At 47.9% G+C, this 66,632-nt stretch overlaps 1 protein-coding gene across 1 annotated transcript; it reads left to right on the top strand.

The window, feature by feature from the left end:
* Positions 1-18,235: 18,235 nt before the first annotated feature.
* PARP1 (poly(ADP-ribose) polymerase 1) lies at positions 18,236-60,425 on the top strand. Its single transcript, XM_033851412.2, has 23 exons — positions 18,236-18,530; positions 22,931-23,096; positions 30,840-30,955; positions 32,254-32,468; positions 34,060-34,159; positions 36,041-36,157; positions 36,783-36,959; positions 39,488-39,632; positions 41,271-41,411; positions 42,330-42,572; positions 42,876-42,944; positions 43,056-43,188; positions 45,030-45,225; positions 49,178-49,306; positions 52,336-52,419; positions 53,897-54,019; positions 54,570-54,698; positions 56,172-56,270; positions 56,772-56,924; positions 57,893-58,020; positions 58,804-58,865; positions 59,446-59,560; positions 59,855-60,425. The coding sequence occupies exons 1-23, from the start codon at positions 18,411-18,413 to the stop codon at positions 59,934-59,936; spliced, it is 3,042 nt and encodes a 1,013-aa protein (XP_033707303.1). The 5' UTR covers positions 18,236-18,410; the 3' UTR covers positions 59,937-60,425.
* Positions 60,426-66,632: the final 6,207 nt, after the last annotated feature.

Below are 66,632 nucleotides of genomic sequence, written 5' to 3'. Positions count from 1 at the left end.
GAAGTCATTAGATTCTCAGAATTTAAGGGATTGTGCGTTTCCTCACACTTTCCCAATTTCCAGTGGATATTGTTAGTCTCGAGCACTGCTAGAGGAAGTATAAAGCAGTACAGCCTCCTCGAACAGCAATTTGCCAGAGTCTCTAAGAACGTTTATCTCATCATCCCACTTCTAGGATTTCATCTCAGAAATCATAGCAGAGGGTGTACAAAGACACGTGTAAAGGTGAAAATGGCAGCATTATTTTAAAAAAAAAAAAAAAAACACAGTAGGCAACAACCTAGGTTTTTATAAAAGCCAACTGAATTAAGGGGAGGCAGACTGAGTGCATGTCATCTAATATCCGTCCCACCCCAAATCCATGAAGTTGGAGAAGAAATTTTATATATATATATATATATATATATATATATATTTTTTTTTTTTTTTTTGCAGTACACGGGCCTCTCACTATCGCGGCCTCTCTTGTTGCGGAGCACAGGCTCCGGACGCGCAGGCTCAGCGGCCATGGCTCACGGGCCCAGCTGCTCCGCGGCATGTGGGATCTTCCCAGACCGGGGCACAAACCCATGTCCCCTGCATCGGCAGGTGGACTCTCAACCACTGCATCACCAGGGAAGCCTGTGGCGAAGAAATATTTTAAAGTAATGAATAAGCCCATAATAGCACAGGAAAACAAGAAAGCTTGCCATCGGTGTGTTCTGATCACCTCCCCATCACCCGATTGGTGAAGGAGGCATCCCCTGCCCTAAACAGTATGAGATGGCTAAACACGTGACAGCTGACACTGGGCAGGTGAGGACGACAGCAGTTTATTAATCACCTACATCACAGCCCGGGGCGGAGGATACCCCACACCAGGAAGGGCCACGCCAGGGCTGCACTTGGGAGCAGAGTGAACAAGCAGTGACTGTCAGAGGCAGGCTTTGTAGTGACGAGAAGGTGGGGTGACCTTTGGTTCCCATGGGAGAATGTGATTGGCTTATTTGAGCAAATTTTCAGACTGGCAGGAAGGTGAAACACCTTAGAGTGAGGCTGTGGACAAAGAATATCGCCTGCCTTTTCGGTAAACAAGGATGTTGTAGCCTTCAAGCCCTCAGCCACTGCAGCCACCCATGATGGTGCACCCTGAGGGGATTCAAGACGGAGAAAAACAGGATACTTGCCCTAGAGAGTTAAGGCGCATATCAAAGACATAAGCCCAGACTCTTGCATCTTCCCAAACATAGAAAAGTACTAAATTCATTAATTTGAGATGTCTGATTTTTCTTTAATTAACAATAATCTTTTTATTTATTTGTTTGTTTGTTTTTGGCTGCGTTGGGTCTTCATTGCTGTGCGCAGGCTTTCTCTAATTGCGGTGAGCGGGGGCTACTCTTCCCTGCGGTGCACGGGCTTCTCATTGCGGTGGCTTCTCTTGTTGCGGAGCATGGGCTCTAGGCATGAGAGCTTCAGTAGTTGTGGCTCGCGGGCTCAGTAGTTGTGGCACACAGGCTTAGTTGCTCGGCGGCATGTGGGATCTTCCCAGACCAGGGTTCGAACCCGTGTCCCCTGCATTGGCAGGTAGATTCTAATCACTGCGCCACCAGGGAAGTCCCAGCAGTAATCTTTTGATGTTCAACTGCCTGTATTTTGGGGTTTTGTTTTGTTTTGTTTTTTCAAAAACCCCTGTATATCCTGGCTCCTCCCTTGTCTCTTTCGGACAGGCCCTCAGAGCTACCTGAGGGAGGCTGGCTGCCTCCTGGGCTTAAGTCCTCAGTAATGCAGCACATAAAACATAAGTCTCAACTTGTAGATTGTGCATTTTTTCCAGTCAACGAGGTTCAGGTGGGTGGGGTACTGCTGGTCCAACTGTTAGAGGAACTAGCTAGTGGGGAGCCTTTCCTATCTAGGGGGGGACACACTGGTGAGAGCCGGGGAACTCAGGGTTGGGCCCTGTGAGGCCCAAAGATGGCCAAGCAGCATGTGGCATCCCAGACCTTACAATACACAGTGGACCAATACCTCAGGAAATCCCGAATGGTAGAGAGCAGGTAGGGTCGGATGTGTGGGGAGACCCGCAGATGACACCACAGGAGAAGTTGCCGCAGGGGCAGGACTGGGTGTTGGAGGATGGAGAGAATGACAAATGCCCACCAAGCTGAGAAGGCATCTTGAGACTAAAAACATGAGGCAGGGAGCTCCGTATTATACGGTCACTTACTCACAGGGTGGGATCAGGACCGGGTAGACAGCAATCAGGAAGCATTTGTAGCAGCACTCTGCACCTGGGGCAATTTTAAAGTGAACCTAGAGAACGGAGGTAGGTGCTTGGAAACAGGACATGCATACCTAAGTCAAGATTTATGAATGGGTAACTAGTCTCGTGGGCGCCAGGAATACATCAGCAAAGGTTTTCATCGTTGTCTGGGGAATAACAGAGCATAGAGGCTACCTGGTCCTAATGATTATAAAACAATATCTATTAACTGCGAAGCCCTTGGCAACAGAGAAGTGATTCACTGCACAGTACAGTCCCGAGCAGGATCAGCAGAAGGACAGGAGAAACTGTAAGTGCTCAAGATGGCATCAGTTATGCTAACAGCCATACAGTGGGTAAGGAAGGCTGCACACCCAGACAACAGCTGAGTGGAGGAAGAGGGGTTCAGGGGCATCAGTCAAGGCTACGAGGGCACATCTAGGGTAGATGTGGGGACTGGAGAGGCTCTCATGGCTCCAGGCTTCTGCTGACCCCAGGAGGGGTGTGGGAACTCCTGCAGGCAGAAGACAACCCACGAGCACCCCCATCGCAGGGACATGTACCCACCCTCACCTCCCCCCACCCTGCTTCCCACACACAAAATCACCAATCATGGGCCATGGAAGACAAAACCGGAGATGAACATATATATAACCTCAATACACAAATCAGCAGATGACCAAGAACCACTAAACGTTTGACGACGGCCAACACGACGAAAGCCGCTCACAGGAAAACCCAGTGACAGCTCTGGCTCAGAGTTTGGGTGATTGGTCACGGCGCCCTTCTTCCCCATGCCTTGATTCTCTAATAGGGGCAAGATAAATCTTATCTTTGGAGGAGATGGAGGTCGGGGGCATGGAGGAAAGAACAGCCAGGTAAGGAAACGGCAAGTGACCCTCTTCAGATGTGGAAGGCAGAGGTTGGATCCTTCTGCCCCAAGTATTCTTCAAATCCAGATTTCTGGATCAGACTGACAAAAGAGGAGATTCCTGGAAATGCTGTCCGGAAGTCCCAGGCAGTTGCAGGACCCGAAACTGCCTTATCAATATGTAAGCCAGAGAGGACCATTGACGCCAGCTGGCTATAGTTGAAAGGCTCAGAGCAGTCCTTTTATTAACCTCGCGATTATACAACCTCAACATTTTACCATTTGTGTTTTTTTGGGGGGACCCTTCCTGTACTACTGTAGGGTCTATAAGTACCAAACTCATCAGAAGAACTAACACCTAAAGAAACACTATTTAAAAAGCAATAAATGCAAGAGTATATCCATAAAAACACCAAGTAGAGATACTAGAAAGTAAGACATGTAATGGCTAAAATAAAAAAGCCAATAAAAGGTGGAGTGGAGAGCACAGAGGACACAGCTGAAGCACTCATTAGCGAGCTGGGAAACTGAGCTGAGAAAATCTCTCACCAGCCTGCAACAGGTTAAGGAAATAAACAGAAAGTTTTGAAATTGAGAGGATATTTCCAAAATGGAAAAAGGTAAATAGTCAAAGCGACGGTAGGGAAAATATTTTCCCAGAACTGAAGACCCAGCTTTTTAGATGCAGTGGCCACTTCGTACTAAGAAGAATGATTCAGAACGAAACTGTAGCAGACACTGCTGGTTGTCCACAGAAGGCAGACACTGTTCCGGCCTTCTTTTGGGACCCAGGCTAGACTGCATCACCACCTCCCTTGTACCTAACATGGCATGTGACTAGTGGAATGGGAACCAAGTGCATATGTGCAACCTCTGCCTCGCTTGCTTGATAGGAAATCCCTGGGTGGGCTTTGGGCCCCCTTTGTGGTCAAACTTCCACACCACTATATACAAAATATCTAAACAACAAGGACCTATTATAGCACAGGGAACTATATTCAGTATCTTATAATAACCTACAATGGAAAAGAATCTGAAAAAGAATAGATATATATATGTATGTATATAATTGAATCACTTTTCTGTACACCTGAAACATTATAAATCAACCATACTTCAACAGAAAAATAAAAAATTTAAATTAAAAAAATTTTTAATTGCGTTTTTTGTGTCTTCCTTCATCTCTTGATCAATTCTGACAGAGTGTTTGATTTTTTAAAAAACAACTTTTGAAAAAGAAGACTAAAGTTGAAGGTCTCACACTTCTTGATTTCAATACATATTACAAAGCTACAGTAATCAAAACTGTGTGGTACCGGCTTGAAAGCAGACATACAGAGCAAAGAATAGAATATAGAGCCCATAAATAAATCCTCACATGTATGGCCCAAATGATTTTCAACAAGGATGCCAAGACCATTCAGTGGGAAAAGAACAGTCTCTTCAACACATGATGCTGGGTATCCACATGCAAAAGAATGAAGTTGAACCCTTACCTTATACCACATACAAAAATTAACTCAAAATGGATCACAGGCCTAACCATAAGAGCAAAAACTATAAAGCTCTTCAGAGAAAACATAGGGGAAAAGCTTCATGAAACTGGATTTAAGAATGATTTTTTGGCTATGACCAAAAGCACAGGTAACAAAAGTAAAAAGGGATAAATTAGACTACATCAAAATTTAAAACTTCTGTGCATTGAGGACACATCCAACAGAGTTGGAAACCTATAGAAAGGGAGAAAATATTTGCAAATCATATATCTAATAAGGGAGATAATATTCAAAATATAGAAGTCTTACAACTCAACAGTAAGAAAACTACTCAATTACAAAATGGGCAAAGGACTTGAATAGACATTTCTCCAGACATACAAATGCTGACAAGCATATTAAAGGATGCAACATTACTGATCATTTAGGGAAATACAAATCAAAACCACATTGAGCTACCATCTCACACCCTTTAGGATGACTACTATAAAAAAAAACCCACAGAAAATAACAAGTGTTGATGAGGATGTGGAGAAATTGAAATCCTTAAGCATTGTTGATGAGAATGTAAAATGGTACAGCTGCTGTGAAAAACAGTATGGTGGTTCCTCAAATTGTTTTAAATAGAATTACCATACATACCCAAAATATCAATATATATTCTGGGTATATACCCAAAATAATTGAACATAGGACCTCGAACAGATATTTGTACACCCATGTTCATAGCAGCATTATTCACAATAGCCAAAAGGAAGAAGCAACCCAAGTGTCCATGGACAGATAAACAAAATGTGGTATATACATACAACGGTATATTATTCAGTCCTAAAAATGAAGGAAATTCTGACACATACTACATTACAACAAGGTTGAACCTTGAGGACGCTATGCTGAGTGAAATAAGCCAGACACAAAAGGACAAATACTATATGATTCCACACTTATATGAGGTACCTAGAACATTCCTCCAATTCACAGAGATAGAAAGTAGCATGGTAGTCGCCAGGGGCTAGAGGGAGGAACGAACGCGAAGTTGTTGTTTAATGGGTATAGACTTTCAGTTTTACAAGATGGCAAGAGATCTGGAGATTGATTGCAGAACAACATGAATTTAACACTACAGCTGAATACTTTCTCTTTTTTATTAATTTTTATTGGAGTATGGTTGCTTTACAATGTTGTGTTAGCCTCCACTGCACAACAAAATGAATCAGCCATACACATACAGATATCCCCTCCCTTTTGGACCTCCTTCCCATTTAGTTTACCACAGTGCATTAGGTAGAGTTCCCTGTGCCGTACAGTATGTTCCCATCAGTTGTCTATTTTATACATAGTATCAATAATATATATGTGTCAATACCAGTCTCCCAATTCCTCTCCCACCACCTCTTTCCCTTTAGTATCCATACATTTATTCTCTACATCTGTGTCTCTATTTGTGCTTTGCAAATAAGATCATCTATACCATTTTTCTAGATTCCACGTATATGCATTATTATATGATATTTGCTTTTCTCTTTCTTTCTTCACGCTGTATGATACTCTCTAGGTCCATCCACATCTAAAACATTCTCTTAAAAATGGTTCATACCCTTAAAAATGATTAAGATGGTAAATGTTATGTGTATTTCATCAAGTTAAAATAAATTAAAAACACAGCTTTTGGCTAGCTGATATTTTCTATTTTACCTTCATTTTTTATTTCACTGATCACTGATTTCTGCTCTTATTTATTTTACTCTGTCTTTATACTTACCTTGAGTTTATTCTATTGTTTTTTATCACTTCCCTCTTTTTAACCTATTTTTTAATTGAAGTACAGTTGATTTACAATATTATGTTAGTTTCAGGTATACAGCAAAGCAATTCAGATATACATATATTTTTTTCCATTCTTTTCCATTACAGGATATTATAAGATATTGAATCTAGCACCCTGTACTATACAGTAAATGCTTGCTGTTTATTATCACTTTTTAAAAATTTTTATTGGAGTATAGTTGATTTACAATGCTGTGTTAGTTTCTGCTGTACAGCAAGGTGAATCAGTTATACACATACATATATCCACTCTTTTAGATTCTTTTCCCATATAGGTCATTGGAGTATTGAGTAGAGTTCCCTGTGCTATACAGTAGGTCCTTATTAGTTCCCTATTTTATATATAGTAGAGTGTATATGTCAATCTCAATCTCCCAATTTATCCCTTCCTCCCTTTCCTCCCTGGTAACATAAGTTTGTTTTCTACTTCTGTGACTCTATTTCTGTTTTGTAAATAAATTCATTTGTATCATTTTTAGATTCCACATATAAGCAATATCATATATTTGTCTTTCTCTGTCTGACTTACTTTACTTGGTGTGGTAATCTCTAGGTCCATCCATGTTGCTGCAAATGGCATTTTTCATTCTTTTTGATGGCTGAGTAATATTCCACTGTTATATATACCCCATCTTCTTTATCCATTCATCTGTTGATGGATATTTATTATCACTTCTTAAATATGGACATTAGCTCACTCGTTTTGAGGCTTTCTTCTTTTCTAATATAGTATTTAAGACTATAAATTGCCCTTAGAAGGTCAATCTTGCTGGATTCCACAACTTTAAAACAAAATGTTTTCACTATCATTCAGTTCTGAGCATTTTAATTTTTTATTTAGTCTTTTTTTTTTAAAGAATAACCATTTTTTAAAAAATCAAGGTAGGGACTTCCCTGGTGGTGCAGTGGTTAAGACTCTGGGCTCCCAATGCAGAGGGCCCAGGTTCAATCCCTGGTCCGGGAACTAGATCCCACATGCATGCCACAGCTAAGAGTTCCCATGCCACAACTAAGAAGCCATCTGCCACAACTAAGGCCCAATGAGACCAAATTAATTAATTAATTAATTTTGAAAATCAAGGTATAATTTACACACAGTAAACTACACAGATCTTAAGTGTTCAGTTTGGTGAGTTTCAGCAGCTGTAAACCCCCAAGTTATTAAAACCCCAAACAAGATGCAAAACATTTCCATCACCCCAGAAAGATGTCACATGCCCCTTCCAGTCAATACCTGCCCACCCACTCCTGCTGCAATTACTGTTCTGATTTCTATCACCAGAATCATATAGTATTAATACTTTGTAGCTGGCTTCTTTTGCTCAATATGATGTTTTTAATATTTGTCTTTACTGTTATCAGTAGTTTATTCCTTTTTACTGCTGAGGCATAGTCCTTTGTAAGAATATAGTATAATTTGTTACCTATTAACCTATTAAAGGGTGTTGGGTGGTTTCTAGTGTTTGGCTACTGTAAATAAAGTTGATATGATTCTTTCAGTCTTTTTAAGGAGCATGTTTTCATTATTCTTGAGAATATAGGAATGGAATTCCTGGATCATGGCATAGATGTACATATATAATTTATAAGAAACTATCAAAGAGTTCTCCAAAGTAGTTGTTCCCTTTATAATCCCACCAGCAATGTAGAGGAGCTCCACTTCCTCTACATCCTCACCAACACTTGGAATTGTCAGCCTTTTTTTTTTTTTTTTTTTTTTTTGGTGTACGCGGGCCTCTCACTGTTGTGGCCTCTGCTGTTGTGGAGCACAGGCTCCGGACGCACAGGCTCGTTGGCCATGGCTCACGGGCCCAGCCGCCCCGCGGCATGTGGGATCTTCCCGGACCGGGGCACGAACCCGTGTCCCCTGCATCGGCAGGCGGACTCTCAACCACTGCGCCACCAGGGAAGCCCTGTCAGCCTTTTTAATAGTAGCTGTTCCGTTGGTATGAAATAGTATCTCATTATGATTTTAATTTGCACTTCCTGCTGACTCATGCTCCTGAGCTCCTCACATGTGCTTATAAGACATCCACACATTTTTTCTTTTTTTTAATTAATTAATTAAGTTTATTTATTTATTTATTTAGGCTGCATTGGGTCTTCGTTGCTGCATGCAGGCTTCCTCTAGTTACAGCGAGCGGGGGCTACTCTTTGTTACGGTGCGTGAGCTTCTCATTTCAGTGGCTTCTCTTGTTGCGCAGCACGGGCTCTAGGCGCGTGGCCTTCTATAGTTGTGGCTCACCGGCTCTAGAGCGCAGGCTCAGTAGTTGTGGCGCACGGGCTTATTTGCTCCGCAGCATGTGGAGTTTTCCCGGACAAGGTCTCGAACCTGCGTCCCCTGCATTGGCAGTCAGATTCTTAACCACTGCGCCACCAGGGAAGTCCCATCCATACATTTGCTTTCCTGAGATGTCTATTCAAGTCTTTTGCTCATCTGTATTAGGTTGCTTGCTTGTTTAATATTAACATATAGAAGCTTTTTATTGATACATAGTCTGGATTCAAATTCTTTGTCAGATACACCTGTTGCAAATATATTCTATAACTTGTTTCTTTGGCATCTTAATAGTATCATTTGAAAAGCACAAGTTTTAAATTTTGATGAAGTACAACTTATCAGTGTTTTCTTTTACGGAAGCTCTCTTGATCATATAGACTGATACTTTTAAAACATAACTCAAGTTCTTTCTCTGTGTCCTCATATCTTTGTGTTCAGACCCTCCCCAAGCTCTACCTCAGATGTTTCTCCAAGTTGAAGCACTCTAAATCATGGGTGGCTCCTTCAAATTTGTGTTTTTTTCACTAGCATGTGGGTTTTTGAGTATAATAGTATTATCACAAGAGGGTTCCTCTGCCAGGCCCATCAGGATGTGCAGTTTCCACTTCCACTGACACCTCAACTCTCTCTGTGTTCTTGCCTTCTTTTTCTGTGTGATCAAAATGTGGAAAGCCCTCTGAGGCCTTGCTTGTTTTCTCCCTATTTTGTCTCTTTTTCCTCATAAGGTCTGACTAACGTCTACAGTTTATGGTGAATGTGTTAATTTGCTAGTTAATCTTGATGTCAGTATCTTCTCCTATGAAAGATATCCTTCCCTCTGAAGTCTCTCTCTGATCAATACTACACCATTTTGCTGTTGGAAAATCTGATGGCAAATTGATTCTTGTTTCTTTGTGTGATCTTCTCTTTCTTTACAAAGGTTTTTACAATTTTCTCTTTATTTTTGGTATTCTTACACTTCTGTATGAGTCTATGGGTGGGTTTTTCCTTTTCTTTTCTCTCTGGAATTCTGTGCATCTTAATGTCTTTCATGTTTGTTTCCTTTTTTTTTTTAATTTTGAGGAATTACCTTCATTATGTCTTTTTTCCTTTTTATAATTTTATTTTTTTATTGAAGTAGAATTGATTTACAATGCTGTGCCAATCTCTGTTGTACAGCAGAGTGACTCGATTATGCACATATAGACATTCTTTTTTTAAAAATATTCTTTTCTATTATGGTTTATCACAGGATATTGAATATAGTTCCCTGTGCTATACAGTAGGATCTTGTTGCATTATTTCTTGAAATATTTCCTTCTCTCCATTTCCATTCTTCTCTTTCTGGGATTCTTATTATTCAGATATTAGCATTTCTATTTCTGTCTTTAATTTGGTAGGTGGCAATGCCAATACCCAAAACAATGCATTCTGGAGAAGGATCAGGGTTGTGGAAAAACAGGAAGAGTTTACTGTCTTTATTTTAAAAGTCATGTATTACTTGTTTAATTTAAAGCAACTCTATTTGCAATTAAAGTATTTATGGAAAATAAGAGCATAAACTTTTTCAAAAACAAACAAAAGCACAATATACATACAAAATCTGAAAAATACAGCAAAAACATAACTCAGGATAAAGTATATAGCCTTAAATACACATTGGAAAAAAGATAAAAATAAGTGACAACTCAGGGAGGGAAGGAGGTTTGATGATGAAGCAGAACTTTCATCTTTTGTTCTGTACATGTTTGTATTCTCTAAATCAACCCTGCCCAAAAGAAATATAATGCAAGACACGTAAGTAATTTTTAATTTTCTACTAGCCATGTTTTATTGTTTTATTGAAATATAGTTGATTTAAAATGTTGTGTTAATTTCTGCTGTACAGCAAAGTGATTCAGCTATACGTATACTGTGTACATTTTTTTAAATTTCTTTTCCATTATGGTTTATCACAGAACACTGACTATAGTTCCCTGTGACTACTAGCCACACTTTAGAAAAAGAAACATGAAATTAATAATATATTTTATTTAACCCAATATTCCAAAATAGTATCATTTCAACACGTAATCAATATAAACAATTACTAATGAGATATTTTACTTTATTTTTTTCATACTAAGTCTCCAAAATCCAATGTGCATTTACACGTACAACACATCTCAAGTCCAACGCACTGCATTTCAGGTGCTCGGTAGTCACGTGCGGCTAGTGGCTGCTGTACTGAACACAGGTCTAAATATTTTACAAAAGGGATGTGTTTGTATACCATGTGTGAAATATGAAAACTCCGTATAGATAAAATAAATATAAATAACATTGTCATCTCTCCAAACAGACCAACAAAAGTATGGTTCATCTATATTATAAATTTGCCTGCAGCCATTGAAAGAAATGATATCTCTGGGATATTAAAAAAATGTAGATTATAATATGTACATAATACGATCTCATGTGTGTGCGTGTGCGTGTGCGTGTGTGTGCGTGTCTATGTATACAGAAAGAATATGGCAGGATATAGGAGGAACTGTAAACAGTGATGACCTCCAAAGTGTGGGAACAGGAACAGGGAGGGATTGATTAAAAGCTTTTACTCTTTATTCTATTTATGCCTGTATTAGTTAATTTGCTGTTTGTTTTTGTTTAGTTTTATCAAAGGAAAGCCACAGTAAATCCCTTAAGCTCAGTCTCTCACACACACACCCTTCCCCCACAAGACAACAATATGCGACCTCAGGGGCTCCTCAGGCATCTCTGGAGGTCCTGAGAGGTGGTGAGCAGGTGGGGACACATCTCCTTACTCCGACTCTGTTGCCCATCCCCCCACATACCAGGAACTGGGGTTCCTTTGGAGCTGGCTAGACAACTAAGAGAAAATTGAGGGTGCTTGAAAAACAGGGATCTGATTAAATAAACATCTTCTGAGGGCTGCTAAATGTCAGGCATCAAGTTGGCATAGAGAAAAAAAGTTGGGCAAAACAGAGTCTCTGCTAAGGAAGAGCTGAAACCTAGCGAGGGGCCAGCTCTGGCCACAGCTGGCTGCAGTAGGAGGAAGGGCCTAAGACAACAGAGCTTTCAGCACAGAGACGAGGATGGAGGAGACAGCAGCTTACCCTGTAAGCTGAGAGGGAAAAGGCAGAGGTTCAGTTATCTTCCTGGCTTGAATACGAGGTGACCTTAAGCACATCCATTCATCTCTCTGTGTCCTCGTTTTCTTACCTGAAAATGAAAGCATGTAACTTAAAAAGCGAACCCAGAGCACTGAGCACAGGATTGAGTCTGCCCTGAGAGGAGAGGGCAGCTGCTATGCTGCGAGGGAGCCCAGGCCACGTGGAGGTGTTTGAGCTGAGAGCCCCAGCTGACAGCTCAGCCAGGAGCCAGCTGCAGCCACCGAAGGAAGCCTCTGAGCAGACTTCCGCCTCATCCCCCTCTGACTGCGACCACCTGAGACCCTGGGTGAGCCCCACCTGGCTGAACCCCAGAAACATGACAGGTAATGATCATAAATGACTTTTATTGTTTTTCACCTCTTAGTTTTGAGTGGTTGATTATGCAGCAATAGATAACTACAACAGGGAAGCAGAAAGAGGTCACAGGACAGCAACAATTGAATACCCCATTTAAATTTATTTATTTATTTTTTGCCCTACGCAGGCCTCTCACTGCTGGGGCCCCTCCCGTTCCGGAGCACAGGCTCCGGATGCGCAGGCTCAGCGGCCATGGCTCACGGGCCCAGCCGCTCCGCGGCATGTGGGATCTTCCCAGACCGGGGCACGAACCTGTGTCCCCTGCATCGGCAGGCGGACTCTCAACCACTGCGCCACCAGGGAAGCCCTGAATACCCCCATTTACATGAGCAACCTCCATTCAGCTCCAGCCAATTGTAGCCACGTGAGAATGTAAGGGCCCAGTGATCTCACATTTCAACATTTTCAAGGAATATGTTGAAATCCAGGCTTTTATGAGAAATATCCAGGTTTTGAAATGTTGACAGATAGTTCAAAACAATGTTAAGCCTATTCAAGACAATGTCGTACGCCAAATGTGGCCTTCGGGCCACCAGCTGTCTGGATCTGGTTCGGCAAAGTGGAGTGACTATTGTCTGCCTAGCCCCTTCTTTCTCTGGGGACATCCCTCACCCCATCCAGATGGCTGTAGGGAAGCCCCCATCTTCTTACATGACTGTACCTCTGGGTCCCTGTTGACTGGTCCAGGGGTGGGCATCTGACCCACAATGGTTTCATCAGAATTCTCAACCGGAATATCTTATGCAAAACAGAGGAAAAAAGACCCTCCTCCTGGTGGTAGGAGCCATAAAAAAGAGAGGTCAAGAGACATCGGTGGCCTTGATCTCTGCCGTATGTGGCAGAAGCCGGTCTCCTATAAGAAAGATGCTCTGGAGAAGCAGAGACAAGAAGCAGACAGAGTCCCAGAGGCATCTCAGTCCCTAGATCCCACCATCTCTGCTGTCCATCTGCATTTAGTCCTTCCCATGGTCTGGTTAATTCTTCCTTCTGTTCTGTAGATACCCCAGTGCCCCCTCCCCCAATTCCCCTTTTGGCCTATCTTTTTTCAAGCCGGATTTCTGTCACGTATAATCAGAAAGTTTTAATACAGGGATTCAACAGAGAGGTTTGAGCAGGATAGACGTCATGACCAAACTTGTTTTTAAAAAAGCAATGGACATGTTGAAAGAGGGTGAGAAGAATAATGCTGCGGGGCGAGGTGGTGAAGACAATAGCAGAGGGAGGGAGAGAAAAGAACAGGAGAGGCAGCAGACAAGGCTTAAATGACCAAGGGATGAGCAAGCCTCCAGACCTGTTGGGTTCATGTTCTTACATGAAAACTGGTATTAAAAATACCTACAGACACTGCCGAGGCAAGTGAGAGCAAGGGGGCACTGAGCAACTCTGTGCCTCCCTGAGGAAAAATAACTAACCACGGGCAGAGGAGGTCCTACAAAGCCTGAGGCCAAATGGCATCATAGGCACTCTGGGTAAACTTGCTGGAAGGAGCTCAGGAAAAACCATCCAGATGCTTCGGTCAACTTCTCAAGATGTTCTTTCAAATGCTCGGAAAGGTGGAAAGCCTTGTCTGCCAAAGAGAAAGGAAATTGGAGAAATGTCAAGAGTGGACAAGGACCCTTATAAAACAGAAATGAAAACTTTTATTCCTCCCAAAATGGAAACAAAAAGAAGTTCAGGGATTTCAACCACCCAAAAAGCCTCCTATGGCCTCTTTCTCGTCTTCTGAGTACCACCCCCAAACCACAGGAGATCCTGGTCTGTCTATTGGCAATGAAGCAAAGAAACTGGGAGAGATGTGAGTGACAGTGCTGTGGATGGCAGGCAGCCTGAAAAGAAGTCTGTTCAGAGGAAGGAAAAGTACCGAAAGGATCTTGCTGCATCCTGAGGCAAAGGAAAGCTGATGTGGCAAAAAAAAAAGAGGCTGTCAAGGCTGATCCAGACAAGAAGAAAAAGGTAGAGGAGGGGCTTCCCTGGTGGCGCAGTGGTTGAGAGTCCGCCTGCCGATTCAGGGGACGCGGGTTCGTGCCCCGGTCCGGGAAGATCCCACATGCCACGGAGAGGCTGGGCCCGTGAGCCATGGCCGCTGAGCCTGCGCGTCCAGAGCCTGTGCTCTGCAGCGGGAGAGGCCACAACAGTGAGAGGCCCATGTACCGCAAAAAAAAAAAAAAAAAGGTAGAGGAGAAATAGAAAGAAGGAGAGAAAGATGAGGAAGAGGAAGATAAAGACAACAAAGTTGAAGATAATGATGACGAATGAAGTGGTTCTAGGGCAGCATTTTTTTTCTTGTCTATTAAGTATTTAACCTCCCTGGACACAATTCATTTTTTTTTCATTCCTTTTAAATTAAAAAAAAATTGAAATGTAAAGCTGGGTAAGATTTTCTTTTAAACTGCCCCTTTTTGGAATGGGGGGTTATTGTTAACAAGAATTCCCAAATAATTTTTTATACAACCCTGTCCTGGTGATATTTTCCAAGGCCACTAACCTTACCTGGTGTATATGGGTTGTGACCCAGCATGGGAATTCAAAGCAGGTTCTTGTAGATGCAAAAGACAAATTAATTATATAGGGGCACTGTCGTTTTTTCAGTTGTCTCTCATGCAGCTTATACGAAATAATTGTTCTGTTACTGAACTCTACTCTGTAATTAGGGGTCGGGGGAGTTGTAACAGTTTTGTGACAGCTTGAATGCTTCTAAGTAAATATAATAGTTTATTAGTTTTTTGAAAAAAGAAAATTATTTTATGGCATTATAATGAGAAGTAAACAAAATAATGTTTGGGAAGGCCCATTGTAAAACACAAAAATCTATATAAGTGTGAAGGAACCTTATTATTAAACAGGTGGGCTGTGCAGAGGAAGTGCCAAATGTGGATTCATTCATTCATTCAACAAAATATTCTGAGTGCTTGGCACTGTTCCAGGCACTGAGAATATTACTACAGGCAAAATTGATAAAAACCCCTGCCCTGGTGGAGCTTACATTTTGGTGAAAGAGACAGACAATAAACATATACATGTGTATGAAATATGCTTAGGAGTAATAAGTGCAAAGAAGAACACAGCAGGGCAAGAAGTTGAAGATGGCGTGCAGAGGAAGCATCTTAGCTGGGGTCATCACAGTGATGTGTGAGCAGAAGCTGAACGAAGAGAGGGAGTGAGCCCTGCACCCACCGGTAGAGACTGTTCCGGGAAACGTAAATGCAAATCTCCAAATCTCCAAGGTGGGAGTGAATTTGTGGCGTTTGAGGAACAGGCAGGAAGCCGGTGTGGCTGGGGCAGCTGGAGCCCCCAGGAGACGGAGGCCATGAAGTCAGGGTAGCAGACAGGGCTCAGATTCAGCCACAGGAAGAATTCTGGCTTTTATTCCAAGTGTGATGAGAAGGCTTTGGAAGGTTTTGAATGTCGAAGTAACACAGGTTGAGATCTAAAGTGACCTCACATGCTTTCATGGGGAGAAAAGACTGCGGGAAGGCCAGCAGGGAAGGGGACTGTCTCGGAACCACAAAAGATGATGGCGGTCCAGACAGTGGTGCTGTGTTGATGGGAAGGTGGTGAGAAACTATTGAGGTCATGGAAGTCAGGGTTCAGTGACGGATTGGATGTGGAACAAAAGAGAAAAGGAGTCAAGTTGACTCCAAGGCGTTTGGCTTAAGCAACGTGGAGAACCATGGACCATTTCCTGAGGTGGAAAGTACTAGGGGAGGTTTTGGACATCACCGGATATATATATGACATCCAAACAGAAATATCGAGTAGGCAGTAGAATATACCTGGCTCTCCTCAGTGTTCTATGGCAGGAATTCTTTTCTTTCTTAATTGAAGTATAGTTGATTTACAATGTTGCGTTATTTCTGCTGTACAGCAAAGTGATTCAGTTATACATATTATATATATATATATTCTTCTTCATATTCTTTTCCATTACGGTCTATTACAGGAAATTGAATATAGTTCCCTGTGGCATATAATAGGACCTTGTTGTTTATCCATTCTATTTATAATAGTTTGCATCTGCTCGTCCCAAACTCCCAATCCAACCCTCCTCTTTGGCAACCACAAGTCTGTTCTCTATGTCTGTGAGTCTGTTTCTGTTTCGTAGACAAGGTCATCTGTGTCATAATTTAGATTCCACATACAAGTGATATCATATGGTATTTCTCTTTCTGACTTACTTCACTTAGTATGATAATCTCTGGGTCCATCTACGTGGCTGCAAATGGCATTGTTTCATTCATTTTTATGGCTGAGTAATATTCCATTGTGTGTGTGTGTGTGTGTGTGTGTGTGTGTATATATATATATAAAACACATTTTCTTTATCCATTCATCTGTTGATGGACATTTAGGTTGTTTCCATATCTTGACTATTGTAAATAGTGCTGCTACGAACATAGGGATGTATGTATCTTTTTGAATTATAGTTTTGTCTGGATATACGTAGGGCAGGAATTCTTAACCTTTGTGTGTGCACCCAGGACCCATTTGTCGATCCAATGAAGTCTGTGGACCTCAAATGCAATGGTAGCTTCTAGATACACTATCAGGCAAGTTATCTAAGTCACAAAACAGAAAGCCCCACAGACCAAATTAAGATGCTTGAATTGTGAGGCTTATTAAATCCATCTGAAACACCTGATTGAAACTTCCTGCAGCAGGGAACAACATGGGATGCATGCCATACCCAGGACAGGCTAGAGGTGAGGTGGACCACACCATCTAAACCTGGGGTCATGCAATGTTCATTTTCTGTCTCTCTTTCTCTCTGCTTCATCATCCAACCCCACTGATAGTGGGGTTATGAAGACCAGAGCTGAGGATGCTCGAGGCTACTCAACAGAGAGTATCTGGAGCCAACTCACAGTCACGTATCAGAAAGACACAGGGGCAACTATGCCTGGCCACAACCGTAGCTTGCCAATCAGCCGCTGAACAGACGTGGGTTTTATCTGCAATTCTTGGGCAGAGCGTAGGGGAGCCAGAATGGGACCATAGCGTTATCACCAGTGAGTGGCCATTAGGGAGGACATAGTTGTCAACCCAGACGTCGAATGATGATGCCTTTCGGTTTCTCTCCAAGCAAAATTCTTTTATTTGTTCCATCATATATTCCAGTTAACTCTATTTATCTTCAACATATCTAACAGGTCACTACTTAAGCTTCTTGCCTATGTCCCACAACCTTCTTGCTTACTCAGCATCCATGTCTCAAAAGCTACTAGCTTTCTTCTCCTCTCTAACAAGTTTTGTTTCATTCATCCCATTTATTTTTCTTGTCCTCTATAGAACTGAAGAGTCTCAAAGACAGCACACTCTGTTACAGGGTTTTAAACGAATAAAATTAAATGCATAGAATTTTAAAAGAAACCAGTTATATAAAAACACAGTTCTACATTAAAAAACAAGATCTAGTAGCAGGTCTCTTAACTACCGCAATTTAAGTAGTGATGAGCTTAATACTGAGTTCTCTCCAGCAATCGCAAAGTGATAGGAAAGCACCTGTGCTAACTATTGCTGACAAAGTCACAGGTATTGCTAAGACTCCCAGAATCTGTATCCATGCATTACAATTCATAATGAAGGCGATGCTAGATTTCAGTTAGTATTGGGTCCCAACGGTCTGCGGACTGCAGTTAGAACGTCCGCCGAGGGCCAGCCCAGGTTGACCTCTCTTTGGCAGATCAACCACATTCCCGAGCCAGCCCAGCGCCTTCCAGACCTGTCCGCCCTCAGGGGAGAGAGTATACACGTATTAAAAAGAGAAGAGGCTGGAATTAGTTGTGAGAGCACGTAAGCCTTCCTGGGGACAAATGGTTAAAGGTGTGGCGGCGCTTCGTCCTTCAAAGAGCTACAGGCGCCGGGTAAGCCCGGCCTAGGCCCGCAGCCAGGGTCGAGCTCCCGCAGCCTCAGGCGCCGGGGAAACACCACCCCACTGCCGGCAGGAGGCGCGCGTGCCGGCGGCCCGGCCACGTGAGCGCGGACGCCGGAGCGTGCCCGCCGCCAGGCATCAGTAATCTATCCAGAGCGGCGGGTGGCCTACGCGGCTTGCTCGGAGGCGGCGGCGGCTGCGTCTCTAGACGCTCGTGCGCCAGCGGGGAGCGGACCGGCGGGCGAGGCGTTGGTAGCAGCAGCGGGTCTCCAGGTAGCGGCGTCGGGCTCCCGGAGCTGCAGCAGCTCGAAGAGGAGGATGGCGGAGTCATCGGACAAGCTCTACCGGGTCGAGTACGCCAAGAGCGGGCGCGCCTCTTGCAAGAAATGCAGTGAGAGCATCCCCAAGGACTCGCTCCGGATGGCCATCATGGTGCAGGTACGGGCGGAGAGGCCGCTTTGTGCGAGGCTGGAGCTTCCGCGCGTCCGGGGAGGGTGGGGGGAGGGCTGGTCGGGAGCTGCAGGCCGGGCCGGCCCTTTCGAGCCCGCGCGGGGCCTGCGGGCGCAGCTGCTTTCTCTCGTTCCCTGTATGGCCCGCCGGGTGGACCCTTCTGGAAGGTTTTGCTGATCTTGCAGCAAAAGCCCGGGAAATACGGTCAGGAGCTGGTGGTGCCTTTTACTTTGTAAAAATAAGCAGCCGCTTCTGTCCTTATTTCTGGGTTTGTTTTATAGCCATTCGCCTTGGGAAGAAAACGTACGCGTGGCCTTTTGAAGCTAGTCTGGTTTTGACCTAACCTTATTCTGGAAGATTTTTGTCCTACATTGATGGTGGCGACTGGCAAGTGAGGGTTGTTTTTTTTTTAATCTATTTTTGGCTATCATTTCAACACCCACTCTCATTTTTTTTAATTATGCAAAACTATGCAAGTTGGTGTCATTTCAGTGCAGTGCATTCACTTTTGGCTTAATTTATGGTTTAACATTTTCCTCAAACTTTACAAGTTCACAGACACGTCCTCCTGATGCCTTTGCAGCTCTCTGGTTTGAGTAAGAGTGGCTCCTGGGGTTTCTCACCTGGGCTTCTTGACAGATTTGGGATTTCCCTCCGGTGGTCCCTGAGGCTTGCCCGATGGCGGGAGGGGTGTTGGAGTGAGGTAGTGTGTCTGGAGGTTCCTGCCTCCTTCAGCTCCTGTCTGCCTGCCTAATCAGGGTTCCCACCTGCCCTGTCTTCCCCCACTCCCAACAGAAAGCCTTTATCCAAGCTTAGTGCTCATGGTCAAGGTACCTTGATTTTCCTTCCAGGCGGTGAGGCAGTATGTGTTTTATGAATGACGGGATGGTACTGCTGGATTTGCAGTAGTTACTGGCTGGAGGAGAGTGGGTACCATAGTGTACTTAGACTGTCTCATTTCATACTATGGCAGGGACTGAGGTGGTCATCTTGGAATCAGCCTCAGGGCCACCTAGCTCAGTACCTGGCACACAGTACTTACTCGTTCAGTCAACACTCGCTGAGCAGCTGCTAGGTTCCGGGCACTGTGTTAGGTACTAGGGGCACAAGGAGAGACTCCACGCCTGGGAGCTTCCAGTTTGGTTAAAGGGGTGATGACTGGTAAACATTGCTCTACAGGGGTGGGTGCCACCTGATGGAGCTGTTCCCTAGGCATGATGTGTCCAAGATGGGAGCTCACCACAGAAGTGGCAGGAAGTTGAGGATGCAGAAGTGGGCAAGGCCTACCATTTGAGGCGCTGTATCTCCTGCAGAGCATCTTTTCACCCTAATGTTTGGGCCGCCGATCCTATGAAGTTGCTGTTAGTGCAGGGGCTCTTAACCTGGAGTCTGTGGGATGGCAGATAGAACTCAAGAGGTCCGTGAGTTTCCGTGAGAAAAAACATGCATCTCTATTTTCACTAGACTTAAGTTACAATTCATTACTTCCTACAATTATGAATGTAACCTGCAAAGCAAAGGCGCATTAGCAGTACCTGTGATTTTTGTCATCAGTAGTAGTTACTGTTATTTTCACATCGCTTTACAGTTGTTGGGGATTTCTTAAAATAACCATTTACACTCATCGCTACAAGATCACAGTAGTTATTAAAGTGGGTACTATGTTTCGTTATTTAATACTTTAAAGCTTGTAGATTACTGTATCCCAGTAAACATTTTAAATGTTTTGATAATTATTTCAATATAATTGATTTCGTTTGTGAGCGTATGTATTTTATCGTGCATTTTAAAATGTTAGTCTGAGAAAGGGACATCCGTAGCCTTCACCGGACAGCCAAAGATGACCCTGTTCTATTGGGAAAGACAGAAAACCTCAGTCCAGCCAGTGTGTGGAGACAAGGACACTGGTGAGGAATGAAGAGGTGGGTTGGCTCTCTCTATCGGAGTCCAGGCGGTAAGAAAGTCTAACATTCTGGATCCTTCTTGATAGTGAAGGAAATTATTATTAAAATTAAGTGTGGTTTTCTCTAACTGTAACTGGGGGTGGGGTTTTAACTCAGAATGTAACATTGGTCTTGTAGGCTGAGCTGGTGAAGGCCAGAAAGAAAGAAGCCATTCTTGCCCGCCCGCCCCCGCCCCACTTCCCTGGGATTTAAATACCTTCTTTTACATTTTGTATGGGAGGATTGTTCTCTGAGTATCAAATACCTGATACTTTAGCTGGCATGCTCTGGGGCAGCCTCGAGGGGATGAACTGGGCCTTCCAGCCTTTTGACTTGTTGGTGTTCTTGGAAGGACCTGCAGCAAACTGCGTGGTGACTTTCTTCGTGCTAGTGGTCATTCCGCTCTCTGCAGGGTAGTGGGCCGTGGTATGGCCTCCTTTCATGGCCCGTTTCTCTGGAAACAGACTTGAGTGGCTGGGTAAGGACCCTGGTATGTGGTAGGCGCTCATGTTTGCTGAGTATAGAGCGAAGGATCCGGCTGCTTCCGGAGCCAGTAGTCTTGTGCCCTTGGTCCAGTTCCCTTCCGGCTGTATCATTCTCAGTCCTAAGTTCTAAAGTAAAGCCTTGCCTTGGTTAAGGGGTCTTTCGTCTTTTGGGGGAGGATGGGAGCCCTAACAGTCCCCCAAGCCTGTGCCGTGAGTACACCCTTGTGCAGGCCTCCTCTCTGGTGTCTGGCAGTGCGCCAGTGGTTGGGGGCATGGCACCCAGACCGAAGTTTAAGGGGTAAGTGTCAGGCCCCAGCAGAGCCAGGAAGAAATGCCACGGCCATGAGTTCCAGCCGGGGGCAAAGCCCCTGAGCCACATGCCCCCCTTTGCTCTTAGAGCAGGCTTAGACGGGGGTCCCAGGGCAGGAAGACCCAGGTCGAGGCCACCACAGACGTTGTAACAAGACGTCCAGATGCTTAACGAGGTGTCGGCTGCCTTGGTGAAAGTTTGAGAGCCAGGGCACAAGTCTACTCTCTGAAATGCCGTTTGTCGTCTGGTTGGGGGTGGGGAGGGCTGTCTCAGGTTTGGAGGGAGCGTCTTTTCCACGGCAGGAGTTCCCTCATCCCACCTTTCTTCCCCCTTCCTTCCAGACTTGGGGCATTCCGCAGACACTGTGTGCCCGCCGTGAGCTGGCGTTGCCAGTTGCTAGCAAGGCAGGCATCGTGCCTCTCTGGGAGCTTCTAACCCGACGCAGGACACAGATGTTGATCAAATAATAACCCAAATGGCTCTTGACTCTCGGGGGGGCATGGGAAGGGGTGTCGTGGGACCTGAGGAAGTGCTGTTCGCCGCAGGTAGGGCTGGGGCACGTTCTGGGCCCAGGGAACAGCCGATGCTGCTGTAAGCCCAAGCTGCTTGGTGCTGAAGAGTCCTTGTGCCCCAGCCTTATTAACCCTACACTTTATTTAATACCGTATATTAAATCCAGAGAGAGGCCGCTCACCTAGTAGGAGAGGGCCAGTTGGAGATCTTGTCACTGCTTTTTCAGAGTCCTTCCTCTGTCCGCACAACTCCATCCTGAAAGTTCTGCATGGTATTTATTTTTAATGCTGTTTTATGCCATCTGCTTGACATTTAGACTTATGTTCTATCAAAGCAGATGTTTGGGGCCCCTCTTGCTCCAGTCAGACCGTTTGCATATTTTTAAGTACCTCTTCCTGCCGAGCAGCGTAGTGGAAAGAACCGTGGTCACTGTTTCAAGTTGAGGCCGAGTCACTTGCTGCCTGTCTGACCCCCACCCCCATGCAACTGTGAAATAACGGTGCTGGTTCCCCAGAGACAACTGCAGGGTGTCCCCTGGTGGCTGGTGAGGGGCAGGAGGGACCTCCCAGCTGCTGGGGGTGAGGTGACACCCCCCCCCCCCGTCCCTCTCCCTCTCCCTCGTAGAAGTCCTTCATCCCACGCACATCTGCGTGGCTCGCTGCCGGCGTGACGCTTCTCTGACACGTTTGCTTGGCCTGGCGCCTGAGCTTGGACTTGTTCCGCATTGTTCTAAGTGCACAGAGCCCTTTGGGCCTGGCGGTGGCGCCTCTCCACGTGTGGGCGTGCGGGACGCAGGACTTGCGTCTCCTGTGCCCTCACCGAGCTCTGGGCTGAGCCTGTGACTGAAGCACGGCGGCGACTTTGGTAACAGTACGCTGAACTCTTAGCCAGAAAGGCGGTCAGTCCCGAGGGATGTCCTGGTCCCGGTCCCCAGGGCGGGCTCGGCAGGCAGCTTTCATAGCTGAGGGGTGGGTGCTGATTGCCCATGTTGGCAGCTTTTCCTCTGCGGCGTCGGGGAGTGGAGAGGAGGCTGCCCTTGGTTTACAGGTAAGCGAACGGGGGGGCTAGGATGCCAGGTGCTGAGGGCCGGGCCTGAGGCTCACTGCGCTTTCTCCTCCTCTGGTTGCGCCCTTCTAGTCGCCCATGTTCGACGGAAAAGTCCCGCACTGGTACCACTTCTCCTGCTTCTGGAAGGTCGGCCACTCCATACGGCACCCTGACGTCGAGGTGGATGGGTTCTCCGAGCTCCGCTGGGATGACCAGCAGAAGGTCAAGAAGACGGCTGAGGCTGGAGGAGTGACGGGTGCGTGCACACCGGGGAGGTGCGGGGGTCGCCCCAACCCCTAAAGTTTCCTGGGTTGTGGGGGGAGGGGGAGCTTTTCTGTGGCAGCAAAGAAAAGGTCCTTCACTTACCCCTCTGTTATTTCAGCAGCGCCTCAGGGACCCAGTGTTCTGTTTGGTGCAGGATATTTCTCCAGATGCTTGAAATGTAGCCTTTACATTTGTTGCGGTTGTTATCTTCAATAGACCTTGTTTTTAGAGTAGTTTTAGGTTCACAGCAAAATTAAGCAGAAAGTACAGAGAGTTCCCGTGTACCCACAGAGGCATGACCTCCGCCACTATCAACATCCCCCAGCAGATGGTCCATTTGTTACAGTCACTGAACCTACACTGATACATCATCACCCAAAGTCCATAGTTTATATTAGTCATCACTCGTGGTGATGTACATCTTACATGGGTTTGGGCAAATGTATAATGACATATATCAATCATTATAACATCGTACAGAGTATTTCCACTCCCTTATAAAATTCCTCTGTGTTCCACCTGTTAATCCCTCCCTCTGCCAACCACTGACATTTTTCCTATCTCCATAGTTTCATCTTTTCTAGAATGTCACATAGTTAGAATCAAACAGTGTGCAACCTTTTCAGATTGGCTTATTTCATTTAGTAATAATGCATTTAAGGTTCCTGCATATCTTTTCACGGCTCAATAACTTATTTCTTTTGGGCACTGAATAATATTCCATTGTTGGGAGGTACCACAGTTTATCCGTTCACCTATTTCAGGACACCGTGGGTGCTTCCAAGTTTTAGCACTTACGAATAAAACTACTATAAACATCCATGTGCAGGGTTTTGGGTGGACCTAAGTTTTCAACTCACGTGGGTAAATACCAAGGCACACAATTGCTGGATTGTATGGTAAGAGTCTGTTTAGACTGCAAGCTGTCTTCTAAAGTGGCCAAACCATTTACATTACCACCAGCAATGAATGAGAGTTCCTGTTCCTCCACGTTCTTACCAGCATTTTTAACCAATGTTTTGGATTTTGGCAATCTAAAATGTTCGTAGTGGTATCTCATTTTAATTTGCGGTTCCTTAGTACCATATGATGTTGAGCATCTTCTCACATGTCTGTCTGCCATCTGTATATGTTCTTTGGTAAAGGGTCTGTTCAGATATTCTCCCGATTTTAATCAGGTTCGTTTTATTGAGTTCCTCATATAGTTTGTAGAACAGTCCTTGATCAGATGTGTCTTTTGCAAGTATTTTCTCCCAGTCTGTGGCTTGTCTTTTTTATTCTCTTGGCACTGTCTTTCACAAAGTAGACATTTTTGATTTTAATAAAGGCCAGCTTCTCAAATTATTTCTTTCATGTACTAGGTCTGGTATTGTATCTAAAAAGTCATCACCATACCCAAGGTCATCTAGATTTTCTCCTGTGTTATCTTCTAGGAGTTTTATAGTTTTGTGTTCTATCAATACATTTAAGTCTGTGATCCATTTTTTTTTCCTCCCAAAGACTGGGTGTGGGAGTACTATTTAGACAAATCAGTGATACACAGTATTATTCTGAAAACAATGTTTGTTTGTTTTTAAATGAAAGCTTCTTTATTTGTGTTGGGTCTTCCTTTCTGTGCGAGGGCTTTCTCTAGTTGCAGCGAGCAGGGGCCACTCTTGATCGCGGTGCGTGGGCCTCTCACTGTCATGGCCTCTCGTTGCGGAGCACAAGCTCCAGACGCGCAGGCTCAGCAATTGTGGCTCACGGGCCTAAGTTGCTCCGCGGCATTTGGGATCTTCCCAGACCAGGGCTCGAACCCGCGTCCCCTGCATTGGCAGGCAGATTCTCAACCACTGCGCCACCAGGGAAGCCCCTGTGATCCATTTTGAGTTAATATTTGCGACAGGTTTAATCTGTCGTCTAGATTAAATTTTTTTGCATGCGGATGCCCAGTTGTCCCCGCACCACTTGATGAAAAGGCTGTTCTCCACTGTGTGGCCTTTGCTCCTCAAACATCAGTTGATTGTATCTGTGTGGGTGTACTCCTGGGCTGTATTCTGGCATGTTTATCAATTTGTGTATTTCACCAGTACCACACTGTCTTGATTATATAGCTTTATAGCAAGTCTGGAAGTCAGGCAGTGTCAGTCCCCTGACTTCGTTCCTCTTCAATATTGTATTGGCTGTTCTGGGTCCTCTGCCTCTCCATATAAGCCTTGGTCAGTTTGTCAGCATCCGCAGACTTGCTGAGATGCCTTTAAATTTTAAACAGTTTTTTTTTTGTCCCCTTTTGAAGATCTCCTGAGACTGAATTCTCATTTCTCTGCCTTGCTGTGAACTGACCCAGTTTAACCTGTTGTTGTGACTCCAGGCTGTTGATGAGAACAAAAAGTTAAATCGTCCCAGATCCTGTAATTCAGAAAGAACTATCATTAATGTTGCGGGTGTCTTATTAGAAAATTATTTTCTATTCAAATTTTTTTTCTTTTTTTTTTTTTTTTTTTTTTTGCGGTACGCGGGCCTCTCACTGCTGTGGCCTCTCCCGCTGCGGAGCACAGGCTCCAGACGCGCAGGCTCAGCGGCCATGGCTCACGGGCCCAGCCGCTCCGCGGCATGTGGGATCTTCCCGGACCGGGGCACGAACCCGCGTCCCCTGCATCGGCAGGCGGACTCTCAACCACTGCGCCACCAGGGAAGCCCTCTATTCAAATATTGATGCGTGTGTGTTTTCATTCCTGCAGAAGTGGGATTCTACCTTAGGTATTAACTTTTTTTAATGTTCAGTCACCTTTTCTTCTGATAAAGTATACATAACACAATATTTACCATCTTAACCATTTTTAAGTGTACGTTTCAGTGGTGTTAAGTGCATTCACATTGTTATGCAGTCATCACCACCATTCATCTCCAAAACTTTGCCATCTTCCCAAACTAATACTCCATACCCATTAAGCACTAATTCCTCATTTACCTCCCCCCAGTCTCTGACAACCACTCTTATTTCTGTCTCTATGAATTTGACTACTTCTAAGTACCTCATATGGGTGGAATCATACAGTATTTGTCCTTTTGTGTTTGGCTTATACTATATTTGTCCATTTGTGCCTGACTTATTTCACTCCGCCTAATGTCTTCAGGATTCATTCATGTGGCGTGTGTCAGAATTTCCTTCCTTTTTAAGGCTGAATAATATTGTTACATGGCTATACTAGATTTTGTTTATCCATTCATTCATTGATGGACACGTGCGTTGTTTCTGCCGATTGGTGATTGGTGAACATTGGTATACAGATATCTGTTCCAGACCCTGCTTTCCGTCCTCTTATGTATGTACCCAGAAGTGGAATTGCTGGATCCTATAGTTATTCTATATGCAATTTTTTGTGTAAACTGCAGTACTGTTTGCCACAGCAGCTGCGGGATTATACATCCCCACCAGCAATACATGGGGTTCTGATTTCTCCACATCCGTATCAACACTTTTATTTTCTGGATTTTGGCGGGAGGGGAGGGGAGGTTGGTTTTTCAGGATTTTTTCTTTTTAGTAATACTCTTCCTAATGATTTGAAGTGGTATTTCATGGTGATCTTGATTTGTACTTCCCCATACCTACCTATTGCATTATACAGCTTAATATTTACTCTTCATGTTAAGTTACAGATTTCCGTCGTTATTGTTAAAGGTACGTAGTACTCACTTCTTGAGGTCTTGCTCAGTTTTGCGCATCATTCACGTATTTGACGTATATTAATTTCATTGAATCCTTGCCCCAGCCCTTTACCAGTTTTTCCAGTTGAGGAGCTGAGACACCTAGAGGTTAGGTAAGTGGCCCAAGGTCATGCTGGTGGTAAATGTTCGAGCTGAGATTCAAGTCTAGACTCTCTTGCTTTTGAAACTAGACTTTAAACCATTTGGCTCTATTACACATAGAGCTGCCGCAGATTTCTGGTATATCCTGGGCACCTGTCCAGTTTTTTCTTTAATTCCAAGGGGGGGGAAATACTGCTGAAAGAGAAAGTATTTGAAGGCCTTCTGTGTGTGTGCCAGCTTGCCTTTCAGAAAGGTTGTATCAGTTCCACTTGTACCAACAGTATGAGATGTACCCATTTCTCCACTTCCACACCATCCCTAAGTATTTTCATTCCTTTTCATTTTGCTCCTAGTGACATGGAACATTTTGTCATGTGTTGATCAGTCATTTGTGTTACTTTAATAGTTGTGTGTGTCTTTTCCTCATTTTTCTCTTGGGGTATTTTTCTTTTCCTTAGTGAAGTACAAAAGATACTAATTCTTGGTCTCATGTTTTGCAAATATTTTTCCTGGTTTGACATTTTTCTTTTAGATAGGTTATTTTCTGTTTCATCATATTGAAGCTTCATCTTTGACTAAATGTTCTTGTCATATCTGTTTTCTCACTTGAAGTACCTGGTTTTTTTTTGTTTTTTTGTTTTTTTTTGCGGTACGCGGGCCTTTCACTGTTGTGGCCTCTCCCGTTGCGGAGCACAGGCTCCGGACACGCAGGCTCAGCGGCCATGGCTCATGGGCCCAGCCGCTCCGCGGCATGTGGGATCTTCCTGGACCGGGGCACGAACCCGCGTCCCCTGCATTGGCAGGCGGACTCTCAACCACTGCGCCACCAGGGAAGCCCAGAAGTACCTGTTTTGGGTATTTTGAATAAAGTATCTGTTTTTGGTATTTTGAAATCTTTCATCTGGAATTTTAAAAATAACGTACATACAGTTACATGCACAAACTTACGTGTACAGTTCAGTGAGTTTTGACAAATGCATACACACATCTAATATTCACCCCATCAAATTTCTGTACCCGCCACCCCCAGAAAGGTCCCTTATGCGCTTTCCGAGTCATCTTCCGCCTCAGCAAGCTAACCACTGTTCTGATTTCTATCCCTTTGGATTAATTTTGTGTGATTTAGAGTTTCAGGGAGAAAGGAATAGTATCTTTTTCTCTCGTAAGCTGCTTTCGCTCAGCATAATGTCTGTGAGACTTATCCAGGTTGTCTCATGTGTCGTCAGTTCTTTTCTTTATTACTGAGGAGTAGTCTCTTGAGTATATCACACTTGGTTTATCCATTCTCCAGTTGGTAACTTTTAAGTTGTTGACAGATTGGGACCATTACAAATACAGCTGCTACGAACACTTGTGTACAAGCTCTGTACGTACATGTGCCCTCGTTTCTCTTGGGTATATAGCTGGGAATGGAGTGGTAGATCATACATTAGATGTACATTCAGCTTTCTAAAGAAGGTGCCAAACTGGTTTCCAAAGCGGTTGGACCATTTTACATTGCCACCAGCACTGTTTGAGAGTTCCTCCACATCCTTGTCAGCACTTGGTATGGTCACTCTTTTTGATATTAGCCATTACAATAAGTGTGTAGTGATATCACGGTTTTAATTTGCATGTCTTTATTATTGAGTTGTAAGAGTTCTTAGAATATTCTAGGTGCGTGTCCTCTATTAGATATAAATAATGCAAATACCTTCTCCCATTCAGAGGTTTGTCTTTTCGTTTATTTACTGACTTTTTAAAAAATTTATTTATTTTATTTATTTATTTTTGGCTGCATTGGGTCTTTGTTGCTGCACGGGCTTTCTGTAGTTGCGGCCAGCGGGGGCTACTCTTCATTGCGGTGCGCAGGCTTCTCATTGCAGTGGCTTCTCTTGTTGCGTAGCCCGGGCTCTGGGCACGCGGGCTTCAGTAGTTGAGGCTCTTGGGCTCTAGAGCGCAGGCTCAGTAGTTGTGGCGCATGGGCTTAGTTGCTCTGCGGCATGTGGGATCTTCGCAGACCGGGGCTCGAACCCGTGTCCCCTGCATTGGCAGGCGGATTCTTAACCACTACGCCACCAGGAAAGCCCTACTGACATTTTTTGAAGAGACTAGTTTTTCGTTTTGATGAAGTCCAATTTGTTGTTTTTTTGTGGGTTTTTTTCTCCTTTTTGGGGTAGTAATTTCTGTCTCCTAAGAAATCTTTGCTTACTGTTAAAGTCATTGAAGGATATGCTCCAGAACTTCTGGGAGTTTTGTAGCTTTAGCTTATCTTAAATTATTTAATTTTATTTATCTTAAATTAACTTTTGTGTTAGGCGTGAGGCACACGTTTTTTGTTTTTTTTTCCCCATGTGGCTATTATTTTGTTCCAGCACCATTTGTTGAAAAGACTTTGGCTTCCTTATCAAAATCAGCTGATGATAGGTCTGTATATGGTCTCGATATTTGGTTCCACTGATTTATGCTACTCCACTGTCTTAATGATTGTAACCTTAGAGTAAGTCATGAAGTCTTGTAGTGTAATTCCTCTAAATTTGTTCTTTTTCAATAGTATTTTGACCTTTCTAGGTCCTTTGTCATCTCCTTACAAATTTTGTGGTAAACTTGTCAATTTCTCCTTCGAAAAGCTTGCTAGGATTCTGACTGGCATTGCATCAGATCTGTAGATCATACTGGGGATTATTGACATCATAGTAAATTGAGTCTTTCGGTCCATAAACATGATATTCATTTCTTCTTTAATTTCAGCAAAATCTTGTAGATTCAGTGTAGAGAGAGATCTTGTATGTCTTATTAAATTTATCTCTAAGTATTCTGTGTATTTTAATGCTGTTTAAATAGTAGTGTGCTTTAATTTCTTTTTCCAGTATGTTTATTGCTAATATATAGAAATGTTTTATATTGACCTTGTGCTCTGCAACTTTGCTAAATTCACTTAATAGTACTAGTAGCTTTTTTGTAGATTCTTAAGACTAATCCCAGTTACAATCATGTCATCTACAAATAGAGATGGCTTTACTTGTTCTTTTCTACACTTACACATTTTGTTTCTTTTTCTTGCCTACTGCACATATTAGAGCCTCCAGTACAGTGTTGTCTGTGGTAAGAGAAGACAGCCTTGCTTTATTCCTGATCTTAGGAGAGAAACATTCAGTCTTGGAGTTTATTTTTATATAAGAAAAGAATCTAGTTTTTGTCCCAAATGGTTGGCCATTTTTCCCCAAGATTCTTTATTGAATGATTCAATCTTTCCCCGCTAATTAGGAATGCCACCGTACCACATATTTAATTTTCTTTTTCTCTTCATTATGGAGGTTTTTTTGTTTTTTTTTGTTGTTGTTAGTCAGCTCTCTTGTTTTTGTTTTTTTATTGAAGTATAGTTGATGTACAATAGTATATAAATTACAGGGGTACAATAGAGTGACTCGTGTAATATATTACATTTATATTTATAAAATATTGGTTATATTCCCCGTGTTGTACAATATATCCTTGTAGCTCCACATGTTTAATTATTACATACACTTTTATCTGTTCCTATATCAAGATACTCCTTTTAACTCAACACTCAACTCTGATAAGTGAAGGTGTAATGGAAATTAGAAGGCAGTGTTGGAATTTAGTATGTTACAGGGTTTTCATAGTAAGCACTTACGTTCTTTCCAAAGTGAAGAAGGGGGCTACAGAGGAAATGGAGAGAGGGGGACAGCGAGACCACCACCAGCTAACACTGCTGTTTCCAGGAGGCTGTCTGAGAAATTTTTTTATTTTATTGCCAGAAAAGAAGCTCTGTTAACCAACCACAATGGTAAGAAACAAGTGTAGATGAGATGGACCAGCTGTGGTCACCCAGAACACAAGGTGTCCTGGTAGAGGAATCCCAAGAGGTAGAGGAGGAAGACAGGGGCTCCTTGGAGCTGCGCGGAGGCTGCTAAAATGAGCGTGGCTGTGTTTCATGCTTCAGGCAAAGGCCAAGATGGAGTTGGCAGCAAGACGGAGAAGACACTGGGCGACTTTGCGGCAGAGTACGCCAAGTCCAACAGAAGCACATGCAAGGGCTGCATGGAGAAGATAGAAAAGGTGAGTGAGAGCTTTGGACTTCACCTGTCTGACTTTCTGGATTTCTTGCATTGGATGTCATCGGATATCTCAAAAGAAAAGAAAAAATGGGGGCTTTAGGTGCTGGGTCAACACCAGTGGTTAAAAATAAAGTGAAGATCTTAGTAGAGACAGGAGATGACAGTGACTTTTCTTCCAGGCAGGTCTGGCCCTGATTATTCATGGTCCAGCCCATGTACGTCGCTGCACCTGCTTTTAGGAGACCTGGCAGAGTTTGAAAAACATTTACACAAGGGCTCTCTCCTGGGCTGTGCAGTGGCTGGGGGAAAGCTGTATTTTATGGTAGGATTAAGTTTAAGGAGTGTGTTTCTTCCCTGGTATGAGCCTCCAGGTTTCTTCCTCTTAATCAGGAACTTCATTAACCACCCTTCCCCACCAGCTCTGGTCCCTGAAGAATGACAGCTTGTCTGGCAGAATGACGGCTACCTGAGTAGCAGGGACACAGGTGGAGGGGTCGGCCTGTGCCCTTTCACCTTATCACCCAAGATGCTCTGATCTTAGGTAAACATGCTGGTTGATTAATTCAAGGCATCGATTAAAGGTTTCTACCTCCTTGGTATTATACAGGAAATTGAGGTGAGTCAGTGGGTGTTTAGAAAGGAAAACCATGAAATTGCTAGATCTTTTCCAGCTACCTTCAACCACAAGAATTTGAGGCAAAAGTTAAGGGAATGCCCGAGGCTGTGTGCTGCTGAGTGTTACTTGGCCTGAAGTGGAGTAGTGTCCGGTGCTCCTTGTTACAAGGTTTCCAATCTGGGCTCAGGAATGTCAGGCCTGGGAATTGTAAACCTGGGGAGGATGGCAGGGCTAGATTCTAGCATAAGATAGTTTATTACTGCATCTTAGGGGGTCTTCATATGTGTAAAGAGACTGAAGAGTCTGGGTGGGGAGATTGCAGAAAGTCCCTGCTAGAATTGGGGCCTGCACTGGCTCCTTCTGAGCCTGCGATATAGCAGCCCAGGTGTTGTTCTTATGTCTGCACCAGGTCAGCAGAACATCCTCAGGGTAATGCTGTTACTTCCTCACTTGCCCAGGCAGCTAGGTAGGTGGGTAGCTGGTTGGTAGCTGGTTGGACTTAACCCCTTCTTAAATGGGGTGCTGAGGCTTGAGGGAAACACAATCCTTGGTGGCATAAAAGAGCCAAAACCTCCCAGCAGCCCGCCCATTGCCTTCGGTGTGGACCTGGTCGCCCCTGGCCCTCTGATGTTTGACCATCCTTCCTTGTCTGTCTTTGGTAACACATGTGGATTCTCCTACAGGGCCAGGTGCGCCTGTCCAAGAAGATGCTGGACCCCGAGAAGCCCCAGCTAGGCATGATCGACCGCTGGTACCACCCGAACTGCTTTGTTGAGAACAGAGAGGAGCTGGGCTTCCGGCCTGAGTACAGCGCGAGCCAGCTCAAGGGCTTCAGCCTCCTCGCCGCAGAGGACAAGGAAGCCCTGAAGAGGCAGCTCCCGGCCATCAAGAGTGAAGGGTGGGTGCCGGGGCCGGCAGGGTGGAGGCTTCACACAGGCCCAGAGTCCATATCACTCCTGTGTTCCCCTTGCTGCCCGTCAGAAAGCTGGGGGTGCAGGCGCTGTGAGGCAGCAGAGCTCCGCCCCTTCCCCAGCTGAGGCGGTGGGGGACAGAGCAGGGAAGGCCTGGGCAAGCTGCAGTGCGTGTTCCTGCCGCTGCTGGTGGTCTGTTCCCTGTCCCGCATCTGACCTCCGTGGACAGGCAGAGAGCAAATCCCACTTCCCCCTGCTCCGTCTGAGCGTTCCCCTGGCTGGAGTCCACCACCGCCACCTTTCCTCTGACCCCTGCGTGACCAACTTTCACGTCCCCCTGATGTCCTCGTGTGTGGATGTGTCCCTGTGTGTCTGGGTCTCTCTTGAGAACGGCGCTGGGAGAATCTTGACTCTTTTTAAGTCGCGGGGGTGGGCGGTCGATAAGTTATCTGGTTGAGTTCAGAATGGCTTTCATACGGTGCTAACATTCAGGTCTGTGTTGATCCTGTGGTACTTCTTTCCTGCGTTCCCTCTGCCAGTCCCTTGGCCCCAGTCTAGTTCTTGGTGACGAGCCCACCGAGGGGGGCGTGGCAGGGCGGTGGTGTACACTGTGCTCCTTGGACAGTGTAGGGTCGGGGTGACCCCACCTCCCCATCTTCAAGCGGCCTTCACGCAGTATTTCAGTTCAAAACGCACAAGTTTATTGCACCGCACACGTGGCTCTGGAATGGGAAAGAAAACTGGAAAGTCGGACCCACAGATTTAAAAAGCCTCAGGGTGCTTTGATGTGGGGTGTAGGTGTAGGAGTGAACAAGCTCACATTGATGCTGTAACAACCAGCATTGGTTGAGCACTTGCGGCGTGCCATGCTAAGCCTTTTACAGAGGATATTTCATTTAACCGTCACCACGATCCTACAGAGTAGACGGTATTCTTTCCCTTGTTTTTACGGATGAGGGAAAATGCAAGGGTTTGATCTCAGGCCTGTGTGATGGCTGAAAGTGAGTATTAACCTCCGTGGCTGACCTGCCCTGATTCTAGGGCCTACCGATGACCCTCCGTGCCCCCTCTTAGGTCAGGAGTGATGCCGCTGGACTTGGTCGGCAGCGTTTGCTGAGGCAGACTGGTGGGCAGCGCCTAGACCACCGCTTCTTGTTGGGCTGGAAGTGGCAGCACAGCCTCCCCGGTCTGAGAACAGCCTCTTGGCCTCAGGAGCAGCCCTGTGTCTTAGATTGAAAGGCTCAGCGCCTGGCACTGATGCAGTCCCGGCCCTCGGCTACGGTCTTACCTCGGGCGTAGTCCCTGCCAGAACCTTCCTTCCAGGCCATCTCTCTCATCTGTGCTGCGCCGGGTTGTTCCGAGGCCCTGGAGGGACCGCGGGCCCCTCCTGGCAGCTGTGCTTCCTGCAGTGGATGACGTCAGCCCCAGACACTGCCTGAACAGAGGGCGAGCTTCTCAGCGGGCAGGGCCCGGCTGAGCCGCATGAGAATGGCCTTAGGATGGTGTGTCGCCAGAGCTGTTGGCTTTCAGGGCTTTAATGGCTCTGGTTCTTTCCCTTACATCCTTTGTCTCTTTCAGAAAGCGAAAAGGCGATGAGGTGGATGGAATGGAGGAAGTGGCCAAGAAGAAATCTAGAAAAGAAAAAGACAAGGAGAGTAAGCTTGAAAAGGCCCTCAAGGTGAGTCCCGAGCTGGGCGTCTCCTCTCTCCATTCAGTCTCAACTCTGTTCCTCATTCTGGGAAGAAAGTTCAAGGAGGTGCGTGTGTCCTGCTTAATGAGAGCTGTAAAAATTCCCAACTTGATAGCTGTTGTTAAATAGCTTGGCTTTTCCCCCAGGTTTGCCTCCCTCCTCCCAAAGCAGTAGTTCTTTTAGAAGTTCTTTTAGTTCTAATAGAGCACCCACAGTGGGCTCCAGGCGCCAGAGCAGCAGGAGCTGGGGTCGGCAGGAGCTGAGCTGTTGCTTCCCGCTCGGCAGCCTCACGCTGGGACGGGCACGTCGTGCTTCAGCCACACTGTGCATCACTGTGCCTCCCAGACCTGTAGCATGTTGGAAACTGCGTATCAAATTCAAGGATGCCACAGGTTCTTGGCACAGGCAATGGCTGGAAGAGATGAAGTTCCATGTTTTTTAATGAAAATCTCTTGTTAAAAAAAATAATAATAAAAGGCATGTATTAAGAGGAGCAAACTGCCCGTTAGGTCAGCGGTCACTGACCAGAGAAATTCATCGCCGTGTTGGTTACGTGTGTGTCGAAACGAAGTAAAAATTGTTAACCAGGAAAAGGTGAGTGTTGGGGAAACTAGGGGAGAGCAGTCAGTCGCTTCTTGGGGACGTGATTTCCATGAGCCCTCTGCTGCACTCTTCCGTGACTATTCCGGTTTTTGCTGGTGGTGTAAAAAATTAGAAGCAAGTTCTGGTGTGGTTCCAGCTGCTTGATAAGAATCACAGATTCGGTGTTGTTGTCCTTCAATGAAAACTGTGTCAGTTTGGTGCCAACCCCAGCTGCAGTGGAGCTGGGGTGCTCTTCTGCATTTGCCCTTCATGCCCATCTTCCCCGTCTCCAGTGTTGTCAGAGGTAAAACGAAAATCAGAAGCTGGGAACACTGCGCATGGTCCCCACCCTGGCACACCCATTTATGCTGGCCTCCCATCCTTGGTCACGCAGATGACAAAGTTCTGCTTCTCTGATCTAACCTTATACCCTTAGACTTTTGCCTCGTGCTCCCTCATCTCCGTCACCAGTGGCCCAGCACGTGGCGCTGCAGGCAAGGATGTTACCGAGGGAGGCCCTTACAGAGGCTGGGAAAGGGCGCGCGCGCGCGTGCGTGTGTGCGTGTGCGTGACAAGCGAGTTAAACAACTCCTCACTCGGTGCAGAGAGGGCTGGCATTTTCCTGTTTTGCAGAGGTGGTGGGGTCTGAGGCTGAGACGTGAGTAACTCGCCCACCACCCTCAAACGGGAGGACGCTCTTCCCTGCCCCGCCTCTGATGTCGGGAGACTACTGCCTTGCTGGCCAAGGTGGTCGTGAGAGTGCGTGCGATGGCGTGAAAAGTGTCCCACGCAGAGTAGGCGCTGCATGAGTATTACCACCGAGGTTTAAAGTTCTATCTTCAGAAGAGCTTAAGTCTGTTCCTCCGTGCCACCGAGTATTGAGGAGGTGGGAGGTGTTTGGGGATCGCCCCTGCTGCTTGCTTTCAGGCTGTTGAGGAGCCACCCCTTCCTCCCTTAGGGGCCGGGTGTTGGGGCAGATGAAGCTGGTGCTTCGGGTGTGTTCCTGTGTGTCCTGGGACTTGTCCCTGAGGGGCTGGTTCCGGGGACCCCGGCGCCTGGGCCGCAGCCTCCCCACCTGCCTTGGCCCTCCCTGAGCACCCGCGCCCCAGGCGGACACCGCGGCCGCGAGCTGGGAGCACAGTCCTGGGGATGCGGCAGCCCCGGGGCAGCTCAGCTGAGCGCGGGGCTGTGACTAGAGGCAGAAGCAAGCCAGGGTGGAGTCTTCCTCCAGTTGGGTTTCTTTCTTTGAGAGGAGCTGGTCTCTCAGCTGCTGGCTCTCGTGCACAGGCCCAGAACAACCTGATCTGGAACATCAAGGACGAGCTAAAGAAAGCATGTTCGACGAATGACCTGAAAGAGCTGCTCATATTCAACAAGCAACAAGTGCCCTCCGGGGAGTCTGCGGTGAGCTGCCTTTGTGTTACGGGCGCCAGGAGCCGAGCGGCCAGGCCATGCGGGGTGCACGGTGACTGCCCCGGTGGAGTGTGGGAGGCCCTCCGGGTGAACACCTGCTGGTATTAATTGGGAGTGAAATTCCATAGTCGTGTTGCATGATCATCGCCATCGAGGTCGCCGCTTGCGGGGGCAGGAAGGGGCAGGCGCTCAAGGACCGAGGTGGGCTGCACATCTGCCTCGTGTGTTCACACCACAAACTTTGGCCCGAGGAGCCCTCTCTGCTGCCTTCTTCTCACAGACTCCCCGAGGGCTGCGAGGGCTGTCTCCCCTGCAGGCCCTGCCCTGCCGTCCCTCTGGTGCAGAAACAGTGGATGTTCTGGGTTCTGCCTTTATTTCTAAGTCACTGAGAGAAAGGGGAGCTGTAGGAACCCCTCATGCGTGGAAGTAAGGTCTCATAAAGCACAAAAATGCAAGCTCCAACTGTAAACCACCTTCTCCGGGGAATGTTAGGAACCTCAGGGCAGTCCCTCCCTTCTTTTTTAGCGAGTGGAGTCCGTGCAGATTCTTGGTAAATGTCCTCTCCTGTAGCTGCTTCTTTCCTCCTTGACTTGCTTCTCTTCTTCACTGGCTTCAGATCTTGGACCGAGTGGCCGATGGCATGGTGTTCGGTGCCCTCCTTCCCTGCGAGGAATGCTCAGGCCAGCTGGTCTTCAAGAGCGATGCCTATTACTGTACCGGGGATGTCACTGCCTGGACCAAGTGTATGGTCAAGACACAGACGCCCAACCGGAAGGAGTGGGTGACCCCAAAGGTAAGTGGGGGTGTGGATCCTGGGATATATTTGCAGAAAAACCTGGTCCCATCTTCTGGGCTTGTCCACACTCCAGGTCACCACAACTGCAGAGCAGTTTCTCAGACCTCTTTACATCGGGGCCATCCTCATAATCAGATTAGAGAACTATGCCCTTGGTTCTGTACGTTTGCACACTACACAGATGTAGTACCAAAGCACTTCCAGCTGGAGCACAGGTTTGTCCAACTGGTGTAAAATCTTCCTGCTTGCAAAGACTGTGAGTGTTATTTCTGTTTATCAAGTGCCTACCCTCTGCCAGGCACTGTCCTGGGCACAAGGGACATGGTGGTGAACAAATGGTAATTCCTGCCTATGTGATGGGAGAGTGTTTCTCAGAGCAAGACATTTCCTTGCCTTGGTGCTAGACGGGGAGTTGTGTCCAGAGTTCAAGTCTCCTGTTGATCTCTCTCTCTCTCCCTTGAATTCTCAGAATGTAAAAAACCTCAGTTGGGGGACCTTGTTTGGAGCCGCGCTGTTGGGGGAGCCAGCAGTGTCTTGGGGGGCTGGCTGCTGGGTGGACTCCCCCGTGCCCTCGGACTCGCTGCGAGCTGGCGCCCCACCACCTGGGGCTGTCGTGGGCTCCCTGGGCTTGGGATTTGATGTCCATCAAGTTCCCTCACCGCCCGTGCCTCCTCCCCAGTGGCACATAGTAAGCGCTCCAGGAGTGTTGCCTGTGGGCCCTGGGGGCTCCAGCACCTCGGCATCCAGAGCTGAATTCCCCTTCCCCGCTTGCCTCTTCCGCTCGTTCTTTTCCTGCCTTCTCTGTTCACTGCCATCATTACTGTATACGTGTCTCTGTACTTGCGCTTGCTCGGTTGCTCTACAAGTCTGACCTTGTCCTTTCCCCACCCTTAAAACCTTACAGTGATTCCCCATTTCTTCTAGAAATATTTTCCCAGTGTTGCTGAGAATGCCACTGTTACAGGCCCGTTTGTGGTGTTTGTATCCCTTTTAATATCTTAGGTTAGGAAAAAAGATCGTGATGTGAACTATTTAGGATTTTATATGTCAGTTGCACTGCATCTGTGTATATTTTTAAAGGGTTATTTTAAAACGGTACCTACAGGTGCAAGACATTTTGTCTGGTGGACACTGCTTGCTGCTCATGCATGTTCATGGATTTACAGACCGTGGGTAGGGAGCATGCTGCCCCCAGGGGCTTGGATCACAGAATCACAGTCATCTCCTTAGCCTGAACTCCCCTCCCCCAAAGCCCTCCATGATCTGGCTCCAGCTACCTTCTGCAGCCCCTCTTTCTGCCGCCTTTTTTCTCCTCACATTACACTCACACCACCCCTACACACACACCCACTCTCTCTCCCCCTCCCTCCCTCCCTTCCTCCCTTCCTCCCTTCCTCCCTCCCTCTCTCCCTCTCTCCCTCTCTCCCTCTCTCCCTCTCTCCCTCTCCCCCTCTCCCTCCCTCCCTCCCTCCCTCCCTCCCTCCCTCTCCCCCTCTCCCCCTCTCCCCCTCTCCCCCTCTCCCCCTCTCCCCCTCTCCCCCTCTCCCCCTCTCCCCCTCTCCCCCTCTCCCCCTCTCCCCCTCTCCCTCTCCCTGCCCCTGACTTGGCAGGTCACTGCCTCCAGGGAGCCCTCCCAGCATTCCCAGTATTGCATCACTTCAGCACGCCTCTGGTTTAGAAGCTAGCTCCTATGTAGAAGTTGCCTTTGTATATCTGACTGTCGGTCAAGGCTGAGCTTCTTTCTCAAAGGCAGAAACTCATTCTAAACTCACTGTGATGTGTGGCACTGTGTTAGATGCCCAGCATACATTTTATCCACCAGGCAGTCGTTGACCATGGATCTAGCAGGGAGGGGCTGTTTCTTGATGGGAAGAAGGCTTAGGAGGGTAGGAACCTGATCCCTGAGCCTGGTGTATGTGATGTTTATTGAGTGACCACTTAGAGCACAGCCCATTGTGAATCGCCCGGAATGCCGGTGGACCGTGCTGGTGGCAGAGTTAATACTGAACACTGACTGTTGATGGGCTCCCTGTATTCACGGTCCCTTCTTCTGGGAAGGGAAGGGAATTGCCCTGATTTCCTTTCGGGTAATAATCTCTCTCCCATGCTCTGGGGAGTCGGCGGGGGGGGGGGGGGCTTTTGGTCGTGGAATGGACTTACGACCCCAGGAAGAGGCCTCTTCATTCTTGAGGGGAACAACTCCAGAATGAGGCCTGGGGGTTGTAATCAGGTTCCAGCAGTGGTTCCCTGACCAGATTATCAACTGGGTTTTTTTGTTGGTTTGGTTTTTGTTTTTTTAAGGAAAATAGTTTTTCTCTTCAAGCGTCACAGTACCAGCTGTATTATAAATGTAGAAGTACTGCAGATAAGCACCATAGCAGCAGTAATACTGTATTTCATACTAAAAGCCTCAAATTTTCCTATTTTGTGTTATTCTTTATCATAAGAAGAAAAAGATTCTTAAGTTCTTTATCAGGTTATTTCAAGGGAGAACTGGTTTCTTAACTAAAACTTACACTCTTTAGGAATTCCGAGAAATCTCTTACCTCAAGAAATTGAAGATCCGAAAGCAGGACCGTATATTCCCCCCAGAGACCAGCGCCCCGCTGGCGGCAGCACCCCTGCCCTCTGCAGCCTCAGCGCCCGCCACTGTGAACTCCGCTCCCCCAGGTGCAGCTCCGGACCAGCCTTGGGGGAGGGTGGGGGGACTGGGGCCCTGAGCTTAGGGTGGAGAGGGTGTCCGTCTGGGTTCTTCGCTGGCTGATCCTGGGGAGAAGCTCTGCCCTTGTTCTCCCCATCCCACCCCCAGCAGGAGGAGGTAGGTTGGGGAGGGGGGCTTCTGAGAAAGGCCAGGGAGACAGTTACCTGCAAGGGGCATTCAGGCTCTCCTGCCTGACTGCGCTGCGCCACAGAGCAGCATTCCCGGGCTCAGCCTTGTGCTTCCGGGCAGCCCTGCCCCCACCGTTCATCCTGAGCCTGATGTGCTGCTAGGTCTCTGTCACCTGCAGAGACTTGCCGTACTTGTTGTGATCAGTGTCAGCGAGAAGTACTCCACACCAACAAAGGCAGTGAGATGAGTTTGTGTTTTTGTGGCAGAAGGTACTGCTGTCTGTTTACTCAGGGACACGTGTGGCGTAGTCTAATGGTCATGGCCACCGTGTGCTGGGTGGAGGATGAGGATTCTTCTGTGAACGCGAGCCCAGCAGTGACCTCCCTCCATCCTCTGGGGAGGGGGCGTGTGGGTGGTCATCCCGAGTTCAACCTGCTGCTTGCAGCCTGGGTCCAAGAGCAGGTGTGGTGGGCCAGGCGGGGTCGACGTCCGGGCCCTGCCCTGAGGGTCCCTTCTGCTTTCCCCTTACTTGCAGTTCACAGCTAAGTGATTCCGTTCCCTGCAGAGACCTCGGCCAACTTTCAGTTAAACCCTACGCGTATCCCTAGTTGTTCTCCCTCACAGGGACAGCTTAAAGGACTCCTCCCCACAGCATCTCTTGTGGAAATGTGTAACCAGCTCTGTATGTTCCCGTTCGCAACAAACAGAAGGCACACCCCTGACCCAGGTCTTTCTGGCGGGATCAGCGCCAAATACCTAAAATGCCAGCGTTCTTGGTGCCTGAGTCAGTTCTCTCCGCTCAGTGTGGCCATGCTGACCAAAGCTCTCAGTGACTGCCGTGGACAAGGCTACTTTTCTAATTTTTTTTGGCCACGCCGCACGGCATGCAGAGTCTTAGCTCTCCAACCAGGTATTGAACCCATGCTCCCTGCAGTGGAAGCGTGGAGCCCTAACCACTGGACTGCCAGGGAATTCCCCAAGGCTTGTTTTTTTAATGGGGTTGATTAATAAGCATCCTGTGAGAACTCTAGTTTGCTTTTAGGCATGGGGTGGGAACAGAATAACAGAAGGAAATCGGGAGTTCACGTGACCCCGGTGTCCCACCCTCTGGCCGGCCTCCTGGTCTTCCTCGTCTGTCTGTGGAGCAGACCCAGGGCGCCCCCGGCCACCTCTGCTCGAGGCCTGCTGTGGAGCAGTGTCAGTGCACGGCTTCTCCCTGGCCGGTCCTTTCTGTGCTGAGGACTGCGTACAGGTTGCTATCCTGTCCTCTGCTTTCCTGCTACTCTTACTCTTTTCTTCTGTTTATGTAGACTTCTCCTCAAGGAGATCCCTTTCTCCCTGATCAGAGAGGGTGCTGAGGCCGTTCGGGGGCCTTGCAGCCGGTCTGGCTTTCCCCTGGGAGCTGCTGCCTGGTCTCCTGCTCCCACCCTCCACCCCGGGCAGCAGCCCTGCCTAGTGATCCTTTTCTCCCATCCCAGACAAGCCGTTATCCAACATGAAGATCCTGACTCTTGGGAAACTCTCCCGGAACAAGGATGAAGTGAAGGCCACAATCGAGAAACTCGGGGGGAAGTTGACAGGGACCGTCAACAAGGCCTCCCTGTGCATCAGTAGCAAAAGTGAGTTCAGTCTGCCTGTGAACCAGAGGGATCTCTGTCTCTCATGGTGGTGTTGAGAATTAAACGAGGTGAAGTGCCGAGCGCAGTGTCCGACACACAGAGGGACCCCAAAACTGTGTCTCTTATCATCGCTGGCATTGTTCAGGTCCTCTGGAAAGGGGTGTGGGCACTTGTATTTGGCACTGCTGCTCCATGCTGTGGTCTATATTCACGTACCGAAAACTCCCAAGTAAAGACTGTAACAGCCCACTCTTCTCACCTTGTTCACAAGATGTTGGTTGGTTTGCCTCCAGGCAAAAAGTTCACAGCTTAAGCAAGTTTGGAAAATGCAGAGTTAAACGAAGGTGAACAGGCTTCTTTGCAGGCTTAATATGCCGACGACCATTGTGAGTTTCCAAGACCAGAAAACAGTACACCGCTCTTCCCATAGGAATCTGACCTCCTTTCTGTATGTAATACCTATTAACATCTCGTTCTGTAGAAGGGTTTGGAGAAAGCAGCTCTCACTCATCGCACCTTAGAAAAAGGGGGATGTTGCTGGTGAGAGACGATTGTGGAAATGAACCAAGGCCCCAAGCACTAGATTTTTTTTTTTTTTTTTTTTTTTTGAGGTACGCGGGCCTCTCACTGCTGTGGCCTCTCGCGTTGCGGAGCACAGGCTCCGGACGCACAGGCTCAGCGGCCGTGGCTCACGGGCCCAGCCGCTCCGCGGCATGTGGGATCTTCCCGGACGGGGCACGAACCCGTGTCCCCTGCATCGGCAGGCGGACTCCCAACCACTGTGCCACCAGGGAAGCCCCAAGCACTAGATTTTGAAGGAGAGGAGAGCTGTGGGTGACGAGGGTTGGGAAGTACCCAGCAAGTAATAACTGTGTAGTGATTTGAGATTTCAAAGTTCTTTCCCTCCGATTTGAACAGAGGAGGTCGACAAGATGAATAAAAAGATGGAGGAAGTAAAAGAAGCTAACGTCCGCGTCGTGTCTGAGGATTTCCTCCAGGACATCTCCACCTCGACCAAGAGCCTTCAGGAGTTGCTCTCAACCCACCTCTTGTCCCCCTGGGGGGCCGAGGTGAAGGCAGAGCCTGTTGAAGCTGTGGCCCCAAAGGGGAAGTCGGGGGCTGTGCTCTCCAAGAAGAGCAAGGGCCCTGTCAAGGAGGAAGGTGAGGCCCCGAGCTGCCCCGCCCTGCCGTGGCCCCATCCTGCCGGGGGCCGTGGCCTCTGCCAGGCTGGCCAGGTCCGCCTGTGCACAGCCTCTCCCTTTGCGCCCAAATGGTCTTTTGAACGCTGCCCACACCAGTTTTCTCATTCGTTTTCCCTGGGCGCAGGATGGTGCGAGGCAGCACACAGATGCCATGTTGACATCTGACACAGGTGAAGGTGACCCACTCGCCCTGCCTGCTACCTTCCCCTTCCTTTTTATTTATTTTTAATTTAATGTTTGCACTTCTCTATCCTCTTTCAAGGTACCAACAAATCTGAAAAGAGAATGAAATTAACTCTTAAAGGAGGAGCAGCTGTCGACCCTGATTCTGGTAAGGGGACGGGAGTGAGCAGAGTGAGCTGTGGGCACCCCGTTGATGAGGGAAACCATGTGGGACAGGGCTGCGCCTCGCCCTCTGGCCTCAAGGCTCTGTCCGTGACAGGTCTGGAACACAGCGCACACGTCCTGGAGAAAGGCGGGAAGGTCTTCAGCGCCACCCTCGGCCTGGTGGACATCGTTAAGGGAACCAACTCCTATTACAAGCTGCAGCTCCTGGAGGATGACAAAGAGAGCAGGTGCGCCGAGGGCGGGAGTGTCCAGCAGAGCTGTGCTCCTGAGAGGCTCTCAGTGCTCCTGGGAAGCCAGCTGCCTCATGAAGAGCATGGGTGTGTCGTGAGGCCTGCAGTGAGGGAGGGAAGAGGCCCTCGCCCCCAGACAGCCTTTCTGTCCTCACTCATCAGTGTTACCTCGGGCTCCCAGTTACTAAAGGCGTTTGGGTTTGCATCTGTTTTATTTTGAGCATAGTGGAGGCAGGTAAGAGCCAGTTCTGGGGTGCTGAGGGACTGGGCTGGCTTGGCCACGCACACTTCACTAGTACGGGCAGTTCTCTGCCAAGTCAATGGGCCCTCATTGCAGCCAGCACAGAACAGGAGCTGCATGTAAGTGGGGAAGGTGGGGGGAGCACTTTCGTATATTAAACTGACCTTTCCTTTTTAGCAAATGAAAACAGTTTACACATTGGAACTCCAGGAGATCCAAAAAGCTTTCCTTGTTGAAAGGCAAAACCCCTGTGAGAGTGGCAGCCCCCGGGAGATACAGTCAGCGCCCGGTGCGTCTTGGCCAGCCGCAGGTTGTAGGCACTGGCAGGCTCAGGCTCTTCACATCTCACCAAACCTTTCATTGAAAATGTGGATGTCAGAAGTGACCCTTAAAAGAGCACACAATATCTGTGTGGCTACTTAAAATTTCTGAAGAAATAAAAGCCTGCGTCATTTACTTTACTACCTACTCTTGCTGGAGATTAAAAGGTCGAAGTAGGGTATCTTGCTTGTAAAACATACCTTCCAAAAGCTAGATGTGTACTGGAGTGCAGGAGAAGGGATAGGGTTTTTGTGGAAATGTGCTGAGTGCCAGAGTGTGTTAAACAACAAGCAAATGAGAACAGAATTGTCCACCTCCAGCAAGCAAATTCTAATGGTGATTTTGGACATGGGCGTTATTCTGGTGGCCTAGATTTATTGGTTTTTAGAGGGAAAGGACAGTGTGGGCTGTTAGAAGGTTTTTTTCAGGATAGGTCAGCGTGGTGTCTTCCAAACATTTCCAGAGGGAAATAACCCAGCAGAGAATGAATTTGTATTTCTCTGGGCAGTAGCCCAGAAAGCCAGCAGGAAGCCCCAAATCTTCTTTGAAATCTCTGGTTTTATTTTTAAAATGCATCCACATCTTTCTGGATTTCCAATATATCTGTGTTTATTGTGATGTAAAATTTAACTTATGCATGATTTCCACTAAAAAAAATGAACTCGCCCAAAGCTAGGCGGCACAGCCCACAGGGTACCCAAGACTTGGCCCTAGATTGAGATAGAAACTGAAGACGCTAGCCTGGGTCTGTAGGTGGCTGACCCTGCAGGCCAGTGGCCCGCCCCCTCCCATTTCATCACATCTCAGCCTCTGATCTGAGCCAAAGGTTCTTCATTATTTTTAACACATGTCGTTGATGGTTGCATCACCTTGGACGCATGACTTCCAAGTGTTGCTTGCTGTGTTTCTTTGGGGAGAAGAATTGGATACTCTTATGTAAAGTTCTGTAGGCCTCAGGATTTACTCCTCAAGTTTGGCTGCCAGATACAAGGTTAACACCTGTTCTTTGGTACTTTTTATAGCCCATTTGCCAATATGATTTGGAAGGGCATTTTTAAATTACTCTAAACTTACAACACTCAGTTTAATCAAAGTAAAATTAAGGTCCTTCATTGTAATACCAGTTGCTTTTGTTCCTCTTTGTCAGTCACCATCATTTTGGGGTGTTTGCAGTTGTTTCTCCCTCAAGGGGAATGGCAGGGAAGGGAAACTCATCCTGAAGTACAACAGGCTGACCCTTGAATTTGTATCTGGTGTTCCTCCTCTCCTCCCACAGGTATTGGATATTCAGGTCCTGGGGCCGCGTGGGCACGGTAATTGGTAGTAACAAACTGGAGCAGATGCCATCCAAGGAGGAGGCCATTGAGCATTTTACGAAATTATATGAAGAGAAAACCGGGAATGCCTGGCACTCCAAAAACTTCACAAAACACCCCAAAAAGTTCTACCCTCTGGAGATTGACTATGGCCAGGTAATCACTTAATGCTCTTACACCTTCTAGTTCTGATAAAAGGAAGGGACACTATTCTTTTAAAAACATGCCATGGAACAGATGGCATCATTGGTGAATCTTATCAAATGGTTAAAGAATTAATACTGGTCCTTCATAAACTTTTCCAAGAGAGAGAAGAGGAGGAAACACTCTTCAACTCATTATGTGAGACCAGTATTATCCTGATACCAAAGACGAACAAAGACATCCGGAGAAAACTCCAGTCCAATATCCTTATAAATATAGATGCAAAATCCTCAACAAAATACTAACAAACCGAGTCTAGCAGCACTTGAGGATTTATGCACCATGACTGAGTGGGATTTATCCCAGGAATGCAAGGTTGGTTCAACATGGAAGTCAAGTCCATGTAATGTAACGTGAATAGAATAAAGGACAGAAGCCACATAGTCATCCTGATAAACATAGAAAAAGCATTTCATAAAATCCAGCACCCTTTCATGAATAGAATCTACCCCGTGAAATAGGAGATGGCGCTTAGATGAGAACAAGCAGTGTAAGCATTTTTAAGACTGTCAAGGAGGAACGGTCTTTGAAGTTGCTCCCTAAACACGACAGGGAGTAATTCACAGATTCCAGGTGAGGTTTCTTATCTGAAGCTATGCTGAATCATAGATCACGCGACTTGCTTTACCATCAAGATAGAATTATAGTGACTTGACATGCTCCAGTAGGTCCCAGTTTTTAGTCCCAAATTATTTCCTAATAATTTCCCATTATTTATATTTGTTGCTACTTTGGTGGCCATTGGTTTTCACAAAATGCTTACCTTGTTTTTATTTTATTTTATTTTTATTTTTGGCTGTGTTGGGTCTACGTTGCTGCATGTGGGCTTTCTCTAGCTGCAGCGAGCAGGGGCTACTCTTCGTTGTGGTGGGCGGGCTTCAGTAGTTGCAGCACGTGGGCTTCGGTAGTTGTGGCTCGCGGGCTCTAGAGCGCAGGCTCCGTGGTTGTGGTCCACGGGCTTAGTTGGTCCGCAGCCCGTGGGATCTTCCCGGACCAGGGATCAAACCCGTGTCCCCTGCATTGGCAGACAGATTCTTAACCACTGTGCCACCAGGGAAGTCCCACCTTGTTTTTATATGAGAACTTACTGCTTTTATAATGGGGAGTGGTGCACGCTTATATTGTAGAAAGAAAGAGATTTGTAGATGGTACAGATTTAATTCCAAATTTTTGAGGCCTAACATGTCTTAAAGGGAGAATTCTCTAGTTTATAGAGAGTGTCATGAGCTCTACCATTAAAAATAGAAATTAGCTCTTGTATAATGTTGAGGTGGAGAACTTGGGAGTTTAGAGTTGCACAGACTTGGTCTAACTCAGCAGTGCCCCCTAGTGAGTTTATTTTTCCCATTTCAAAAATATATACAGTTGAGCAACACAGGTTTGAACTGCATGGGTCCACTTACATGTGGAATTTTTTTCATTAGTAAATACTACAGTTCCACACAATCCGTGGTTGGTTGAATCCACGGATGCAGCACTGAGGATAGGGAGAAACCAGGAATATGGAGGACCAACTCTGTTATTCTTGGATTTTCGACTGCACAGAAGGTTAATCCTGAGTTGCTCAAGGGTCAACTGTATTTGTTTTAGAAAATTTTGAGAACGACAGAGGCACAAAGAATTAAAATCATGGTGTATGTCTTTATATACTTCTTTTACTTCACAGCTACTTTTCCCCAATGTAACGCTGGAGTCTTTCCCTACATACTGTATTTTCACCACCAGCTTTTGGCCTTACTGTTCTCGGAGCATTTCCCCATGTCTTCTAGAGCAATGCTGTCCAACAGAGAGAGATAGGCAGCCACTTAGGCAATTTTAAATATTCTAGTAGCTACATTTTAAAAAGCAAATTGAAACAGTGAAATTAATACTAGTTATGTGTTTAACCCAGAATATCCAAAATATTATCATTTTGATATGTTAATATCATTGAGATAGTTTTACCTTTTTTTTTAACTGAATATTTGAGAGCTGGTGTATTTTTAGCTCTTACAACACAGCTCAATTCAGAGTGGCCACATGTCAAAACCAGTGACTACTGTATTAAACTGCACTGAACTAGAGCATCATTCTTAAGTCTGTATAGAATTCCATCCTGTGGGTGGCCATTATTTGTGATTTACCAAACAACACCCTCCCATGCCCCAATTAGATACTTAGATTATTCCCAGGTATTTGCTATAATGATGTTGATATACTTATCTCTGTGCTTGTTATCATTAGAGATCGAGTTACCGGGTCACAGAGTATACGTGTTTAAATAAGGCTTTTTAACATACTAATAGTTTGCCTTCAGTGAAGTTACAGCTACAGCAGGGGTCCCCAATCCCTGGGCCATGGACCAGTACCTACTAGGAACCGGGCCGCACAGCAGGATGTGAGGGGCAGGCGAGCGAGCCAAGCTTCATCTGTATTTACAGGCGCTCCCCATCGCTCCCGTTACCGCCTGAGCTCCGCCCCTGTCAGATCAGCGACGGCGTTAGATTCTCATAGGAGTGCGAACCCTACTGTGAACTGCGTGCGCAAGGGATCCAGGTTGCGTGCTCCTTATGAGAATCTAATGCCCGATGATCCGAGGTGGAGCTGAGGCGGTGATGCCAGCTCTGGGGAGTGGCTGCAAATACAGATCATCATTAGCAGACAGGTTTGACTGCACAGAGACCATAATAAGTCAGTTGCTTGCAGACTCATATCAAAACCCTATCAGTGAGTGGCAAGTGAAATCAAGCTCGGGGCTCCCACTGATTCTGCATTATGGTGAGTTGTATAATTATTTCATTATATATTACAGTGTACTAATAATAGAAATAAAGTGCACAATAAACGTAATGCACCTGAATCATCCCGAAACCATTCCCCCACCCCCAGTCCGTGGAAAAATTGTCTTCCACAAAACCGGTCCCTGGTGCCAAAAAGATTGGGGACCGCTGAGCTAGAGGATAAGAATGCATCTAAGACTTGTGTTTCCGCATCAAGAGTAGATGTATTGTGCCCCTGACAGCAGCAGCCCTGAACACTAGCACACAGGTTCCTCTGCAGCTTTGTTAAGCCAGGCAGAGTCCAGGCTCAAGGCCCAATGCCAGTTACCTTCATTCAAAACAAATACCAAACACCGTTAGTTGTTAGGGGACACCGTGATGGTCATAGTCCCTGCCCTTGTGGGTTCAAACGTGAGAAGGGTTAAGGCGTTTTCAGCATAGCCGGGTCTTGGCTCAGCCTGGATTCCCCGGATGGCAGGGGTGAAGTCCTGTGCTAGTAGAATATTGGGAAGAGCAGTCCCAGGGAACTGGGGTGAGGGGTGCAGACTTGGGAGGGTTGATGCTGGGATGCGCTTTAGCTGCCTGGCGGGAAGTCGGACTGTTAGCGTGGTCCTCTGGCACTATAGAGAATGCTGTGTGGATTCAGTCTTTGGGGAGGCAGGGCAAGAGAAGAAAGGAGACAAGATTTGTCCATCAGTCCAGTGTCCCCTGGGTCCAAGGATCACCCTCATAGCTGCCCAGCACTTCCAGGTTGGGCAGGAATGGGCCCCGGGCAGGTTCCCAGGCACAGGGCACCAGCACCCCCGGCATGGGAGGCAGTGAGGGAGGAGGTGAGGACGTGAGGACGTGAGGGGAGTGTGGGTGCCTGCGGGTCTGCCTGTACAGAGCTGGATGCTTCAGTGGCGTCTGGAGTGAGAATCTGGAGCAGCCAGGAGGACCTGGAGGGGTGCACAGCAAGTATCTGGTCCTGTACACACGCATACATGCTTCTCCTGGCAACTAACGCCAAGCCTTTTTGATTAACACTCAGCTTTTTTTTTTTGGCTGGTGACGCTCCATCCTGTGTCCTTTCTCTGCCAAATACCACCACCACTTTGCTTAGGTTGTTTAATTGTGTCCCTTCCTGATTTTCTTTTTCCCTAAAGGATGAAGAGGCAGTAAAGAAGCTGACGGTAAACCCTGGCACCAAGTCCAAGCTCCCCAAGCCAGTGCAGGACCTCATTAAGATGATCTTTGATGTGGAAAGTATGAAGAAAGCCATGGTGGAGTATGAGGTTACTGCACTTTCTGTTTTATTTGTGAGCGTTTGCTGGGGTTGATGATTTGAGTGCCGAGTTGGCAACGAGTTTGGTGGCTGGTCTTCAGCCTGAGACATGCAGGAGCTCTGAGGCCTGGGGTGCGTGCTCTTTTGCAGAGGATCGTTGGCCTGCTGTGAAATAGATGGTGTGTTGTCCCCTGGGTCCCTAGACCCACTTGCGCTTTTCCCCTCGTTGCCATGATGGAGTGTGGGCATGGTCTTTCGTGACCCAACCAAACGGGCCACCTGGGGCTGTCATGGGAAGTCCAAGACATAGCCCACTTATGGTAAAAGAACTCCTGTAACCAGCATTGACAGAAATGCAGAGCGCTTCTGACACTTGCTTCATCAGATAAAATTCATACCAGCTGTTTTTAAGGAGAAATTGGGCTGGGTGGGATGGGGGTGATGGTATTTGTTTTTGTCCAGGGAAAGTGGCGGGGTGCTGGCCAAGGCCAGGCGTTTTCAGTTTGTTTCCCTGGGAAATGAGTGCAGAAGGGCCCCTTCTTCTTGCTGCCTCTGGCATCAGAGGTCTTGAGTGCTCACCCAAGGGGCATTCCCACAGAGGTCGTCCAGGCGCTGCTGGTATCTGGCTGGCAAACAGACTCTCCCCTCTTCTCCAGCCACCGAGCCCAGAAGCTTCAGGCTGCTCTGAAAAACAAGCAGGGACCAGCCGAGAGAGCAAGAATTGCAGATCGGCCTTGGCCATTACGCCCCTTCGCCGGCTGGCTCCCTCCCTGCCTCTTCCCAGGGCCTTCCTAGAGGCTCCCGGCAGCCTTGGAGGGGGGCGGAAAGAATCTGAGTGGTATAAACCACTGGCAGCCTCTCTTCCTCAGCCCCGCATCTCCGTGTCTGGAGCTCAGCCTGGCAGGACTGCTCAGGCTCCACTGTTGTTAGAAAACTGAGTGTTGGGTCACCTCCTAGGAAACCCCTAATGGGTTTGAAGATAGCCAGGGCTTGTGCGGATGTCTTGTTCAAACAGATAAACAACCCAACTTCTGTCTGGGAGGTCTGACTAGTTTGAACAGCTTGTGGGTGGGCTCCCCAGGAATGCTGGCAGCGAGATGTGCGGAGGCGGGGAGGAGGGCAGGAGGCAACTTCATTTCATTAACGTTTCAAAAGAAATGTCCCACGTATCATTTCCGGCTTCCTGTGCTCTGGCTTATCTGTGATTCATAGAATTTCTCAACTGTGATCAGACCCAGTCTCTTTCTGTGAAAATGACTTTTTTTTTTTTTTTTTTAGCTTGTTTTACACTCAAGGCAGGGAACTAGTTGATAAGAGGAGGCAGAGGGCCAGGGGCCTGCTGCTGGAAGGCAGCCTGTGTTGAGAATGTGGAGAGGGGGGCGCCCGCTCCCAGCCTGATGGGCTCCACGTGGGACTGGGTGGCCAGGTAGATGAGTAAACATGGTGCCCAGGGGAACTGAGCGCTCCCTGTAAGGCGGGTGCGTCCTGAGCCCAGAGCAGAGTCCCAGCTGAGGTCGGGAGGGTGTGTGCTGTATCCAGAGTCCTGTCTACAGCTCTCGAAGCCTCCCTCTGGCTGCAGCTGTGGCTCTCAGTGCCCTGACCCCAAGGCATCTCCCCCACTTTTCACTTTCTCCCTAAACGCAGCTGCTGTGGAGCCCCTGCCCCCAGCCCACAGTCGGGAGGGGAGGCAGCTTGTGTTGGTTGAGCCCTGTTCCTGTTCTTGTGGCCTTTGTGTGTGTGTGTGTGTTGAGGGTGTCGGTTAGAGACACCAGGTCTTTTTTTAAATAAACACCGAAATGAGACAGCTCAGGGAAGCCGCTCCCCTCAGAGCATGTGCTCTCACTCTGGTCACACCGCCCTTGGTCAGAGCATCTTCCGGAGTTCCTTCTTTAGAATTGCTTTAGAGCCAACTCAGTCCATGCTAAGGTCACTCTGTTCTTTTATTTTACTGTGGTCTTGGCTCAGAATACATTACCCACCTCCTTCCCCGGACTGAGCGCCAACTATTTAACTCTTCCCAGAAACCGGCTCTCCCCTGGGGATGGACAGTACTGAGGGTACAGAGACGCTGACGTGCCATAGCTTGTCATCATTAGACGCTGTCACCACTGGCCCCTGATCGGTTCCTCATGGGCTGTGAGCACTTTCACATCCTGTTTCAGTTAATCGGCGTGGTGGTCTCATCTCTCAAGTGCTTATCCAGCCCAGTCTTTGTTCCAGGCCCTGCAGGTGCTGGAGATGTCAAGACGGGCAAGGTGCAGTGCTGGGGCCGGGAGCTCAGAGGGTCCACTGGGAACAGCCCTGGAGACAGTGGCTCCGGTTTCAGGGTGAGGGGCCCCGTGCGGCACTGAGGCGGGAGAGGGGCCGAGGCAGCTTTCGGGCAGGTCGCTCCCACGGGGAGCGGGTGCCTCGCCCACTAGCTGGCGACCAGGCCTCAGCCCCCAGAGTTCACGCTTCTGCCGCTGCAGCCAGCTTGCCACCTCCCTGGATGCTGGTTCCCAAGGTATTGTGAGCAGCACTGTCGTAGGGACGGATGTTTAACCTTTGGGGTGACTGATTTGAAGGGCACACTGTTGATTTGGTGTAAGCATGTATGTTCAGGGGTGTGTCCTCTGAAAAATAATTTTCACCGCTTTATGGTTCTTATTTTCCGGGTGGGAATGGCCTTGGCTCTGAGACCCCAGGGAGGGTGCACCTTCGTCCTCACTTTGGAATTAGATGGGAGTCCTGCTGTGTCACCTTCTTCCAGAAGCGTGGGGCTGTTTCAGACTGAGTGCAGGGGTGGGCGAGCCCTGCTTGGCTTTTCCCTGCCGCAAATGGCAGTGAGCCAGAATCTTCCCTCCCAGACTCCTGTCCCCTGCAGTGGGGGCGAGGCTGCAAAGCCCGTGGAGCTGGGTCACCGGGTGTCCCCGGGAGGACCAGAAAGACTTGTGACTGCTTCTGTAAGGGCCCAGGAGGCCTGGGGTGCCGCTTGGTCCAGCTCTCCCATCATCTCCCTGCACAGTGCTTTCAAAGGGAAAAATACCCCTGTCTCCTCAGATTGACCTTCAGAAGATGCCCTTGGGGAAGCTGAGCAAAAGGCAGATCCAGGCTGCGTACTCCATCCTTAGTGAGGTCCAGCAGGTAAGCGAGGGACCGACCTCTCCTCCAGCTGCCCAGGGGGTCTCCTGGCTGCCCTGTCACGGCAGGGGGGCAGTGGAGAGCACACAGCAGTACATTTACTCAAGGTTACATGAAACAGGCATACTGATTCATGATGATTTAGATGTTTTCAGTTCAACAAGTATGACAAGTGCCTGCCACTTGCGAAAAGATGGTCACAGTACTGATGATTTAGCGGTGTTTTCAGTTATCAGCTATGCAGTAAACTCCCTATACGCCTAATGAGGAATTTCGTTCTCCTGCCTCATAGAAATGTTCTGATTTTTATTTTGTGTGTCCGTAAGAGAAGCTGAGTTTATTTTGCAGTTACTAAGAAATCATCAAATAGGAAGTTAAATATTGTCTTTCTCTCATTTATGTTCATTCAACATCAATTTGCTGAGCATTTCCAACGTCCCCCAGTCCCCAGAGCCTGTTTTAAGCCTCTGCCCTGAAGGGGCTGGAGGGCTCCACTTGTATTTGGGAGTGGCGTGTGAAAGAAGAAAAGCAAACAGGAAACTCACGTAGGACCAGGGAGGTGGGCTCCGGCTGGTGCTGGAGAGGAGGCCCTGAAATGCCGCAATTAAATCTGGTTACAGCCAGTCCTGAGCAGTGACCCCTTTCCTTGTTACCCACTGCCTGAGACCTGGAAGGCTTTCCTCAGCCCAGGCTCTTTCCTGTTCCAGAATGTTCAGGCGGAGGGGCTGGAGTGGTGTCCTTTGCCCATAGCACAGAGCAAACTGCAGCACAGGCAGAGGTTTAGGGTGTGGACAAGACCGTGTCACGGTGAGAAGCAGATTTGGAGCTTTGTGCCCGCAGGGTGCCGAGTCATTGCCCCCCTGCCATCCTGTAGGCCCCGAGGGTGTCTGCCAAGTTTGCAGTGACTAGTCCAGCTCCTCCATTTCTTTGTGCATTTACTGAGCACCTTCTGCATAGAGCGCTAATTGGCATCGTAGCATAGGGAGGGGCTCGCCTTTCTGTGCCTGGCCCTGGCCCTCTGGGGGCACCAAGGACAAATTCCCCACCTTAAAGATGAAGGTCAGTGGCCAAAGGGGCCTGACTGAATTTGGTAGCAGTGGGGGTTTTTCTCCCTTTCAACATTTTATTATGAAATGTTTACAAACATACAAAAAGTTGAAAGCTACGAGCCCACCACCTAGATGCCGCAGGTGACGTTTTGCGGAGTGGTGGAGGTTTATGTGTCTGTGACTACACAGCTCTCTGTACAAGTGAAGTTGTGTACGAGAAGCCCCGTGTGTGCCAAGCCACACAGTTTGAGGATGAGATCCTGCCACCGCCCAGCTGAGTGGCACTCCAGGAAGGAGGTTTCCTGGCCCGCGTGCACCGCAGGCTGCCTCAGGACTCGGCTGCGGCACCCAGCGTCCAGAGGAGAAAGCCCGGCCAGGTGCTGGGGACTCAGTGCTGCTTCAGTCTGTTCCCTCTGTCCCCTCTCCTAAAGGTACTGTCCCAGGGCAGCAGCGACTCCCAGATCCTGGACCTCTCAAATCGCTTCTACACCCTGATCCCCCACGACTTCGGGATGAAGAAGCCTCCGCTCCTGAGCAACTCAGACAGCGTGCAGGTAGCACCGAGGTCCAGCAGGGAGCCCCGGGCCCCGGGCTTTGCAGGGCTGGGTGTCGCTCCCGTGCCACTGCCCCTCCATGTCACGATCCCTGGGGGCAGCGGCCAGTGCTGGAGGCCCACGACTGGGCCCTCGTTTTGAAGTGGGGTTTCTACCCCTATTAGGAGCCTGCCCAAGGGTAGAACGGTTGGTTTTTCCTGCCCTTCCTGGACCACGTCAGTCTGGGGAAAAGGAGCCTTAGGAGAGAGGGAGCGTCTTCCTCCCTGCTTTCCCTCCCTGCTTCATAAGGGAGCCAGTGATCAGTCCCCACCTGTCAACCAGTGCGTGCAAGAGGAAAGACCGTTCTTACCATCACCGTGTGGCTTCTGCCTCTTCTCCCAGCCTCCTTAGCATTCCAGAAATCCTTAGGAGTGTTCATCTGCGAACAGATGGCGGGCTGTCCCTGAGCAGCTAGGAGGCACCTCGTCACTCTCTGTGTTGGACGTTACCTGGGTGAGTCTTTCTCCCTCACCTTGGTCCTTAGCTCAGGGTTTTTCTTGTGTTCCTCCAGGCCAAGGTGGAAATGCTCGACAACCTGCTGGACATCGAGGTGGCCTACAGTCTGCTCAGGGGTGGTTCTGATGACAGCAGCAAGGACCCCATCGATGTCAACTATGAGAAGCTCAGAACTGACATTATGGTAACAGGGCCTGCCCTTTCTGAAGCATCCAAACCCTTCATCCCAAGAGCAGTGGTCCCCAAACCTGAATGTGCGTCAGCATCTCCTGGAGAGCTTGTTAGGACAGATTGCTGGGGTCCGAAGATTGACCGTCCTAACAGGTTCCCAGGTGTTGCTGCTTGTGATACTCTGAGAACCTCAGAGCGTTTCACCGGTAAAGAAGCACCTTGTTTGTGAGGCAGACTTCCAGTTCGCGGCCTCAACTGAGTGTAAAGACCTGTTTTTGTGGGGCCTTAAAGTTTTGTTTTTCCCCTTCATCTAGAGAGGGTCTCTGTTTTTGGAGGTTGTTGAGGTGTGAACTCTGCAGGATCTGTTACTGGTATCCTACTTGAGACGTAGAGGTGCCTGACGGCAGCTGTAATAAAACTGTGGTGCCTGGGTTCATGTCCTCTGGAGTCGAAGTGGCTCTTCGACTGGTGCACATAGTCGTTGAACTTGGGTGTGCTGGAGGCTTGGGCAGCAATCACCCTGCCTAAGCCACCCGGAGGAGAAGTTTTTGCCTCAGCTCCGAGCTTGCCCTGGCCTTGAGCCCAGTCTCACATCTCTCTTCCTCAGCCCCCGTGTCCTTCCCTGCAGTGTTAGGAGGTTCAAGTGCACCAGGATCTGTTGAGCCTGGTGTCGTGTGTTTACGTCACTGAAAGAGTCTTTGCTCCGTGCTTAGGACAAAGTACAGGTCTGTGGGTGTATGCAGGGTAGGACACCAAACGGCCTGGTTCTTCGTGAAGGGGTTGTTATTCTCTCCATCTATGATTCTGAAGCCCTTTAATTAAGAGGCAACGAGGAAGACCAGAATTCCTGAATTCTCTTAACTTTGGATAAGAGTATGAAAATGTAAGAGAACACACGTCGTATTTCCCATAACACACCCATTTATTTAGGCAGAGATTCCGTTACTTGATGGTTATTTGGTGGGTGTTTGCTCTGAGCCGTGATTTGCACGGCCCTGAGGATCCAGAGATGGAGCATTCATCCCCATTGTCAAAACCCCTGTAGTCCGTGGGCTCCCTGCTGCTTTTCATTGCAAGTCTTGGCTGCAGGGTGTCTCCTGGCCCCGGTGTTTTAACTCTTGGTGAGCTGGAGTGTTACCTGAGAGCCAGCTCCTTGTTCTAGAGGCTCCCTCTTCCCAGACAGTGAGCCCCGTGTTTCTAGCTTTCCTGATATCCCAAAGCACAGGGTTTTAGGGCAGAAGGCACACTGGGCTCATCCAGATAGGTGATGAAGAAGCCGATGCCTGGGGAGGTGGGGGCACTGGCCTGGCACCTGCCCCGGAGCGAGCGTGATAGGGCTCGGAACACAGGCTGGCTCTGTCCCGCCCGGGCTCCACGTGGGCCGTTTATTACCTGTGCATCAGCTGAGCCTGTGATTGTTCTTCCTGCCTCTGTGTGGCTCTCTTGGGGTCTCCCTTGCTCTAATTTCCAGGCGCCTTCCTTCTAGGTGGTGGACAAAGATTCTGAAGAGGCTGAGATCATTAGGAAGTATGTTAAGAACACTCACGCGACCACACACAACGCATATGACTTGGAAGTCGTGGATGTAAGGCTCTCTCCTCCCTCTGCCCCCGTTGTGTCCTGCCAGCTCTTCCCTGCTCATTCCTCCGACCTGGGCCTGGGTAGAAAGGAGCAGCTAACTTTGCTTTAAATCACCAGAGGAAGTGACTCGGTTGTTTGTGGAACACACAAGTTCATAGTCCTATGGTTTGGGGTTGGCTTTTTATTCTGTTTTTTTAAAAGACATTTCCTACCCCGAAACCTAGTTTTGCAATCAGAACTGTTATCAGAGATCCAAAATAAAGTGCCTCAAGTGTGCACCTAGCATTAATTTTAATAGCTAGTCTCTGCTAAATGGGACCTTGAGTAGCAGCGTTGCTCCGTCCCAGCCTGATTGAAACACCTTGCATACTGCAGAAGGCCTTAAAGTGTTCCAGCTCTGGGGACAGACAGCTGGTCGGTTCTCCTGTGTCTAGTCAGATCTCCAGTTAACCAGAGTGACAAGTGGTTCCTCCTGCCTCTCTCCTTTATTCAATGCTCCGACCAGATCTTTAAGATAGAGCGTGAAGGAGAGAGCCAGCGTTACAAGCCGTTCAAGCAGCTGCATAACCGAAGGTTGCTGTGGCACGGGTCCAGGACCACCAACTTCGCCGGGATCCTGTCCCAGGGCCTCCGGATAGCCCCACCTGAAGCACCGGTGGTACGTGCCTGGCCCGGGAGCTGTGGGGGGGGGGGGGGGGCCAGTGCCTGTTTCTGCTGCTGTCTCCACCAGAGCTTTGTGGGTACTTGTGTGAGAAGTGCACATGCCCCGGTGAATAAGGGGCCTTGTTTAAAGATGTAGGTGTAGCCATGGTTGATAAGGTGAATGTTGCCAGATGTCCCTCTCCTGACCCTCACTATTGAGAGCGTAGCTGCACACGTATCAAGCAGAGTTTCTGGAACAAAGGAAGTGAGTGTCCAGGCCCTGCTTTGAATGCTAATTGGGTGTGTTGACTGACAGAGAGCAGACTTTGGCCGCAGGCCAGGCTGAGTTCAGACCTGCCTCTCCCACCTCCCAGCGGGGGACCTCCTTGAGCTTCAGCACATGCCTCGGTGGAATGTGCCGATAAATGAGTAGAGCCTGACCCAGACCTGAGCGATTGCTGTGTCACCTGCTGGGTTATAGACGTGACCCACCAGGCAGGGACTTAGGAATAGTCTTCCAAGCCCCTCGTCTTCCAAGCCCCTCGTTTTGTACTTGTAAAAAGAGGGGAGCAAAGAGGCTTAATGACCAGACTCATGAGTGCTGCGTGGTAGCAAACACCCTAATCTCTCTGAACCTCGTTTTCACTTACCAAAAGGAATAAATATAATAGCCATGTTTACTGGGTGTTCACACATGCCAGGCCCTGGTCTAAGAAGCTGTTATTAACTCATATAATTTTCACAGCAGCCCCCTGGGGTGCTTTCCCCCAGTTCGGAGAAGGAAGTGGGGTCCAGAGAGATTAGGTAACTTCTCCCAGCCCCTGGGTACCCGGCAGAGCTGGGATCTGAACAGCCTGCTCCGGAGCATGGGCCTCTACCGCCTGCCGGGGGCGCTGTGGGAAGTGGGGACACGCAGTCAGTAGTAGGTGGTGCTGCTAACTTGCCGTGAGAAGGTCTTCAGCTGTCCCTTTTCCATCCCTCCAGACGGGCTACATGTTTGGTAAGGGGATCTATTTCGCCGACATGGTCTCTAAGAGTGCCAACTACTGCCACACATCCCAGGGAGACCCAATAGGCTTAATCCTGTTGGGAGAAGTTGCCCTTGGAAACATGTGAGTAACCCTGGCTTTGGGGCTGGTGGCAGTTGATGGGGGTGGGTGGGGTGAGCTGTAGGAAGGAGAGCTTCCCTTGGCTGGGGGTTGATCCTGAGAATTCCCCACCGTGATTAAGAGGACCCACCAGTTAGGCAGTGGGTATCAGATGCCAGTGCATGTTAAGCAAACAAGATACAGGAACGCCTTACGAGACCAAGGACAGGAATACAGCCAGACCTCGGGAACTGGCAGTGTCCATTCTTTCTGTGGGCTGCGAAACAGAGAGGTTGACTTGCACAAAGGATGGTCACCTCATGGCCCCTGTCCCCCTGCTGATGTGTACATTTTCTGTCTGAGACCAACTCAGATTGAACTGGAATCTCAATCCCAGTTCCAGATTCCCTGCAGAGGAAGTCTGATTGGCCCAGCTTGGATTGATTGTCCACCTTGGTCCTATCAACCGTAACCCAAAGAGAGCAGGGTTATGTAACAGACCAGGAGGGGTCCCAGGTTCGTGAGCTGGACAGAAACCTCCAGAATGCCCAGCCACCCCACAGCTCTAAACGGGCCCTTTCCTGAAAGCGGCCCCGTGGCAGTGATCATGGGCATAAACTGTTCGAAAGGGGCTGCGCCGTCAGTTTCTAGAACCAGAGAAGGAGGGAGTTCCTAGCATGGAAGGTGGACTGGGTTCTCTGAGTGTTTATCTCAGCAGCTCCCGTGGCCTTGCTCTGCTAGTCATACTGTTGGTTTGAGAGCCCAGTGACCTTGGAGGCCCTTCTGAACCTGTCTTCTCTTAAATAGGTATGAACTGAAGCATGCTTCGCATATCAGCAAGTTACCCAAGGGCAAGCACAGTGTCAAAGGTAATGTGTTTCAGAAACTTGCTGCTGCAGCCCCAGGCACCCTGGATGGCGCAGGGAGGGGGCTTTCTTTCCCCCAAAGCCGCAGTTCCTATGGCTAGCTATTATAGGTTCATTTTAAAAAAAAAAAAAAAAAAAAAAAGATTCTCTATGCCTGCCACTAGTATCGCAAATGCCATAGGAGAGTCCTGATTGGAGCTCCAGTAACCAGGCGCACTGGCTCTGGGTTTTAACCTGACTCTTAGCTTCAGCATTGAGGGACCTCTGGTGGCACCTGGAGCTTCTTGAATTGATGCAGTTTGTAGCCCATGATGATTAGGACCTCCTACTGACTAGTTGAAGCGAGGGCTTTGGAATTCTGCTCAACAGAAAGAGGGCCAGGGCCACTACTATGCTTATGAAAATCATTTAAGGCTGATACCCTGGAACTTGATAATATACCTACAGCTTTATGTCTGGAAGAAGGATGCAGTATGGGATGGGATTTGTGTGTCTTTTAAATGAACACATAGATCTCATCTCTCTGGAGCATTTTCAACACCTGTTGCCACAAATCATATCACTTCTGCCTTCTGTTTTGCAGGTTTAGGCAAAACTACCCCTGACCCTTCAGCTAGTATTACTATGGATGGTGTAGAGGTTCCTCTTGGGACCGGGATTTCATCTGGTGTTAACGACACCTGTCTACTGTATAACGAGTATCCTTTTACGAGTGTGCTGTGTGAGCCCAAAGGAATGTTCTGGGGCTGTGGAGTCACTGATACGCAGCCAGTTAACCTGGGGTGGGCTGGCTAGAGACTATCCTGTTGTGTGTCGTTCCCCGCAGTGGTCTCCCTGGTCGGGGTAAGAGACCTGAACACCCCCCGCCCTTCCCCCACCCCCCCCCCCACCCCCGCAGTGAGGGTTTGCAGGGTGTGGCCAGCAGGCTGGCTTAGCCGCAGCAAGTGCACTCCGCGTAGAACCGTTTGTACCTTGACATGCTTCCCCTCCAGGTACATTGTCTATGATATTGCTCAGGTCAGTCTGAAGTATCTGCTGAAGCTGAAGTTCAACTTCAAGACCTCCCTGTGGTGAGCTGTGAGGCGTGGCAGCCCAGTGACTGCGGTGTGAATTCGCCCGCCTGACGTGCTTTGTACCGACTGACCAGGCAGAAACTTCAGCTGAGTTGCCGAGGGATAGCACCTTCACTAAACCTCCTTAGAAGGGATTTTATATGAACGCTAGGTCACATGTTAAATGATTCTCCCAACTTTTCAAATCCCTTGTTTGTGTTGCTGGGGCGGGGCGGGGGTGGGGCCGGGGGTTGCTTTGGGTTTTTCTCCTTCCAGCCATAACCCTGGTAGGTACACCTAACAATAGAGGAAAAGTTGGGGAGGGTATTTCTGTGTGTCTAGACTAGTCCAATGAAAGAACCTTGCAAGCCACGTTAGAACGTCTGCCTCACTGGTTTCCCCAGGGAAGGAAAAAATAATCTTCCGCCCTTATTTCTAAGTGTTCATCTTTAGTTTTGGAAAAATGTTAAGCATTTATTTTGAGGTTAAAATAAAAACTAATTTCATACTATTTAAATTTCCTTTTTTATTTTGCATTTGTTGTCATCCTTTTAGCTTTTTGTTGGTGGTGTTTGGTGAGGAGTGTGGGGAGACCAAAGGGAGGAACATGAACAATTTCTCATACTTAGAAACGAAAAGTGCTTTCCTTTTCTAGAGACACTGGAATGTGGCAGCTCGCAGAATATGTAGTGTAGTAATTTTAAGTTGCATTTGAAATTCTCAACTTTCCTCTCAACAATTTTGTCTTCTAACTTAGAACTATATCACCAGAATACCAAAGGGCTAATAGTGATTCTGAATTAAAATTGAAATGGCTTCTGTACTTGTGTGTTGTGTGTCTGGTCTCATTCTGAGTGCAGATCTTTTCATCTTCACAGTGCAAGGTCCACAAAGACTGTAGGGGGATTGTTTGTACCCGTATCTATGAAACCACAGAATGTGCCAGGCAACAAACGGCAGTGCCCAGTAGGAGTGCCGTGTCTGAGTGACAGAAAACCAAACACAGGAGGGCATTCTTCTTTTTCTTCCATCTATCAGATACTTAGTGGTGGTGAGACACGTGTCAGCATGTCGTTCTAGTCTGTGGAGTACCATTTTACATATACTATATCGCCTCATACTACCACTGTATATTTGAGTGCGGTGCTTATCAAATATTTACATTTAAGTTCCCTGAGAGCCAGGATGATATCTGATGACACTTTTGACCTTTTACAGAGGAGGACAGGAAGTGTGGGCTAGAAGGTAGAGTCACAGGCAAGAGAAGGCAGCAGAGTGAGCTGTTGTCTCAAACCCAAAGTTGCACCGGAATCTTTGGTCAGAGAAACAAAGGACAGACATCATTCCAGACAGAAAAGAAGAAAAACATTTTCTCTGGGCTGAGCTACATTTTAGTGATTACGGTGGTAGGTGCAGTTTATGAGCTGTGGCTGTGTCCCGTCATAGGCACGTTCATGACTTTCTGCAGTCAGCAAACTTTGAGAGCCACACAAACCCAAGTTAGGGTGTCGGATTTCAGATACGGGCAAATCAACTTGATAACAGAGTCTTTGTGTTTTTTCAGTGTCCTTAAATTTTGATGAAAATCCTTAGCACCATTGACCTGAGGGCCCCTGATCAGCCAGCCATTCAGTAATTCTCTCAGGCGCCATAGATCCTGAATATTCTGTATTCTTTGCCTTTTTAATCAGCACAGAGAAAGGCAATCACCCCCACCTGATTAGGCAGTATTTTTAGATTGGAGTGATTGCTTAATAGGTTCTCTGTAATCAAAACTGATCTCTTTCTTAAAGAGAGATTCACATCTCTGATTCTGCATTTTTCTTGTAAAAGAGGGAACCTGCCATATTAGGATTCAGTATTCATATTTTGGTTTTCTTTCTTCACTTTATAAAAATTCCGGGTAGCAGCGAAAATGTGCACAGTTAGTTTAAAATTTAAATCCTACAGAAGCACAGGGTGCTCGGGGAGACGTGGTACTGCCCTCGGCCTCTCCTGGGAGCTGCCAGCCCTCCTGCCTTTGCCTGGAAATGCCCTTGCGTGACAGCCGCGTCTGCCCGAGGCAGCACTTGGCTCCCGTTTCAGTCCACACCGTTCCACGCAGTGTAGTCCACGCCCGAGGTTGAAACTTTCTGAGCAGAAGCACCCCCCCATTGATCTGATGTGTTAACCAATGGGTTTGGCGTTGGCTCTTCTCTCTTGCCGCTGTCTCTTGGAGGCTGAGAACAGCTCCTCCGACAGCCCAGAGGACTCCCGTGAAGCTGCTGTACTGACATGACTGGAACTTCGCGCTGGGGTGGACCCCAAAGCACTGTGCTTTTAGGGAGTCCCCTGAGTGAAGCCCGTGGCGTGTGCAGAGTGTGTGCTCCGTGTGTTTATGTTCACGCTGAAAGCTCTTCCACCTCGTGTAAGGTGCTGCAGACACCGTGTCTTCTCTCCACGGAGATCTGAATATCAGGAGCGGTTATCTCCAACCTGTGCGGCTCCTTGTCACCCGGCTACTTTAAGGAGTTCACATTTCCAAAGGGACCTCACTTCCTTCCCCTTCAATTCTGTGTTTCAACTCCCCAAAGATCGGGAGCTTTTTTGTTTTTTGTGGTACACGGGCCTCTCACTGCTGTGGCCTCTCCGGTTGCGGAGCACAGGCTCCGGACGCACAGGCTCAGCGGCCATGGCTCACGGGCCCAGCTGCTCCGTGGCATGTGGGATCTTCCCGGACCGGGGCACGAACCCGCGTCCCCTGCATCGGCAGGCGGACTCTCAACCACTGCGCCACCAGGGGAGCCCGGGAGTTGTTTTTTTAAGGAATAGTGTTTCTACCGCTTCAAACAAGGCCTTTTATATTGTGACTTACTGGGGGTTAATAGCCAGTTTTGAACCTCTGCCTGGAAGATGGGACAGCAGCCTCAGTTTGCCCATTTCTCTGGCTTAAGAGAGCAGAGCCAAGCCAGGATCTAGGTTATAAGCAGGTAGATTTGGGGAGACTTGTTTTGAAAAGTAAAAAGAAAATAGGGCCTGCAAACTTTTTCCTCAGGTAAGAGGTTGCCGACTGGTGGACGGTGCTGATGATGGGGACACCCGGACGTTAGCCCCGCTCCACCCCCGTGCTGTCTGCGCAGCCTTGCTTCTGGGCGAGGGGCTCATCTCAGCACAGGTGGCGTGTGCAGCGGTGGGCTCGTGCCCGTGAGTCCACGGGTTTTGCCACAGTCGCCATCCCTCGGAAGTGGCCTGACTGAAGGCGGAATGGCTTCTGACGGTTCAGCTGTGAGGCAGCACCCTGAGGGGATGGGGCTCGAGCTTCTAGGCCCCAGAATAGGCTTTTTTTCTTCTTTATAACTTTTATTGGGGTAGAGTTGATCTACAAAGCTCAATTAGTTTCACATGTACAGCTCAGTGACTCTGTTATACATATATCCACTCTTTTTAGATTCTTTTCCCATATAGGCCATTACAGAATATTGAGTAGAGTTCCCTGCGCTATACAGTAGGTCCTTAGTTACCTATTTTCTATATAGTAGTGTGTATGTGTCAATCCCAATCCCAGTATATGCTTAAGATCAGAGACCAGTCTATGGTCTGGGAAGCAAGGGGTGGAGTGGGAGTAGCTCCTGGTTCTTGGCACATAAGACTTCCCCTGGAGCTCTGCTGGTTTGGAAGTCCAAGGTGCTGAGGGAGACATGCTTCCCTAGGGGCCACAACAGTGGATCCAATGAATTGGAAGATAAAGCTGCTACCTGGCTGTTTGGGGCTCCTGAAAGGCCACCGTCCCCACAAGCAGAGAAAGGGGTTCCTCTACTGGCTGCAGTGACTGATTACCAAGTGGGAAATTGGGGTGCTGGACCGCAGAGTCGGGAGGACGGTGTCTGCAGCCCAGTCGCTTCTCAGCATCACCGTGTCCACAGGGGGCGGTCAGTGGAAGTCAGCAGCTCATGACAGTGGCGGGACTTTTGAGGACTCAGACCCGCAGGAACGAAGGTTTGGGCACTTCACCAGGTCAAAAACTGATCAGCTACAGTTCTGGCTGAGGGCAGAAGAAATAGGCAATGGACAGTTGAAGAAGGAAGCTACAGGTAACAACTGTGGCTTTATGGCCAAGTATAGAAATGGTTGAAGCAACCAGATAGGGGGCTGGAGACAACTGGCCTAACTGACCTGAGTCTAGGATTTGAGATGTTGGGTTAGAATGGCTATAAATATAAAACTGAACTCTTGTTTATGAAGTAGCTATAAATGTCAGTATAGGTTACATTTGTACCCCCAAGCTCCCCACCCCGTACGTAGTTCAGTGGATCCTGAACTCTGAGGGTTACTGTTGCCCCCTCTAGAGAACCGATGATGGGCTCAGCTTGGGGGAAGAGCCCAAAGGAGAGAGCCCCTGTATTCCCAGGGTCATCTGAGCCCTTTCAGCGAGGGCCCTTTCTCTTCACCGCAGAAAGATGAATCAAGCCATTCTGAATCCCTGAAATCTTTTGGTACCTACCTCTGAGTTGCTCTAAGAATGTGTGCTAATTCCTGTAAAGTACTTAGCGTGGTTCCTGCCCTTGATATGCCCTCAGTAAATCTTGGCCATTATTGCTGAAATTCTAGAGAATGTCGTTGCTGGGGTAGGAGTCAAAACAGGAAGCTCCCTGGTGGCGCAGTGGTTGAGAGTCCGCCTGCAGATGCAGGGGACACGGGTTCGTGCCCCGGTCCGGGAAGATCCCACATGCTGCAGAGAGGCTGGGCCCGTGAGCCATGGCCGCTGAGCCTGCGTGTCCGGAGCCTGTGCTCCGCAACGGGAGAGGCCACAACAGTGAGAGGCCTGCGTACCACAAAAAAAAAAAAACAAAACAGGAAGCTCCAGGTAAAAAATGAGAAACTAGGGACTAGGACAAAGAAAACAAATCCTGTGCTCATTGGGAGCCGTTGGACAGTCAGGAGGAAGAGCCCAAGACTATAAATGTGACCTTATGCCCACATTTTCAATCTCCTGTGAAACCTCGCAGTGACACTGGCCTCCCCTCAGTGTGACTTCATCTTCCCGTCCCTCCCCGTCACCCACCTTAACTGTAAAGGGACAGACTCTCCAACAGTGTTCCCCCCAGGCCCAGCCCCACTTCCAGCCAGGCCTGCTGGGGCTCAGAATAGCCCAGCTGCTGTCTCAGCAGATGGCCAGGCTAATTTTAGGCATGTGGTGCTCACCCAGAGACCAGGCTAGGCTTTTTAGATTTGAATAAGCTAGTGTGCAACTCTGGTTTGGAGCCAATAACAGAGCTTTGAGTTGTTGTGATCTGTGTGTCTGCCTAGTGCTTTACAGGCATTCCAGAAATGTAATTTCTAAAGGATTTTGTTTCTCTGAACCAACAAGACCCCAAACTGTAGAGCCAGCAGGCAGTCAGGCCTGCGAGGTGCTGGGGACAAGCCAGGAGGACGGTGAGAAGCAGGTGATGACACCAGCTCCTGCCCTGGGCACACTTAACCCCTGGTTGCTCTCTTGGTCAAAATGAAAGGAGAAAGCCTTAGCTTCCTGGTTCATCTCTGGAACCACTTCTGGTTGATGGGCTGCATTTTGATGCCGTGGAAGGACTGTGATCAGGAAGAAATTAACCACAGATGCAAACAAGAACCGACTTTGGCCATTTCACATACAGTCCCTTAAGACAAGGTAGCATGAAGTAGCAGACGTGGAAACAGTGTCAGAGAGGTGAGACTGTCCCAAGTTCCCAACAAAGGTTGGAATCGAGCAGGTTGAGAACCTGTATTTTCCGGCAGGATGTTTCTTATGCAGCATCCCCCATGTACGAAGACTGCCTTGCATACAAATTCCCTCAGAAAATTAAGAGACAGCCCAGTGTGGCTTGGAGATCTGTGATCCGGCCTGCCTTTGCCTCTCTGTGGGCTGATGCTTCGTCATCAGCCCACAGAGAGGAAGTTGAGGACCTGAGAAGACATCGCTAGAATGATGAGACCAGACTCTAGTTCATGGCTTCCTAAGCTGGGTCTGTGAATTCTTAGAAGTTGCTGGATGGTCATCAGGGACTCCACTGTGTCAACGGCTGCTTTCAGCGACAAGACAAGGAAAGCCCAAGTAACAGCTGCTCCAACTATAAGGACATATGTAATCTCTGTCAAGAAGTGGTCGGTGACAGGACTGGGTAATTCAGCTCTGTATTGCTCTTGGCTTTCCCTTCATGGTTGCAGGATGGCAGCTGGACTCCTAACATCAACATCCAAAGGAGAGGGTTGCCCCCTCATCCTTCTCTTTTTGCCAGAAAGACAGACTTTTCTCCATTGCTCCTAGTAGACCAGTCTCATTGGCAAGGGTTGGGACACAGCTATAAGGGAGGTTAGATACGGAATATCTGGTATTTTCAGCCTGTTTAGAGGGAAGTGGGCTCTACCAGCAAGGACCAAGGGGGTCAAGAATGGTGGCCGAGTGCATGTCAGTCCCTGGGAAGTATATGGGAAGGGAGCTGAGGCCCAGGCACACTTTTTTCTGGGCGGTGGGTCCATAGAACCCACCAGATCCTCAGCAGTCTGTGAATGCAAGGCTTTTCCAAAACTGCAGCTGTGGAGAGTCACTAAGGCTCACTCAGCTGCTCTAACATTCTGTGATTTTCGTGAAGAAAGATGCAGACCATCACGATAGAAACAGTTGCCCAGAAAAGTTTAAATGGCAGTACTTAGTGTCCATCTCACAAAGTCAGGCTTCGGTGACACTGTGGAGGTCACGGTTAGA

This window comes from Tursiops truncatus, chromosome 1, assembly GCF_011762595.2.
Source record: "Tursiops truncatus isolate mTurTru1 chromosome 1, mTurTru1.mat.Y, whole genome shotgun sequence".
Lineage (NCBI taxonomy): Eukaryota > Metazoa > Chordata > Mammalia > Artiodactyla > Delphinidae > Tursiops > Tursiops truncatus.
Note: the sequence above shows the minus strand (reverse complement) of the source record. Positions and strands in the feature narration are given on the sequence as shown.

What these genes read in the sequence shown, in the direction of transcription:
- PARP1 (XM_033851412.2), top strand. Translation starts at nt 18,411, where the DNA reads ATGGCGGAGTCATCGGACAAGCTCTACCGGGTCGAGTACGCCAAGAGC. An exon ending in GGATGGCCATCATGGTGCAG is followed by an intron (nt 18,531 to 22,930) that starts GTACGGGCGGAG and finishes GCGCCCTTCTAG; the next exon opens with TCGCCCATGTTCGACGGAAA. An exon ending in AGGAGTGGGTGACCCCAAAG is followed by an intron (nt 36,960 to 39,487) that starts GTAAGTGGGGGT and finishes TACACTCTTTAG; the next exon opens with GAATTCCGAGAAATCTCTTA.